General features: G+C 37.5%; 1 protein-coding gene and 3 pseudogenes across 1 annotated transcript; 1 reads left to right on the top strand and 3 right to left on the bottom strand.

The window, feature by feature from the left end:
* Positions 1 to 4,139: 4,139 nt before the first annotated feature.
* On the bottom strand, positions 4,140 to 7,220 carry LOC119511430 (olfactory receptor 18-like). Its single transcript, XM_037805797.1, has 2 exons — positions 7,172 to 7,220; positions 4,140 to 5,074 (listed from the first exon to the last, which is right to left on the bottom strand). Exons 1-2 carry the CDS (start codon positions 7,218 to 7,220, stop codon positions 4,140 to 4,142), a joined length of 984 nt encoding a protein of 327 aa, XP_037661725.1.
* Positions 7,221 to 35,332: 28,112 nt separating this feature from the next.
* On the bottom strand, positions 35,333 to 37,764 carry LOC119511692 (annotated as a pseudogene).
* Positions 37,765 to 57,684: 19,920 nt separating this feature from the next.
* Positions 57,685 to 58,618, top strand: LOC119511429 (annotated as a pseudogene).
* Positions 58,619 to 63,448: 4,830 nt separating this feature from the next.
* On the bottom strand, positions 63,449 to 64,301 carry LOC119511428 (annotated as a pseudogene).
* Positions 64,302 to 72,089: the final 7,788 nt, after the last annotated feature.

The following is a 72,089-nucleotide window of genomic DNA, read 5'->3' as shown; positions in this document are numbered from 1 at the left end:
ACAATACAAGGCTAAATTTTCTTTTCTCTTCCTCTCTTTTCATTTTCTGCTTTAATTTTTGTTAAACTTACCCAAAGTGAGATAATATAAAGATAGAGGTCATAATAAAGAGACAATAAAAGCTCCATAAAAATTAATGTTATAGATTCCCACAGCTCTATTTTTAATCTAGTCCTATGGGACATTTTTGGAAGGGTGGTAAACAGATGGTGTAGAAGCCAAATTGGTTTCCTTTGTTCCTGTGAATATGGAAGTGTGATCAGTAATCAACAGATTTATTGATTCATTACCTACACTTCTCAAGCACTGAATATACTCTGGGGAATCAGAAATGATTGATAGTCATTTCCCTCCAAACACCATGTGTGAAGTGATCAGTGAAGGGAAATGGAGGTTGGGTTGATGAAGTCACTGTGTCTAGAGATTCATTCTCCATATTCATACCTGACTTTGCCCAATTTTACTCCAGGACTTGTAAAAATTAGTTGAAAGGATATTCACTATCTCCATGTTTATGTAAAATAAACATAAAGTGTACTCTTTATTGGTGGTAACTATGCAGGATAATTGAAACAAGTTACATAGATCACTTAGGTCAGAGTCTGGAGCTGGAAAACCCTCCATATGGGTCATGACATTATGGATACATTCACCCCCCTCCTACTCATCACTGCATTTGTGATCATTCTGGGATGAACCCGGTCCACTTGAAAAGGATGCATTTCCTGCCATGGTGGCAACAGTGCTTATTGAAGTTAGGACCAGATGTTGAGGAAATCAAAATTATTAATGGGACTTCTGAAATCCCCACTAGAACCAAGATCATAATCTTCATGGACCTCTGAGCTGATTGCATTTGGGGGCCCCCCACATGGCTATCCCAATTCTTATGGTTGTACTAATGATGAGGAAAAAATATTTCCAACAATCATGTCTAAATCAAACGTCTCCAAGACATTCACTTACCTGACTCTCAACGTTTCTGGGGCATGACTGAGGATGCATGTGCAATGCCATTACTCCACTGGATGAAAGAAAAGACTGAGGCTCTGACCTCAATGTTGCAGGAAAACAGACTCAGGCATGGGCCTCCTGAGGCAGAGAATGAGTCTTGCTGGAGAGAACACCCATGGAGAACAATTACCTAGGATCAGCAATCTCTAATAGTGTAGAATACAGGTCAAATTTTTTAATGTTGGATGTCCAAAGAGCTTAAATCACAGAGTAGATAGATAGCCAAATTGGTAGATGTTATCTCAGTTTCTGAGTTCTTGTTAATGTTAATGGAACAGTAGGAAGAGAAGTTTCAGTGTCTTCAATGGAGCTTTGGCCTGTGTTCTTCTCAGGAGGAAGCTGGCATTTACCCCAGATCTGATTTCCAATTAGTGGGAAAATTGAAATAAAGTTCAGACTCTAATGTAGAGAATCAGTATATGACATATATATCTGAAAGTGCAGTGAAATTTTCAAGTAATTTGAGAGAAATTAAGACTTCCTACTACCCATGTGATTCCTCTTACATTTTCTTAGGTATTTTCTTAGTTATTTCTAAGAATAACTAATTTTCATTTCTACATGCCTTTGAAATGTTTTGGGGTTTTATGCATTGAGATTTACTAATTTTAATAATTTGAATGACTATACATTGCTATTTATATATATTGGTATATGTGACTTATTAGAAATCAACTGAATTTTGCATGCTAATTGGTAAATCAACATTTTGTTTAATATTTCAGGGCACTCAAGGTCTGAAAGCAAGTTGTCAGCAAGGATATTTTTTCCAGTCTCACTCACATGACTCATCATGATTCAGTTTCTTCTAGGCTATTCAGAAGAGGATTTTCTGCATTCTTTCCTTCCTGTGTCTCTCCAGGGGGGAACACACAACAGAGACAGTTGGCTTCCATCTGAGCATGCAAGCAAGAAAGCAACAGAGTTCCAGAAGGATAAGATTCAGATTCCTTTAGTCTTCTAGCACACTAGTCTCAGAAGACCCATGTCTTTGACCACAGTGTGATCATTGGAGGTGAGTCATTAGATCCTGCTACACTCAAGCATTGAAGGGAATGGATTTAAAAAAGGGCATGAACACCAGGAGGCAAGAGATATTAGGAGAATTGTAGATGCTGCCCACAACCCAGGCCTCACTAGGTATCAGAGCATTAGTCTTGAAAACAAAGCAAGACCTTGGAGATGCCCCTCTTCTTTACAACACAATCCCCAACCCATATCACCAACATTCACAGGGCAAAAATACCTGGAAAGGAACTGGCACATGAAGACCTTCCTCTGTATTTGTTCCACTGTAGACCTCAACATGATTCAATTTCCATGCTGTCAGGAGAACCACCCTCGTGACTCCTAAACCAGCAGAGTCACTCCATCCACATCAGGCAAAACTTCATCCATTCCATGCCCAAATTCAACAAATATCCCCAGAGACTGTAATTTCTACTTAACTAAGAGTTTTATTTCCTTTATTCAGAGTCTATATTCTTTAGAATTTCATGTTCAAAAAATTCAAAGTCCTTAACAAAATGTGTTTTTGACTGATGTTGCTTTAGTAGTTGTTAGTAGATCTCCACAGAGAGGAACATTGAGATTGATTTGTCAATTCCTGGTTAGAAGAAAACTTAAATATGGGTAACAAATTAGAATTGATATGGAAAAAGATGCCATTTAGTGTATTTACATAATAGTTGGAGAGAAATATTTTAGAGACCAAATGCAAGTATGTACACAAAGATTAAAGGGAGAAAGTTTACACATGGAGGTATTTTGGAATTCTAGTGCTATAATGAGTACAAGATATCACATTTTAAGTTTCTGCCAAAGCTTATTGTAGAGAATGGCATGTGGAAACCAAAGACAGTTGTGTTCATTCCATGTTTTATTTTTCTAGATGCCAAAGTAGATACTATATAATGAGCTGAATTTATAATGGGAATTTATTGACTCAGAAAGTTAGAAAGTTTGCTTCCTTCTGGGCCAGCTTTCTTGCTGGCAGGGAACATCTCTCATCGTCAGCTTTTCCATCAAAGGGTAATGCACATGGCAATGTATTCTCCCTTCTCATCTGGGTTCCATTGACTTCTGGCTTCAGGTTGCTCCCAGGCTTTTATCTCCATCTGGCTTTCACTTTGCTTATAAGGGACTCTAATAACCTGGACTGATGCCCACCTGATTCAGTAGAGCCATGCCTTAACTGAAGTTATATATTGAAGGGATTTTATTTACAATAGGTCTGACAGAATGTGGACCAACCCCAAAACATGTCCAAACTGGGTTACAAAATTCAACACAAAACATACATTAAAAAGAAAGAAGTGTTTTTAGATTTCACAATTCCCACTCTTATGATGCATATCCTTTAGGAAACAGCAATTTGTTATACTATATGAATTATTCTTGCACATATTAGATTGTGTTTAGCAGATCACTTTGAGTGACACTGTTAATAAAAGCAAACAATATATTTTGATCCACAACATTTCTTAGGTTTTTGTATAGAAGATATTATGGAAAGGAGGAAGGAAAATGTTGGATGCAAGGATGGCAAATATTTTTTAAATTTTCTTGTAAGAAAATGCATAATTTATTCATCATTTTCAGAGTAGATATGGTATATATTTCTACTCTCCGTATAATAGATTTTAAGTGGAGGAAAATTGGTATTCAGGCTCTGCTTTGGACTGTTCTTCTTCTAATTTTATAAACATTAAAGTATAATGGGTTTTCAGATAAACAGGCTAAAATATAGTATAAGTTCAAATAATTTAATTGAATGGAATGCCCTTAGAGTAGGTGATCACAGTGAAGATACCTATATTTGATGGGAGTTTACCATGTGCATACATTATTTGTAAATCCTGAAGTGATGTAAGTTAAACTAAATATAACTAGAAATAAAGAAATAAAGTCTTGACAGTTAAATAACATATACTAGCAATAGGAATCATACAGCAGCCCAAAAAATTGTGGCAAAGAGCAATGGAGAAAAATGAGATGAAAAGAGAAAATAAAACCATTAGAGGAATAAAAAATTCTGTGACCAAAGAGGCATACTTTACTTTCTAGTAAAGTGGTTTTCTGTGTTTTCTTATACACAAACCTAAAAATAAGGCATAGTACTGAAATTAGGGTGTTCTCTTTAAGATCCTCCCCAGGGCCATCTTGATGTCCCTGTTCCTCAGGCTATAGATAAAGGGGTTCAGCTTGGGAGCAACCAGTGTATACATCACTGAGGCCACTGCACTCCTTCTGGCTGCATCTGAGTAAACTGAACTCAGGTACACTCCCATGCCAGTACCATAAAATAAGCAAACTACTGATAGGTGAGAGCCACAGGTTGTAAAGATTTTATACCGCCCACCTGGGGTTGGGACTCTCAGAATGGAGGAAACTATTTGACTATAAGAGAAAATGATCAGTGAGACTGGAATTCCACCAAAGATGGCACCATGAAAATATATTAATATGTTATTGGTGGAGGTGTCAGAACAGGCAAGTTTGAGTAGTTGAGGAGGGTCACAGAAGAAATGAGGAATCTCCACATCTGAACAGAACTTTAGCTGTGACATCATTAAGCAGTGCACCTGGGAGTATAAAAGACTGATGATAAAAGAAAGCAGAACCAGCAGGCCACTCTGCTGGTGGTTCATGGTGACTGCATAGTGGAGGGGGTAACAGATTGCCACAAACCTGTCATAGGCCATCACTGTCAGAAGTAGACTATCCAAACATCCAAAAAGATAAAAGAAATAGAATTGAATCAGGCAACCTGTATAGGAGATGTCTCCACAGTGAGTGTGGATATCCATAAGCATCTTTGGGACTGTGGTAGAAGTGAAATTGATGTCAGCCAAGGACAGGTTGAAGAGGAAGAAGTACATAGGGGTGTGGAGGTGGGCATCAGAGATGACAGTCAGCATGATGAGTAGGTTACCCAGTACAGTGATCAGGTACATGGATAAAAACAGCCCAAATAGGTGGGGTTGTAGTTCTGTTTCAGCTGAGAGCCCTAAGAGGATGAATTCTGAAACACTGGTTAGATTCTGTGATTTCACAAAACAGAGTCAAATTTGGAAAAGAAAAGCAGATTGTTATAAGGAAATTGTATACAGACATCCATAACTGTGCCTTAATTTCAAATTCAAGTATTCATTTATAAAGTATTCACACTTGAGAAACAGCTACACCCTGGTATGCTAACAATACTTCTCATTTGTTACAAACCTATTCTTTGTAGAACCACTTTTCATTTGTTTATTGGCTTTTAAACTGTTTCTTTAAATCCTAAAGTGATGCAAGTAAAACTAAATTTGACTATAAATGAAGAAATAAATCTTGACAGTTAAATAACGTATCCTAGCCACAGGATATGTTATATAGATACTGGGGGCAGAAGATAGGGTTGAGAAAATCCATGAACATAGTTCAATATTTGTTTCCTCCATTGAAGAAACAGAAGGGAATAACAGAAATCTTTCTTTAAAAATAAAATGATCCTATTAAAGGACATAAGAACACAGTTGAATATTCTTTATTTTATTGAAATGTATTGAAATAAATTCTGATATTGTATAATTTATGAATTCATATGAATATGAATATGAGCTATGTAATAAATGGTCCCATCAATTTTTTTAAAAAAATTGATGCCTAACAATATTTAGGTCTCCCTGCTTCTGTTTCTTTCTGTCCCACATATGGTGAAGGTGATAAGACACCATAGTTCTCTCTCCTTTGGCATTAAACAGAAATTTAAACCAAGCAAGCCAAAGTCCTGGCCTGAGGGCTCTGAACCCAATCTCACCCAATAACCACAACAAAAACACCAATCCTGCCATTTATGTTTCTTCCTTAAACCATTTTCAGAGCAGGTTTTGAGTCCTAGCCTTCTCTACACAGAAAGGCACATACTGTAGGTAATAACCTTTCCATACACTCTTAGTGTGTATGTGTGCATGAATGTTTGTGTGTGTGTGTATACATCATTATTTTTGATATTTGAAGCAATGTATTGTGTGGCAGACAACATTGTGGCTTCAAAATCATCAGAAACACCACAAAACTTGATTCTATACTAAAATCAAGTGCATTTAATCAATTGACTTTTATATATAGAATAATTGAAATTACATTAGAGGATTGCTGAAAGGAAAGTAAAATGAGATAGAGAGCATACTCAGTGCATTGTTCTCTATCCTGGTTTATCATTATAAATACCCATGGTTTTCTTAAAATATACAGACCCAAAGCTACAGTTGAGGACCAATGGTATCAGAAGTTCTACAAAGGAGGCCTCTAGAGTAATGAAACATTTCCTTAGAAAAATGTCAGGAACATAGAAATGCTCCATTAATTTCACCCATTATTATTATCATGACTAGCCAAGAACCATATTAAAAATACAAATAATTGCTTGAAATTGTATAGCGATTTAAGCTGCGGCTAGTAACATCTGACTTTCCTCTTATCCCTGCATTATCCTTTTAATTTGCATCTGTCCCTCTAGGGCAACCACTGTCATGAATATGCTTGGTATATTTACCTGATAATGTTTCTATGACATTAGCACTGATATAACTATTCACAAAGAATCTTCTTGTAAATTTTCCTCAGTAGTTTTTACTAAATACGTGACCACTAATACATTCTTGTTTACTGCAACATTATGCTTAATGTCTCTCTGTGCATTACATACATATAGTTAAAATCTAGTTTAACTGAAGCATGCTATTACCTCATGGATGGGCATCACTTTATTTGTCAATTTCTTATTTTAAAAATCCATTCAAAATTCTCCTTCCACTCTCCATCTACACAACTGAGAATTTCTATAATGTAAATTCATGAAGTGTTATTGTATGAGTAGTAATCTATGCATGTTCAAATTTGCTATTAATTGGCTATATTTGTTTCATAATATGAAATTCAAATTTAATTAATGACTTGCTCTAATTGTTAAGCTCTAGAATCATAAATACACCTGATACTGTTTTAGTAATAGTCATAATATTATTGCTCCATGTGAAACTTTCATCTTCAGTAGGAGCTATTTATATTCTCAGATTCCAAACTCTACTGTATAAAGTAGTACTACTCATGGGAAACACAATGGTGCACTGTATTTTTTGTGTCAAAAGCCCTTAAAAGCAAAGCACATTTGGCATTCTCTCAGATAAACTCACTCCCAGTAAAGAGGAGAAATTCATAGATTTGCTTCTGTTTGCTCTCTGGGACCAAAACTGGTTTGAAGAACAAAGCAAAATCCTCTATGGTGGAGGGGGCTAAAGAACAAATATATGAGTTACATATCTTTAATATCCTGAAAATTTTGGCACTTAATAAATAGAATCAGAATTTTAATATTAGATTTTAATGATAATTTTAGGGACAGTTCTATTAATAGGATACTATTCCAAAAAATATTGCTTACCTTTTTTTAAGTATGTGTCAGATATGTGGAAGACTATCCTATCTTCAGAAATTGAAATGTGGAAAAATGGAATATTAAAATGTGTCTCAGACTACAAAATAAGATGTACTTTCCCCTTGTTCTCCTCCATTTAGTCTTATTGCTTTAATTTTCATGAAAACCTGTCAAATTTTTGAATACTATAGTATTGGAGAGTCTATTAAATGAATAATAGGTTCTGCAGAAAAGCCATGACACAAAACATTAAAGCACTATTTCTTCTTGTCTCTAGATCTACTGCATCTCTTTGGAGGGGGTGAAGGCACAGGTAGCCACTCATTTTGTGGGAGTCATATTAAATGCACTTTGTCCCTGTGAAGTTAAAAATGTAATCAATATTTAGGAGATATTTTTTATTTGGTTGCCACCATGGACTATATATGCTCTAGGGAATCAGATGAATGGAACTTAGTGATTTCTCTCCAAGCACTCTGACTTTAGAGACAACAAAAATTGAATTATAGGTTGGATTAAAGGGAGAGTACCAAAGTTATTCTCTATCTGGAGTGTCAATAGCCAAGTTCAACTTGTTGTGACCCCTTTCTTCACTAGAACTTGTAAAAAATTAAATAAAAATGACATCATCACTTCTTCATTTGAAAAAGCTATAAAATTTGCAATTTTTGGGGGGATGATTATGCAGATGAAATTTAGAAAAGTAGGCTCAGAACTTTGCACTAAGAGAAACACAAAAATGCATCATGGTACTTTGTTTTCTGTCATCCTTTTTGTCATCATCATAATCCTCACTTTCATGATAATTTTGGAGTGCATATTGGACATTCTAGGTTCACCCATTTCTGTTCCATTGGAGAATATTTCAATGAATACTGGAAACTGAGGGTGGATAAGGGAATGATTAGGAAGGACTCCAATGAAATCCCTTCAATAGTCAAAAATTAAACCCCATTAGCCTCAGAACTGAAATATTGCATTTCAGAGCACACTCATTTAGCTGTCTTTTTTCTCTAATGGTATAAAACAATGTTGCTTCATACTCTGCTATATCTAATATCACCTACGGAACTCACTGGGCCGAGCTGTGTTTCTCCTGGGGCATGAAGGAAGACTGTGGATTTACTGCTGCATCTTGGCCAGGTGGGTGAGGAAGGTTGAGACACCATACTTTGGCCTGGAAGGAAGACATGGCCAGGCATTGGCCTCCTTATGCAGACAATGATGTTCAGGGGAGAGCCTGCTTGACTGAAACTCCCAATTTGAAGGACTGTAGGTCACAGCATGGTATTTAAGGTTGAGAGTTCAATTCCCCCATGTCATAATTAGACAAATTGGTCCATGTCATCCCAAACTTTAAGTACTTTTTATTATGAATGTAACAGAATGAGAGAGTGAATTTTCTTCATAAAGTTTGGGATCTACATCAATTATATGGATGCCCTGCTGCCATCCTCAATTTTAAATTCAATTTATAGGGAATTTAATATAAAATCCAGGCTTGCATTTCCAATATGAAGAATCAATGCATGGATTTTTAATTTAATTTTATTTTAAAATTAACTAATTTATAAATACTCTATACCCACCAAGCAACCCTTCCATTTCTTCTGTTTTCCTCTTCTTGTACACTCTAATTTACTGTCACTTTTTATGAATTTGCAATTTATATATATTTGATAAAGTAAAACCATACATTATTTGTGCTCATATGCCTTGCTTATTTCACAGAGTACAATGTGTTCTCTCATTTGTTTTTCATAGGACATTTTTAGTTTTACAGAACAATCATGCAGAAGCAAACCACAGAATTCCCTTATAACCCACAATTTTCACTTTAAATAATATTTTGCATTATTTTGGTAACTTTGTTAAATTGATGAAACAACATTATAATTTTTACTTTTAATTATACTCTATAGTTGACCTTAGGGTTCACTGATTTGATTGGAAATTTTGTACTTTTTAATACATTTTTATTGTGGTAAAATTTAGACAGCATAAAATATCCCTTTTTAACCACTTTCAAACATATAATTCATTTGATAATTACATTCACAATGTTATGCAACCATGACCACCATCAATTACCAAAATTATTCCATCACCCCAAACAGAAACTCTGTAATAAATAAGCATTAACACACCATCCATTACCCCCATTCCTGTCCCTGGTAACCTGTATTATAGTTTCTAAATATGAATTTGCATATTACAATATTTCATATGAATAACATACAATATTCTCCTTTTGTGTATGGCTTATTTCAACAAACTGTATATCTTCAAGGCCCATCCATGTTTAAAGCAAATATGGGAGCTACATTGTTTTTTTGGCTGAATATTCCATTTTATGTAGAAAGAACATTTGGTTTATCCATTCATCACTTGATAGATTCTTAGGTTGCTTACACCATTTGGCATTTTGGAACAATGTCTCTGTGAACATAGTGTACACAGACTTGGTCAAATTTGTGCTTTCAGTAATTTGGGTATACACCTGGAAGTGAGATTACAGGGTGATATGGCAATTATATATTTAACTGTCTGAGGATTGGCCACAATGGCTGCATCATTTTACATTCCTGACAACAATGTATGAGAATGTCTATTTTTCCACATCATCACCAAAATTTATTTTCCATTTTAAAAAATGTATTATCCATTCTTGTTGGGTGTGAAGTCAAATTTCATCATAGTTTGATTGGCATTTACCTAATGGCTAATGAATATAAGTATCACTTTTGGGCTTACTTGACATTTGTATATCTTCTTTGGAGAAATATTTATTTAAGTATTTTGTCCATTTAAAAATTGGATTGTTGACCCTTTTGTTGCTTTGTTGTAGGGGTTGTTTATATATTCAGTAGTAAACCTTTATGAGATATATCATTACCAAATATTTTCACCCATTCCCTAGGATGCCTTTTTACTTTCTTAATTAAATTCTTTCATTCATGCAAGTTTTAATATTGATGAAAACAATTTATCCATTTTTTCTTTTGTTGCTCAAGCTTTTGATGTAATAAAATCCATGGATAAGAGAGGATTCTGAAAGTGTTTTCCTATGTTTTCTTCCAGGCATTTGTACTTTGGTTCTTACATTGTTGGCCTTTTATCTATTTTGCAGTAATATTTGTATATGGTGTAACACAGTGGCCCATGTTTATTTGTATGCATGGGTATATCCAGTTTTTCCAGCACTATGAAGAGACTAGTTGCTTCCCATTCACTGGGCTTAGCAGTTCTGCCAAAATTCAGTTTGCCATAAATATAAAGGTTTCTTTCTGAACACTAAATTTAATTCCATTGGTATGTATGTCAGTCCTTGTGACAATGCAAGGCCATTTTGATTACTGTACATTTTTAATAAGTTTTAAAATCAGTAAAATTGAGTACACCAACTTAATTATACTTTTTCTCAATGATTTTGACAATTCAGGGCCCCTTACCCTTACAAATGAATTCAATGATTTTCCTTTCAATTTCTGCAGAGATGGTTATTGAGATTTGGATTGGGATTGCATTAAATCTGAAAATCACTTTGAGTATAATTGACTTCATAACAATATTTAGTCTTCCATTTTAGGAACATAAAATCTATCCATTTTTTAGGACTTCTTTAATTTCTTTCAACAGTATTTTGTATTCTTTCATGATCAAGACTCTACATTCTTATTTAATTGTATTTCTCAATATGTAAAGACTCTAATTGCACAAGTGAGGCAGAGTTGTGCATCTCTCACTTTAAAGCAAAACTGGAGTGATTAAGCTTGGTGGAAGGCATGTTGATAGCTGAAGTTGGTTGAAATGTATATTTCTTGTGCCAAACTGTTAACCAATTTGTGAATGCAAAGGAAAAGTTCTTGGAGGAATTTAAAATTGTTACCCAAGTGAACCTCTGAATAATAAGAAAGAACAATATCCTTATTGCTAATATGGACAATGTTTTAGTGGTGGGGATAGAAGTTTAAACCAGTCAGGACATTACTGCAAGCCAAAGTTTAATCCAGAGAGAAGTTTAAAGACTTTTCAATTCTATGAAGCTGAAAAAGTTGAGGAAGCTTCAGAAGAAATATTTAAAGTTAGCATAACTTGGTTCATGAAGTCTAAGGAAAAACAAAGCTGTCTACATAACATAAAAATGCAAGGTGTAGCAACAATTGTTGATGTATAAGTTGCAACAAGTTATGCAGAAGATGTAGCTAAGATTATTGATATAAGTGCCTTCAGTAAACAATATATTTTCAGTTTAGGTGAAATATTATACTATTGGAAGAAGATGCCATCTAGAAACTTTCATAATTAGAGAGAAGAAGTCAATGACTGACTTCAAAGCTTCAAATGACAGAATGACTCTCTTATTAGGGGTTAATGAAGGTGGCAACTTTAAGTTGAAGCCAATTCTCATTGAGCATTCTAAAAATCCTAGGTCCCTTAAGAATTATGCTAAATATGCCCTGCCAATGGATGGAAAAACAAAGCCTTGATGGCAGCACATTTGTTGACTACATATTTTACTGAATATTTTAAACTCACTTTTGAGACCTACTGCTCAGACAAAAAAAAAGTCTTTAGATTGACATCATCAACACAGTGATGTAAACAGCTACTGAAAAAGTCTCTCCAGAGATTCAACAAAAGAAAGACAATTCTGAATTGTTTGAAGGAGGATATAGACAAGAGTAAGACCCTGCAAATGCCAAATTGAAGAAAGAAGAAATATCAGGTAGGAATTTTCTGTTCCAGACCAGCCATTTGTCTCCCCTCCCACTCACTTGGTCTCTGAGTGGGAAAGGCACAGAAGAAACAGATGGGACACTTCCCACTGGGGACATAGATTTTAAAATCTCACAGCAGTGAAAAATACTTTCACTGTTTGAAGACCCAGTGAACAGGGAAGGATATTTCAAGGCCCAGATCAGTAAGGGACCAGAAGACTGAGAAAACATGGAGAGAGACATGTTTCCAGTCCTGGATCTGAAAGCCCTTTCTTCACCCTTAAGGGAAGCAGAGGCAAAGCTCCAAGACAGACCACCCTCTGAAGATGATTATGTTATGGAGCAGCACCATCTGCTGGGAAGGCCATTCTTAGGAGCTCAGGAGTTGGAAACCCAGCCCTGTTTTGGCTGAAAAATAGGAAAGACTCAACTGTTAAAGCAGGAACTCAAATCAAACCCAGGTCTTGCTAGCTGGTGTAAAACAGAGCACCACTGGAAGCAGGCAGATTTGTGTTGCCACACACAATGAACTGGCTGAGGTGCCCAGTGCATACCTTCCATCCCTGTGGCATACCATGGTGGGCACCTGATTTTGGGGAGAAGGCTGAGGGACAGAGACAATCAGACAACTGGCTGGGGAGAGAAACAAAGAAAAGATAGAGATCAAAGTCAACCAACAAGAAAACCTTATGCAAAAGAGAGAAAACAAACCCCAGAATAAACCATTCAAGAAAAGTGTATGTCAAGACAGCAGAGAATCACAAGCCACATCAGGAAATGGAAATACATGGCCCAAACAAAGGAAGATACTAACATTTCAACAGATTCAGGAGCTGAAACATCTAATTATAGATGTTCAAAAAGACCTTTAAATTGAATCAATGAGGTGAGAGAGAATGTGGCAAAAGAGATAAAGAATATAAAGAAGACACTGAGTGATAATAAGGAAGAATCTGTAAGGTTGAAAAACAAATGGCAGAAATGGGAATGAAAGTAAAAATAGAAACGATGAAACTCAAAATGGAGACATGTAACAGCAGATTTAGAGAAGTAGAAGAAAAGATCAATGAGATGGAGGACAAGACACCTGAAATCCTGTATACGAAAGAACATACAGGGAAAAGAATGGAAAAATATGAGCAGGGTCTCAGGGAACTGAAAGACAACATGAAGTACATGAATATACTTGTTTTAGGTGTCCCAGAAGAAGAGAAGGGAAAAGTGACTGTTCTAGTTTGCAAATGCTGCCAGAATGCAAAACACCAGAAATGGATTGGCTTTTATAAAGAGGGTTTATTTGGTTACAAAGTTACATTTTTGAGGCCATAAAGTGTCCAAGGTAAGTCATCAACAATCTGGTAACTTCACTGGATGATGTCCAGTGGTGTCTGGAAAACCTCTGTTAGCTGGAAAGTCACCTGGCTGGTGTCTGCTCCAAAGTTCTGGATTCAAAATGGCTTTCTCCCAGGATGTTCCTCTCTAGGCTGCAGCTCCTCAGAAATATCACTCTTGCTTTTGGGGTATTTGTCCTCTCTTAGCTTCTCCAGAGCAAGAGTCTGATTTCAATAGACATCTTCAAACTGTCTCTCATCTGCATCTACTCTCTCAGCTTCTGTGCAATCTTCAAAGTGTCCCTCTTGGCTGTAGCTCCTCTTCAAAATGTCACTCAGTTGCTCTTCAAAATATCACTCACAGCTGCACTGAGTTTCTTCTGTTTGTCATCTCATTTATATGGCTCCAGTGATTTAATTTAGATCCACCTTGAATGGGTGGGTAACACCTCCATGGAAATTATCCAATCAGAGTCATCACCCACAGTTGGGTGGGGCATATCTCCACAGAAACACTCAAAGAATTACAATCTAATCAACACTGAAACATCTGCCCACACAAGATTACATCAAAGATAATGGCATTTTGGGGGACATAATACATTCAAAACAGCACAATGACAGAAGGGATAATAGAGGAAATAATGAAAATTTCCAAATCCTTATGAAAGACACAAAATTACAGGTCCAAGATGCACAGCATACCCCAAACAGAATTGATCTATATATACCTACAGCAAAACACTTACCAATCAAATTTTTAAATATCAAAGGCAAAGATAGAATTCTGAAAGAAGCAAGAGAAAAGCAATCCAACGCATAAAAGGGAAGCTTAATAAGTTTAAGTCTGAATCTCTCAGCACAAACCATGGAGGTGAGAAGGCAGTGGTATGACATACTTAAGATACTAAAAGAGAAAAACTGCCAACCAAGAATTGTATATCCAACAAAACTGTCCCTCAAAAATGAGGGAGAGTTTAAAATATTTACAGATAAACAGACACAGAGAGTTCATGAACAGGAGGCATCTTCTACAGGAAATACTAAAGAGTGCTTCAGCTAGGAAAAGACAGGAGAGTGAGTTTTGGAGAAGAGTGTAAGCTCCTGCAGCAGTCACATTTATTCATGAGTTATAACAGTTATTTCTAAATTTTTGAGATTCTGAGCTGTTTGTGTTTGATATGGTCAATCCCTGGAGTTTTGGGTTTCTGTTGGCACCTGGAACTCAGAGACACAGTTTGACAGCTGTGAGTATTGGCATTCCCCATGAAACAACTGCTAAATGGGATGAAAAGAAGACTAGACTTTGAGTGGAGATATAAATGAAATGGACCCAGTTGAGATTAGAGTGGATCCAACTAAAGGGTACAGGATGTTACTAACCACGTTTTAAAACTTTGACTTCCGTGTGGGACCAAAGGAAGAGATAGCTATATGGTGCAAAATCTATATATTCTGTAGCACAGTACATAATTTAACTTGTATGCTCAGTTTACTCAAATGCCATAATTACATGGAACCTTGACTAGGGAGTGAGACCTTGTTGCTTGTACAGGTTAGTATGAAGTCCTGATATAACCCAGAGTAATTTGGGCATAGAATAAAAAGGATTTACAAAGCCCCCTTGAGGGGCTGTGGAAAAATTTGGAAACACTAAACTTCCCTAGCTGGGGAATTCCTTATATTCTCTCAAGCATGGGGCAACCAGCTTAGTAGGCTGACCCCTCAACCTTGAGGCTTGACATTACAAAGCTTGATATAACAAAGGAAAGGCTAGTCCTAATATTTTTTCCTAGGAGTAACTCCTGAGGGCCTCTTTTGTTGCTCAGATCTGGCCTCTCTCTGTAAGCCATCTTTGCAGGTAAAGTCACTGTCCTCCCCCCTACATGGGACATCACTCCCAGGGTTATATATCTCCCTGGAAATTGTGTGATTGAGAATGACTTTTGAACCAAAAAGGGGAGGAGAATTTAAACAAAATAAAGTTTCAATGGCTGAGGGATTTCAAATGGAGTCAAGAAGTCATTCTGGAGGTAACTCTGATTCATTATATAGATATCCCATTTTATTTTTTAGTTTATTATAATAGCTCATAGGAAATATCTGAAATTGTTTAATTGCAATCCAGTATCCTTGATTCTTGAAGGTGAAAGTATAGCTATATATCTTACAGGGTGTGACCACATGATTGTGAAAATCTGATGGCTCACTCTCTTTGTACCCTGTGTATAGACAAATGAGTAGAAAAAACAGGGACAAAAAGTAAATGAATAATATGGAGGAGGGGTGTATGAGGCATTTTGAGTGTTGTTTACTTTCATTTTTATTCTTAATTTTATTTTTTGGAGTCTTGAAAATGTTCAAAAATTCACTGTGGTGGTGAATGCACAATTATATGATGATACTGTGAACAATTGTTTTACACTTTGGATGATTGTATGGTATGTGAATATATTTCAATTAAAAAGTAAATGAGCAGGGAAGAAGAGTGTGGGATGCTTTGAGTGTTCTCTTTTACTTTTACTTTTATTCTTACATTCATTTAATTTTTTGGTGTGATGAAAATGTTCACAAATTGCTTGTGGTGTTGAATGCACAACTGTATGATGAAACTATGAATAATTGTACACTTTGGATGAGCATATGGTATGTGAATATATTTCAGTAAAATTACATTAAAATGTAGTAAAGGACTAAGTATAACAAAATTATTTGAAAATATTACTGCTAATTGACAATGCAACTGGTCACCCAAGAGCTCTGATGGAGATGTACAATGTGATGATTGTTATTTTCATGCCTGGTAATGCAATATCCATGCTGCAGTCCATGGATCACTGAGTCATTTTGAGTTACAAGTCTTCTTATTTAAGAACAACATTTCATAAAGCTATAGCTGCCATGGACAGTGATTCCTCTGATGGATATGTGAAGAGTCAATTGAAAACCTTCTTGAAGAATTCACTATTCCAGATATCCTTAGAATATTCATAATTCATGGGAGGTCAGAATATCAACCATAAAAGAGTTTGAAAGAAGTTGATTTCAACATTCATGGATGACTTTGATGGGTTCAAGACTATAGGTTAGGAAGTAACTGCAAATGTGGGGGAATAGCAACAGAACTCAAATTAGAAGTGTAGGCTGAAGATATGACTGAATTGCTGCAATCTCATGAAAAAAAAAATAACAATGGATGAGGAGTTACTGCTTATGGATGAGCAAAGCAGGTAGCTTTTCTGAGGTGGAATCTACTCCTGGTGAAGATGTGAATATTTTTGAAATGACAACAAAGGATATAGAACATGACATCAATAGTGGATAAAGTAGTTGCAGGGATTCAAAGGATTGACTGATTTTGAAGGAAGTTTTGCAATGGGAGAAATGCTATCAAATAGCATGAAATGACATGAGAAATTTTTTGTGGGGAAAGCGAGTCAAATGATATAGCAAACTTCATTTTATCTTATTTTAAGAAACAGCCAAGGTCATTTCAATTGTCATAAACACCATCTTGATCAGTCTGCGGCCTTCAACATCGAGACAAGACCCTCCACCAGCAAAAAAGATTATGACCCGCTGAAGCCTCATATGATGGCTAGCATTTCTTAGCAATGAAGTATTTTTAAATTGAAGTACATATATTGTTTTTGAAAACATATTGCTATTGCACACTTAATGGGCTACATGATAGTGTAAATATAACTTTTAAATGCACTGGGAGACCAAACAATTCAGGTGACTTATGCTATTGCAATAGTCTTGAACTGAACTCTCAATATCCCCAAGATATGCCCATTTGCCTGTTCTCTTCTAAACATTCTTCCATACTTCCTTGTTTTTCTGAACTTAAAATGGAAATAGTAAGTTTTTCTTCACCTCCATAGTGTCACACCTAAGATAAAGGAAAATGGGTTTTCCTATTTGCTGTTCAGGATCCTCTTCAAAATCACCAGATCCTGTCTGAAAATAAAATTCTTAACTATGTCACACAGTGTAGAACTTTGAACAATATTCATAACCCAGTTATTTGGTCTTGGGTAGAAAGTTTCTCCTAATATTTGCCCATTTGCCAGTGAGGTATAACACCATGCCATGCATCCAACAAAGGCACTAAGCAGAATTCATAAGGAAATAGATGCTTCAAACATCCGAGTTTTTCCTTCTCTTTCAGTCTTAGTACATTATAATCAGAGCCATGTAATTTTTTCTGAGTGTTATCAAATAAATTTACTGGACACCATATATATGCAAAGGAGTGGGGAGAACACAATAGAACAAAACACAAATGTTATCTTTTCCAAAATTAAGTTGATGGAGGTTCTCTACAGCTGCGCTTGTTTCTAAAGTTTGTTTTGGATGACAGAGCATTTTTATTTTTTATTTTTATGTTTTATTACTCTGGGGAGTGGGTGGATTTCAGTTCTAGCAGTTCTAACAGGAGACCTGATGAGCTGTCATGACTGATACAAAGGGAGTGTTTAAGAAACTACCATGTGTTCATGTCACCTTCCCCCATTCATCACCCCCTAGACCCACCTGGGCACTTTGTGATAGGAACTCCACCCCATGCCCTCCATATCATCCCAGCCTAGTACCCTGGTGGAAACCAGATTTCACTCCCACCATACAGTCCCATATTTCACCAGACCTCATCCCTGTATCCACTGCATACTTCTGTCCCCAATTCTGTTCACTGATACCCCTCAAGGTCCCACTTTCCCTCCAGCCTCCCACAAGAGCAGAAGTGCCAGCAGTTCTTCCCAAGGTTCTAGCTCCAACACTATTCTGGGTGAGAAGGAGGCTTTGAGTTAGAGCCCTGCATGGGAGAGCTCATGAAGAAGCCAACATTGAATCAATCCGTGGTCTTCAGTCATGGTCTCCATTCTGCTGTCCCCACTCTGTCCATATCTGGAACTTCTTTTCCAGTGCTTGAGTTCCCATGAGTGTATTGTTGGAGAGAGGAAGCAGAGGAACTTCTGGGTTGTCTCACTTCAAACCAAGCCTTGTGAGATCTATGGTGAAGTGTGAACCAGAAAATGCAGGGACAAGGTTACCATGAACACACATGCACTGACTTCCTAATTACAAAAGAGTGGGAGAGGTCCATTGTGGAGGAAAGAGCATGCAGAATGGCAGCAGAAGGCTGAGCACAGGTGCAGTGTGGAGGAATTGGGTCCTCCCAACTGGGTTTTGTTAGTTGGCCTTGGAGAAAACAAAAGGTCTGTGAACACATTTGGACTGGGCAGTAGAGTCTAGTCAGGTATATGTGGTATCATCTCTCCACACTAATTGAAAACTCTTGCACAGCACTGTTATATTTTTTAAAAAAAAATTAGAGAAGCTGTGTGTTTATAGAATAATCATGCATAAAATACAGTATTCCCATACACGACTGTACCTAGAAAAAACATGATGAGACAAGTGCATCAGATGCATGGATCTGGTAGATTCTGACAGGGACTTTGAACCTAGGAGTAATTTTAACTCTTCAAATATTTACTGAATGCCTTAGGGCAGGTGCTGTGTAATATTCTGGGGCTAAATGGGAAAAGACACAGAAGCAGATCCACCAAAAGTGAAAGGGAAGCCAGTAGCTAATACCTTGAGAGAGGGGTAGGCTTGTTATCCAAGGAACAACTTGGGTTAAACAAGCTGGGTTACAACTCTCCCTTTAAATGACAGTTTTTTACATTATTGAACCACATTAATATTAAAAGTAAGCTAAAAGAAAAGTTATGGTCTGCTTTACAAAGACAAAGAAATGGTACAGGGGAGAAACAGATAAGATCACACATCAGAGGGGTCAGGGACATCCAGGCACAGTGTCCAGGTTCTGCTCCAAGAAGTCCAGGATGTGTCTCACCTTCAAATCATGATCCACCAAGGTAAGTGCAAGGTAAGAGCATTATTTCTTGGTCCCAGGAAGTGAAGACATGAGTTTGCTAAGGGGACTTTTACATGCCATTGTTCACACAGCCAAATCAGGTTGTATAAACCATATACAAACTAGTTATCTGTATATTTTTACTAAACTATGGAGACAAGCTGTTACAGTCCCTAACATGGAGATTTGTGGATCTTAAATGGATCATTATAAATCATGAGCTAGCTATATTGCATTTCTTACTCAGGCAAAAGTCAACATCATGATTGAAGGTGACCCTGGAAATAAACAGAACCCCAAAGGACAGCTGCAAGTTCACACTACCTTAAAAACATATCAATAGGGAAATAACTAAATAAACATGGGAATGCAAAAACACAGAATCCTATGCAGCATATTGGTGAAGAAAAATGGCAAAACAGTATAATTAATATGGTCTACTAATTAAAAAGAAAATACGCCATTATACATACTCCCTGGTTACATATTTATGTTTGTAAATGCAGAGAAAATGTTTTTATCATAGGTGAGAGATGGCTGTCCTAAATACCCCTTCCTCTAGCATGCAGAGGCTTAATAAAGTTTAACTGACAGCACAAGGGTATGAATTTAGAGAGTATGTGAGCCAGATGCTGTATCTACCATCTTTCTCTCTTTCAGAGTTAGATCTCTTAGGGCTACAGAGAGAAAAGGGTATTGGAGAATGTATCCTGCTTCAATGCAATGCCCTTGAAATGGTAGGACATTTGAATGATAGGTGGGTAGGGGGTGCTGTGAATTTGGAAACAATGACTGAGACACTGGAAGAAAAGGAGTGAACATTCAGGTGAGCCCAAGTTGTGACTATCATATTCTGAAACATGGAAATATTTTCTCCTTCATTGAAGTTAAGGACACTGGGATCCAGTGACCGCCTCACAGATCAGACACAAAGACCAACATCCTCTTCTCTTCTCTGTTTCAATCCACATTTTATCAACTTAAATTGGTAATATTATGAGCTATTAAGCCTGCAGATTCTTGGATAAAACAATACAGACTCAAGTTTTGGCACTTTTGAACAAGGATCCTGTGATGGTTAGGTTCATGTGTCAATTTGGCCAGGTGATGGTGTACAGGTGTCTGGTCAAGTAAGCTCTGGCCTAATCATTACTGCAAGGACATTTGTGGCTGGTTAATAAACCAGAAGGCTGGGTTAATAAATCATCAGTCAATTGGCTGCAGCTGTGACTGATTACATCAATTAAGGTTGTGTCTTCCACAATGAGAGAATGCAATCAGCTGGATTTAATCCAATCAGTTGAAGACTTTTAAGTTAGAAAGATAGAGGACCTTCACTTCTTCAGCTAGCCAGCAAAGTGTTTCCTGAGGAGTTCATCAAACACATTCATTGGAGTTGCCAGTTTGCTGCCTGTTGTACAGAATTTGGACTCATGCATCCCCACAGTTGCATGAGATACTTTTATAAAATCTTATATTTAGATATCTCTTATTGACTCTGTTCCCCTTGAGAACCCTAACTAATACAGATCCCAAGTTCTTTGTTACTCCCATCATATTGTCCCTGCCTTGAATCTGGAATATGTGCCTGCTATACCAAGAGTATATGGCAACAGAGGTGTTATATAATTTTCCAATTATATGTCATATGAAACTAGCAGCTTCCAGTGACTCTGAGAATCCAGCCACAATACCGTTGGGAAGCCAAGCAGCCACATGGAGAGGACTTGGGTAGTTGTTTCACCAAGGGAGTTGTGCTGGTTTGAATGTATTATGTCCCCCAGAAAAAGCCATATCCTTGATGCAATCTTGTGAGGCAGACAATTAGTGGGGATTAAGTTGGAATGTTTGGATTAGGTTGTTTGCATGGAAATGTGCCCCACCCAACTGTAGGTTATAACTCTGTGAGATATTTCCATGGAGGCATGGCCCCACCCATTCAGGTGGGCCTTGATCAGTGGAGCCATATAAATGAGCTGAGGGGCAGAGGGAACTCAGTGCAGTTGTGAGTGATGTTTTGAAGAGGATCTACAGCCAAGAGGGACACTTTGAAGAAAGCACAGCAGCTGCAGATGAGAGACAGTTTGAAGATGACCATTGAAAGCAGACTTTTGCTCCAGAGAAGCTGAGAGAGGACAAACATCCAAGTGCAACTAAGAGTGACATTTTTGAGGAACTGCAGCCTAGAGAGTAATGTCTTGGGAGAAAGCCATTTTGAAACCAGAACTCTGGAGCAGATGCCAGCCACGTGCCTTCCCAGCTAACAGAGGTTCTCTGGACACCATTGGCCATCCTCTAGTAAAGGCACTTGATTGCTGATGTGTTACCTTGGACACTTTATGGCCTTAAGACTGTAATTGTGTAACCAAATAAACCCCTTTTATGAAAACCAATCCATCTCTGGTGTTTTGCATTCCAGCAACACTAGCAAACTAAAACAGGAGTCATACCATCCATGAAGTTTGAATCACCGTTAAATTATTTGTCACCTCTAGAATCTTTGAATAAGTTACTAAGCCTCTTTAAACCTTATTTTCTTAGTTATAAAATTGGACCAATAATAAATTCCATTTCATTGGATGTTTATTAAAATTGAGGATCAAATAAGATAATATTCCAGTTATTTATTGCTGCATGACAAACCAAGACAAAATTTTATGGCTTAAAACAATTCATTTTATTTTTTCTCATGATTTTTTGGGCCAGGTAGGTTTCAGCTGGACAATTTTTCTGCTCCACATGTCATTGATGAACATCAAATGTTGATGTTTAGCTAGCAGTTTGGGCTGATCTAGAGTAGCAAGGCATCATCACTCATGTGTCTGATGCATTAAGAGTGGGAGTTGGGAGGCTGTTCTCTGTGGGACTAGGGAATCAAGCACCTACAATTGGCCTCTCCAGCAAGACAGTCTCAGGGCCATCAGAATTCTTCTATGGTGGCTCAGTGATAGGATATTGAAGGTTCAAGGAGACCAAGATTTTTTATAACTATTCTTTGGAAGTGAGGCAGTGTCACACCCACTGAATTCCATTTGTTAGAGAAGATGCCAGTCATCCCGTAGTAAGGAATGAGAAAGAAAAGTTACCATACTTCCATAGAGAAAATGTGTAACCATCTTTAACCTGCCAAAGTTAATACACATAAGCTTAGAACTGAATGTAGCACTGGCAAGTAAATACTAAGTGTTAGTTTCATTACTATTATAAAGACATTAATCTGGTAAATGCAGAATGAGAAAAAACAGACAAATCTTTAGTTGGTGATTGGAGTGGTGGTTAATGATATGCAGGACTTCCAATGTGAGGATGTGGCTCACTAATGTAAAATATCAGAGGATGGGGAAAGGGGAATTGAAATAAGGAAAATAGAGGTATCACCCTAAGAAGTTTAGCATACTCACAAGTCACTTTTAAGCAAAGTCAGAGATGTGTACAGAAGTGGATGAGAAAGAAAACTTAGCACCTGCTAGCATTTCCAATTCAAAAATCCCAGAACCAATGTTTACATCACAGAATATTGTGTTCTTCTGATAAGTTTTTGTAGGGCACACTGATGTCCTTTTTTGGCAGGCTGTAGATGAAGGGGTTCAGCATGGGGCTAACCATGGTGCACATCACTGAGGTGAGCCTGCCCTTCCAGGAAGAGAGTGATGTTTCAGAACTGAAATGTATACCAAAGCCTGTTCCATAGACTAAAGAATCCACAGACATGTGAGACACCCAGGTGGAAAATGCTTTATACTTCCCATCAGCTGATGAGATTCTTAGGATGGAGGTGACAGTTTCAGTGTAGAAGAAAAAGATTCCTGAGAAAGGAACAATGTTGAGAAGGCTAGTCAACATATATAGAGTTATGTGATTAATAAGTATGTTCAGAAGGCTTTCTTAAGGACCAAAACAAGTTCACTGTAAAAGTGTTGAATTACTGAATTGGAACAGGATAGCTTCAGGATCAGTACACTCTGGATGAGGTAGAACATCAAGCTGATGAACCAGGATATAAGAACCAACAAGCCACAAAGCTGGGGATTCATGAAGATGAGGTAGTAGAGAAGGTGACATATGGCCACAAACCAGACATAGGCCATCTAGCAACATGCCCATACCTCTGAAACCTGAGAAAAATACATCTTGGGGACACCATTGCATAAGTGATGGTTTTGTTCTGGGTCTGAAAATTTACCAGCATCTTTGGGATGGCAGTGGAGGTGAAACACATGTCAGAAAAGGACAAGTTGGAGAGGAAGAAGTACATGGGCATGTGGAGGAAGGAGTCAAGCCGATGGCTAGGATGATGAGCAGGTTCATAAGCACAGTGACCAAAAACATGCACACAAACAGTCCAGTAAGATTGGTTTAGGCTCTGAGTCCAGGGAAAACCCTAGAGGAAAAATACTGAAGTCCTTCTATGATTTCTTTGTCCCATCTTGCTGACAAGCTAGAAGATCAAAGAGAGGAAAACCATGAAACACACACTGGGAAGACTCTAGATTCTCTTTTTTATTCTTTCCAACTGAGGCTTGGGCATAAAACCTGAACATTAAAAGTTTAGGAATCCTATATTCTTTCATTCTTATATGCAAAATTTTTATAAACTTAACCAACTTCTGTATGTTGGTCTCTCATTTCTGACTCAAAATCATCAAATCTACAAATTTAAGAGCAATGTTGGAAAGCAGATTAAAATTATTCAAAACTGCTCTAACACGCATGTGGAATGTGAGGTTGGGTGAATAGGAGTAACCTGATTCCTTGCAAAAAATGCAAAGAATATATTATCCAAATTAATGCAAAATTAACAAATGCCTAAAGTACCATGGACTGTCAGCACCCAGAAGAAACAGGGCTATATGCCTCCTGTATACTTGCCACATGATAAAACCCCCTTCATCTGGCAACTTACAGAATTGTTTAAACAGTCACAAGGTAAGCATAGACAGCAAGGCTTACAGCATCACCACACCACAAGATTAGGAGCTGCAAAGTTCACAAATTGAATTTTGAGTGATATCCTCCCTGGCACTGAATAAACACTTGCAGAAGACAGAAATTGCACCAGGATGTCTAGAAATAAAACAAAAAGTTTAGGGTCAGACATCAGCATTCATATTAATGTGACACATTAGTGTACTACTGGGAAGTTTGCAGAATCCTGATTCACCTAGCCTATTATCTAGACTCCCTCCCTTCTAGGCCATGACAATTCTGTAACCAATGGTAGAATATAGGATAAGATGAAATAAAGACCTCCAGTGTTACATTTTACTTTTTTATAGGCAGTTTTGCACATTTGCATTCTGTAAGCCTTCAAATGACAAAGGAAAAGATCATCATTGGCTGTTAACACAATAAGTCTTCTTAGGTATAAATGTAAAGCAGATGGTGGTCTGGAATGAAGAAAACGGCCATTTTTGTTTAACTACAGATGTCAACATTGTTTATTTATGGATGAAAATCTTTTTTTCTAATCCTTCTGGGAACTGCCAATTTACCACAATTTCTAGCAGCTTCTGATTGGTTGAATGATATTCTGACCATGCTATCATGACTCCCCTTTAAAATATGATAATCTGTAAAATGTCCACTCAGTATAAATGTGGCTTACATTCTATTTTGTTTTATTGAATAAAAGAAGAAAGAATGAGTGGGATATGCCCAAGAGCCTGGTTATTCCCTGGAATATGCTGTGCATGATTATGTCACCAATTGCATCAGAAAAATGACAAATACATTTATTTCCTAAGAGTTCTACTGCAGTAATTTCTTCCTGTTCTCCAGCCTCACCTTAAAACCCCACACAGTTGCCTGACTGATGTTACCAAAATGAAATTCTGAGCAAATCACTCCCCTCCTTGAAATTCTCAAATGCCTTCCTGTTGTCTTCTGAATAGGAACAAACTCCATGGCCTGTAATGGAAGGTTCATTAAAGCTGGCTCCAGCCTGATCCAGCTCCTCATTTCTCAGCACTTCACAACTCTTATTATAAATTCTGATCATTATGCAAAGCTCCCCTTGTCTGAGAGGTAACATATTCTCTAAGTCTCTCTACTTTCTTAAGAGATTCTCCCTAAACTCTCTCTACTTTCTTCTCCCAATTCTTACCTCTCATTATATATTTGACATCACTGCCACCTGTTTAGATAACTCACCACTCCCTCATTTCTCAGTACCTAGCTGAGTTGTTGGCACATAGAAGTCCCTTCATATTTGTCTGCTGGATGAATTAATGAATGATAGGCATACAAATATTTTTCAATGCTGTAGCTCATCAAATATTTCCAGAATGGTTTCACTGAAGGATTTTGAGCAACTCTTTTCTGTAATTACTCTACAGAGAGAATATAAAATAAATAAGATGGACATTGGGTGAATAATCATAGAAAAGAGGCAGAGGTATAATATAATGTTTCTGTTCAACAAATAGCACTCCTCTTTATCACAGGCAGGATCCTAATTCCCAAGCCTTATCCCTTTAGGCTTATTGTGTGCTGCTACTTAACTTAAATCCTTATACATTATTTACAAACCATCAACTTAAAAACACTGCTCCTTCTCTGTACTGGGCAATGCATAAACACTGCATAACTAGGGTATGCTGTTCCCCTTCCTGCTTTATACACCCACTCTACACTATTCTACCACTCTTTGCATGTCACTTTTCACCTCAAATTCCTTGTACACCTAGTGTTCTCCATGCTTCTTCCATTTGACACACTTCCCGTGTATATTGTTCCATTTATACACCATGCACTGCAAAGATATGCTATTCCTTCACTCCTGACACATCCACACTGTGATATTCTACTACAGCTCCATGCATGATCACTGTGTCATTTAACATTCCTGTTCCATTCTATCACATTTTCCCACTTACATTGTGCTATTAAACTTTCCCATTTGTACACCATCCCCCATCATTAATTTAGCATGTCTTCTCTTGGTCTGACATTGACATATTCTCTCATCTGGGATCTGCATCTCATAGAAGGGTCAGTCCCTACTCTTTCATAGCAGTGTCTGAAATACTTGCACACACATCCCTACCTTTCTGCACTGGTCATCTGGAGGCACACACAGAGGGGAACTGAATGGGTAAGTATGAGAAATTTTGAGTTGTATATGTGCCACTAAAAAACTTTAATTAAAAAACTTATAATAGCCAATAGGGAAATCACACATTTACTTCAAAATTAACAAATGGTTAATTGGAAAAGTCACTGTTCTACTGGGATTATAAGTGAGGAAAATCAGCTTCTAAATCCCCTTCCCAGAAGTCCCTCAACATTCATACACTCTTTCACTTTTCTTGCATGCAAATCTTCTGAATAACTTCCTACCCTGAACCAAGAATCTTTCTGTATTTTGTGCTCTCTCTTCAGGCACCAGAATATCCTCTTTCCATGAAAGACAAATAGCAGGCAAGTGGATAAAGTACTGATTCCTCTGGCTCAGGTTACAGGACTTTACAGGTTTGGAGAGAGAGAACCAGAGGGTAGGAAGGGGCTTAGATGAGGGTCCTACCCATGTTCCCAGTGCCATTTTAAACATTGACTTAATGTTTTTGGTTGAGTGCCACCTTAAGCATTGACTTATGTTACTTGCCGTACCTAAACCTCATCCTTTCCAGCTCATCTGTATAAAATCATTTGCAATTTCTTTCTGCTGTAATTATTTAATGAACACTGTATGATATAACTCAATATTATTTTTATGAACTTTGCTGAAGTAAGGAATGGTCAAAGAGGTCAACTACTGAAGATAACATATGTACTTTTCTGCAAAGTTTTTCTCCTTAGAAAGATATGTTCTGCCCTGCAAACATTCAGGGTTTAGAAAGCAAGTGATAGAATAAAAGTTTTAAAAATGTCCATGAACTGTACTGCACAAACAGTGAATCCTAAGTTAAACCATGGTCTATAGATAATAGTGCAATTATAAAAATGTACTTTCATCATTTGTGAAAAATATACTATAAGAAAACTAGAAGAAATAAAGACTTCGCTGTAAAGTGCTGGTAGCACTATTACTACCTAAAGGTATTCATTTATACAATACAGAATGGAAACTGTATCACTAGACTGTGGTCCAGGCAGTGTTATGGTATCAAAGAGTGGTCTGGGGGAGTAGCCCCTCCCCCTATAATAGTCATCAACATTCCAGCCAAAAATTAGACACATACATTGAAAGCTCGCTATGCAATGGCAACTTTAATTGAATAGACCATGTATTGCCCTTTGTAACTAATGAGCCTCTAGAATCTCTTCCCCATAGATTTCTCAGGGTCTCCACTGCCCTATGTTTGAGAACAGTCCATTCAAATCCTTCTTCCACCCATTTACCACAACACTTACTGAGATATGTTGGGTTGGCAACTTGGACACGTCACAGTAGCTAACTCCCCTAAATCTTGAGTTTCATGGAAAGTGGGAGAAGAAAACAGCAGATCTGCCAAAAACAGAGCAGGGAGACAGAGCAAGGTATGTGGTATTAGTCTGCGGTCGCGGTTACTGCTTCTAGGGGGAGGGGCGGCTGGTAGCCGAACCCTCAGCTCTCGGGGCTGCTTAAAGGGTACCGGCGGCGGGGGCTCTTTCCCGGAGGCGAGGGTGAGGCGGAGGACTTGGCCGGGTCCTCGGCAGGAGGCGTGCAAGGTGAGAAGGGCGGCGATAAGGACAAGACACTCTTCATCCAGTAGGAGTATGCGCCAAAGAGATTTATTCAGGGGTGATTACAGGTTATATAGGTTGGTAAGAAGGGCAGGGCTGGAAAGGAGGTGAAGTAGCCTTAAATGGCAATACTGAAGGGATAGGGGCTAGGATTGGTTCTGAGAGAACGCAGGAGCCGTTGCAGCGGGGCGGGGGTTGTTCTGGCCACGGTGCATGCGCGCTGGCGGTGGCAGGAGTGGCCTTGGCACCAGGGAGTGAGTGGGTAAGATAAGGAAGTGGGGAAAGGGCAGTTGGGAGAAAGGCGGTTTCCTCCGGCAAGCCTCCCCTGCCAGTGGCATTTTGGGTGAGGAAAAGGGAGCTGCCTTGACCTCGCTCCCCAGGCTCGGGGGGGCTGCAGAGGGCACTCACGCCCGTACCTACTACCCTCCCCAGGGGGTGATCAGGTCCCCTGGCCCAGGCCTGGCAAGCCGAGGTACAAGCTCAGTCACCCGCAATTCCCCTTTCTTTTCTAATTAGAGGAAGAGGCTATACCGGAGAGGCCCACTACGGGTGAGGGAAGGGGGAGGTAAGGGAAGGGAAAAAGGGGTTGACGGTGGCTCAGCGAGGCTGGAGCTCAGTGTTGGTGTGGTGCCCGGGCGCTTGACAATGGCTTCGCTGCAGCGGGCTGGGCGAAGGCGAGGGGTTTAAAGTTCAGGGGTTCAGAGAAGCTGGAACTCGAGGCGAGAGCGATGTTCAGGTGATTGAGAAGGGCCTCGCGGTTGGCGAGTCGACCGGTGGCGTTGAGGTCGCGGAGGGTTGGCTGTTATCTTGGAGTGGGGGGCGTCAGAGGTGGCGAGTCGCTGGTACTGGATTTGCACGAACGAGGAAAAAATGGCATCCATTTGTTTTCTTACAAGCTGGACAATTTTGCGGATGAGGCAGGGTCCTAAGATGAGAGCTAGAATAATTATTAATAAGGGGCCAAGAAAAGGAAGGATGTATGGGAGGATGGGAGTGAAAAAACTGGACCAATAACTGGTGGCTTCACGATCTCTTTTACGCTTTTCCAGTCCTTCTTGGACCCTTTTCAGGCTGTCTTCGACGAGACCTGTGGAATTGGTATAAACACAGCACTCTTCTCCTAGGGCGGCGCAGAGGCCTCCTTCTTTGAGGAGGAGAAGGTCAAGACCTCGGCGGTTTTGGAGCACTACCTCAGAGAGGGAATTGACAGAATTTTTTAGATGGTAAATAGCGTTTTGTAAGTGATGAATGTCTTCGTCAACAGCCGCCCTGAGGTGAGTTAGGGCGGAGTCTTGACTGGCTAGTGCAGCGATTCCGGTGCCAGTGCCGGCAAGACCTAGGAGGGAGGCAATTGTAAGGATGGTGATGGGCTCTCGCTTTTGCAGAAGGGCAGGAGCCGCAGTTTTTTTCAGACGGAGGAAGAAGTCTTCTTCGCTGTGGTATAAGACCCTAGGGATAAGGACAATTAGGAGGCAAGTTTCTTTATGTTCACTGATGACCTTTGTGCTGAGACAGGGGGTAAGTCCTGTAGAGGAACAGAGCCATTGGGAGGAGTTATGAGGAATGAAAAATTTTGCCGAGCTGCTGGGAGATGAGTAGCTGGCACAGGCAGTGAGGTCGGGAGAGTTACTGGAGCGAGGGCGGACGCACTTTCCCGTATAGGAGACTGAATGAAAGGTTAGGGGGACGGCAGAGGTATTCCAATTGCATTCCAAGGGGCTGTTCTCTGTGCTTTCTGAAAAGGAGAGGTTGGAGGCAACGGGCTCGTATAGTGAGGAAGAGGTGGAGAGGCAGAGCCAGCAGGATGAGGTAAAATTGGGGTTGGAGGAGTTTACTGAGGTAAAGGCGGCTTGGATGAGGCTGAGGAGGGGAGAGAAATAACGAGAAGGGGGCAGAGGAAGCTGGGGTGGTGGTGTTTGAGATGTAGTTGAAGTGCGTTTAGCCGGAGCTAAGGTGCGGCTGGAGGGCTGTGGAAAAAGAGGGTCAGTGACTTTGTTGGGACCAATGTTAAAGGGCCTTTTTATAACAGTATTTTTCTTTGGTTGGTTTATAGCCTCCTTTCTTATGAATATAAGGGTTCCTCGATCGAACCCCGATAGCCAAATTCGGAAGCCCCAAGTTTTACCCAAGAGCCAAGACGTATCGGCAGGGTTTTGTATGGTGAGCATTAGTCTTTTAGGACAAGGGTACCTGTTGAAATAGCGATAGCCTGAATTTTGGCAAGAATACGGGATTACAGCAAGGTTTAGAAATTTGTCAGGGACAGAAGGTTTCCAGCCAGTGGCTATTGTTTCACACCCCCAGTACGGGCAGTAATAGTTTGTTGGGGATTTGCAGTATGATTTTCCAGGATTTGAAGCTGGACACATATAATAATCCTGAATATTTAGGCTGCCTGGATAACTAGGAAGTTTTGGATTGGGAGGGACAAACAGATCAATGGCATAAAAGACGAAGGAGGGAGATCCCGCTGTGGTGTTGGAAAAAATTATTGTGGAGTCTTTCCAACGCGCAAGGGTCCACTTCCAAGGCTGGTGGGGATCGCCCTGGGTAGAAGAGGCAAGAACTAACATAACCATTAGAAGGGAGGTTATGCTTGGGTGAGGGTGGAGAGGGTGTATGACATGGTGTTTTGCCTGTTTATAGAGGCGTATAATTTCTCTAATTTCTCGCCGCTGCTGCGCTCTGCTCAGACTGGGGTCTAGGCCCAGGTGTACTGTAGTCATCTGGTGCACCAGGCTGCGGAGACGACGGCGTTCCTGTCTCGTTGAACTCGTGGTTGCTGGTGGCGGGCCGAATTGCCCTTCCTGGGATCCATATTGGTTGTGCTGCATCATCTTGCAGGCGAGGAGACGGGAAGCTGGAGAGGCGTCCGGGCGAGCGGGCGACCTGCCGAACTGTTGTGTGGAGACGTTTCCTCACACGGGGCACCAGTTGCGGTCGCGGTTACTGCTTCTAGGGGGAGGGGCGGCCGGTAGCTGAGCCCTCAGCTCTCGGGGCTGCTTAAAGGGTACCGGCGGCGGGGGCTCTTTCCCGGAGGCGAGGGCGAGGCGGAGGACTTGGCCGGGTCCTCGGCGGGAGGCGTGCAAGGGTGAGAAGGGCGGCGATAAGGACAAGACACTCTTCATCCAGTAGGAGTATGCGCCAAAGAGATTTATTCAGGGGTGATTACAGGTTATATAGGTTGGTAAGAAGGGCAGGGCTGGAAAGGAGGTGAAGTAGCCTTAAATGGCAATACTGAAGGGATAGGGGCTAGGATTGGTTCTGAGAGAACGCAGGAGCCGTTGCAGCGGGGCGGGGGTTGTTCTGGCCACGGTGCATGCGCGCTGGCGGTGGCAGGAGTGGCCTTGGCACCAGGGAGTGAGTGGGTAAGATAAGGAAGTGGGGAAAGGGCAGTTGGGAGAAAGGCGGTTTCCTCCGGCAAGCCTCCCCTGCCAGTGGCATTTTGGGTGAGGAAAAGGGAGCTGCCTTGACCTCGCTCCCCAGGCTCGGGGGGGCTGCAGAGGGCACTCATGCCTGTACCTACTACCCTCCCCAGGGGGTGATCAGGTCCCCTGGCCCAGGCCTGGCAAGCCGAGGTACAAGCTCAGTCACCCGCATTAGTCCTGATTTTTTTCTCCTGGAAAATGGATGAGTATATCGGACCTAGTTCACTGGGGCCTTTGTGACTACAAGATGATGTAGTACAGATTTTTGTGGCCCTGGGGATTCAATCCCCTTTGAAGCCTGTTAGAAAATTTTATCAATGGATCTCCTATTTCCTGATCAGTTTGCCTCATCAAGTGCTTGGAACATGTGGGAATTGGTCTGTGACCTGCTAAATTTCTTATCCCTTTGTGGCTAACACTGGATCCAGTTGTGACATCTCTCTTCTGGTTCCCTCCACTCTTTCTTGTACCTACTCCTGGGAAAAAGGCACATCATTTTCTGAGCTGTAATCTCCTCATAAATCAGGCGGCTAAGTAGCAAGGGTCCCAGGTTTCCTGTGGTTGTGTTGCCCAAATTTTAGCCTGCAGCAGGATCACTTTGTAGGCTTGTTAAAACACAGCTTGCTGAGCCCCGTCCCCAAGTATCTGTGTCAGTAGATCAAGGTCTGCTCCTGATAACTTGCTTTCTTGACAGGTTCCCAGGGAATTTTCACTGCTGTTTCTCAGGACAATAATTTGAGAACCACTTCTCTGGGAAGTTTTTCTGACATTCAGCTTCATCAAAAAAATTCAACTGGATTCCACTTCTAGGTACATATCCAAAAATACTGCAAACTGGGACTCAAACAGACACTTCCACATCAGTGTTCATAGCAGCATTATTCACAATCACCAAACGGTGGAAAGAACCCGTGTCAATCAACAGATGAAAGGAAAAACAAAATGTGGTATCTACATAAAAATGGCATATTATACAACCATAAAAATGAATGAAATTCTGATAACTGCTACAATATGGATGAATCTTTAAAACAATATTTTAAGTAAAATATACACACAAAGGGCAAATTTTGAATGGTTTCACTTACAAGAAATGTATGAAATATGTAGAATAAGCAAATTCATTGAGAGAGAATGTATATTAGAGAATGCCAGGGGCTGAGGGGCAGAGCTGGGGAGATTGGTGAGTAATTCCTCACTGGTAGAGTTTCAGTTTGGAGTGATCAAAAAACTTAGTTAATAGACTGTCATAATGGTAGCCCAAAATGTAAGTGTAAATAATAACTGAATTGTACACTAAAAATGGCTACAGTGTTGGAAAAAAATGTGTCTATTGTTCACTTAAAAATTATTAGAGAAATTGTGGGTTTACCGAACAATCATGGATTACATGCAGGGTTCTGATAAACCACCCCAACACCCAAAATATGCATTCATGTGGAACATTTGTTAATATTGATGGTAGCATTTTAAAATAAGTGTTCTATTTTTAACAGTAGTTACTTTGTTAACATTGATGAAAAATTTTTAAAATAGTACTACTGAGGAGAGACAAGATGGTGGATTAGGGGAGACAGAGCAAAATTCTCCTCCATGAAAAACATTAGGTAAAAGACATAAAGTACTCCAGAATAGCAGCTCCAGGGTTCCACTGGCTGGGCAGGGACTTCTTCTTCCACAGTGACTGTGCACTTGGAGAAACCAAGAGACTGTGCTTGGAATTGTGTGAGTGTTTGATCTGGAAGCTGCTGGTGAAACAATAGCCAGAGCCACACCACAGTGGGGATAAATGAAGAAACTGTATTCAGAGATGGGTTAGTGTAAAACCCAGAAAGCTGACAAGGAGCTGGCAGAGAGATCCACAGACAAATGTGGAGTTCATTCCATGCCCCAGGCACCTGCCTCAGTATCTGGAATGGGTGAGGGCCCTTTGCACACCCACAGCTAAGATCCTCTGAACCATGGACAAGCCACAGCAACAAATGGACAATTGCAGAAGTGGGTAGATTCCACTCCATGTGCAGCCATTTTGCAGCAGGCTGGAAGACACCCCTTCACAGTACTGCAGCCAAGAAATTCCTAAGAGAAATTGGTATTTTCTGGCTACTGGTGGTACACATGTCTCCTCCCTGGAAGCCTGCAGAGTGCACAGCCTAGAGGCAGGGGTGCCACATGGAAGCTCCAGGGGCCCTACACAAATCCCAGAGACTAGAGGCCTCTGGCAGAGACAGTAGGGAATCCGAGCTGAAGTGATAGACACAGGCTGTAGCCCCAGCATATCCCAGCTACAGCCCCAGGAATGGCTGGGTGTACTGGGTGTTAAAGTCACCTTCCCTGCCAAACTGCACAGGGCATGTACCCCACCAACAATGCTGTGGTCCCCAATGCACACAGAAAATTGTTGCATTGGTTGGACCTCCACAAATTTTTGAACACCACTCACTGCATAAATGAAGTTGGGGAGAACTGGCTTGAGCGTAAGAGGTGGCTCAGGTGCACCATCTGCTAGTACATCAGGGAAATTGCACTCCAAAAACTGTAGCTCTGTCAAATTATAGATAATTGTTTAAATAAGTCTGCATATCAAAAAAAATCCTATCGAGATAAGCAAATGCCGAGAGGCCAAAAACAACAGAAAATTTTAAAGCATATGACGAAACCTGAAAATATGGATAACCCAAATGCACAAACTAAAAAACTAAAGGAGACACAGATCTTGGAGCAACTAATTAAAGAAATAATCACAAACACCAATAACATGGCTTAGGTTATAAAGGATATCAAGAAAACCCTAGAAGAGCATAAAGAAGAATTTGCAAGAGTAAATAGAAAAATAGAGGATGTAATGGAAATAAAAGAATATGTTGAACAGGTTAAAAAGTTTCTGGAAACACACAGCACCATATTAGAGGAAGTTGAGGAATGAATAAGTGAACTTGAAGAAAGTATATTGGAAAGTGAAAGCACTAAAGAACAAATGGTGAACCAAACCAAAAAATTTGAAATGGATCTCAGAGATATGATAGATAACATGAAGCAACAAATACAAGAATCATTGCTGTTCCAGAAGGGGAAGAAAAGGGTAAAGTTCTAGGAAAGGTATTCAAAGATCTAGTTGAGAAAAACTTCCTAACACTTCTGTTCTAATTTGCTAATGCTGCCAGACTGCAAAACACCAGAAACGGACTGTTTTTTCTCAAGCAAAAATAGTCTTTATTCAAATTTAATGGAAACAGGGGTCACTATACTTTGCAAGATGGAGAAAAATAAAATTTAAAAAATACTTTTCTTTTTTTAATATAAAATAATATAATCACAATACCAGAATGTGGAACTCTACAATTTATTTCCTATGGTTACTGCAGGTTATCAATTTCCCTCAAATGTGCTATTCATAACTTTGTTAAGTCCAAAATATTAAACCAAGGTGGAAGCAAACTTAAGACTTAGCACTTTTACTAAATGGCAAACATCAAAGGGTATCAAATGAAGGGCAAAGATGGTCAAACTCACCATACCTACCTATGTCATCATTCCAGCCTTAAAGCTGTCCGGGTACTGAGCTCCCTGTAGGAAAAGCCAGGCCTGAAAGCCGAGGCATTTTGGATATTCTACTGTGGGCCATGAGTATAGGGTTGTTTTTTTTTTTTTTTCAGAGAGAAGATTTTTTTTCAGTTGAGCAAGAAGACCTGGCGCCAGGAGGCTTTATGGAGAAGAAGCACTTAGATTTAACAATTATAGACACACCATTAGGGGAGTTAAAAATGTACAGCAGTGACATGTTCTAACTCAATCACTTGTGCTACAGCTACCAAACATATGCAAAAGACTTCTTGGGTAGTTCAAACCATGGCTGTAGCCAGTTAGGACTGTGAGTGGGACCTCAGTCTAGATCAGGAGGGTGATCTGGAGCTGACCTGGATATACACTTGGACCAAGACTGGGTTTTGGGGGCTGACTTTGATCTGGAGCGTGATTCTGATGGCAGGTTTGGTTTTGATTTGGAATTGGACCTGGACCTGGACCAGGTCTCCTGGTTGGTGCCTGCATCCTCACTCTCCCCTTGGCCTTCCCTCTGGCCAGACTCAGGCTTGACATGTTCCCACTCCTCTGACACTGAGCAGAATTGTGATCTAGACTGGGAGTGGTCAGTGTCTTCCTTCTTCTTCTTGCTACTCTCTGACTTGCTGTCTCACTTGCTGCCCTGTTTCCTGCTCCTTTCACTCTTGCTGTGGATGTGGCTCTGACTGTGGCTCTCTTGCCTGCTTCTCTTCCTTCCCTTCCTCTTGTCTTTGCTTTTGCTGTGACTCTGGCTTTGGCTTCTGCTTCCTCCCTTGCTCCTGCTCCTAATTCTGCTCCTACTCTTGAGGGGATTTTTCTCCTGACTTCTGCTCTTCTCCTTGCTTCTGCATCTGGTCACACTCCCTCACTTTTCTGTCTCCACTCTCCTCTCTTAACTCCTGCTTTTACTCTTACTTTTACTCTTACTTTTTATTTTGCTCTTACTTTTACTCTTACTTTTATGCCTACTGGGAATTTGGCTCTTGGATTTCCCAGTGCTGTCATTGTTCTGGATCTTTTCTTCAGCTTGGTCTTTGCTCTTGCTGTGGCTCTTGTCTGCACTGTGGCTGTGACTGTGGCTCTTGCCATCCTTACTGGGGCTGTTGCTCTTCTCCTTCTTGCTCTGGCTGTGGCTCTGGCTCTGGCTGTGGCTCTTGCTCAGGGAATTGGACCCAGACCTGGATTGGGATATATTCTTAGAATGACTGCTTTTGCTGTTGCCACTTTGGCTTCTGCTCTTATGGGAATGTCTGCTTCAAGAGCGAGACCTTGAATGACTCTGGCTCCTGGAGTAGGACTGGCATCACTGAGAACCCGGCTTGTCTTCAGCTAATCCGATTTTTCTGCGATTGTCTTCAGTTCCATCCAACTTTTCCAAAGCTCTTTTCATACGAGAATAAGACAAAAATTCAATCACCCCTTCATTTTTGCACCCCTTATGAGCATCTTCATAGGTCACTTCTCCTGTCTGATGCATATAATCCTTTAGGTCTTGCCAGCTGCACTGACTTGACAAATTTTCCACAATAAGCCTGTACTCAGTGCAGGTAGGAGGGCCATATTTATCTCAGCCACTTCTTCTATAACCATATCCACCTTTGGAACATTCAAATAGATAAGATTACTTCAGAGAAGGAAAAGGAAAAATGATACAACACATTCCCCTTAAATAGATACTAATTAGTCCCCTACCCCCACCCTAAACAATAGCATATATATTTAACTCTACTCCCACCCTTAATTCAAAACTAAATTTGTTTTTATTTTTTAAAATGGCAGTTAAACATAAAAACTTATTTTAATTTACAGTTAAAAGAATATATAGTCATTAATATTTATATTGAAAATGAACATGCATAAATTAAAAGCTATTACCAATTTAACAATTTAGAAATAAGTAACCAAATTACTATACCATTTACTGGTGTTACTCACAGTGATTAAAGATTTTGTGAATATTTTATATGAAAAAAAGATTTTCAGGCACCTATTTCAGTTTAGTCTCATCTGTGTCTAACCCTTGGGATCATCACCACTCAGGTCTAATGGAGAAAGGTTGGGATCATCACATGGCTTCCTGTTTTTTAGTCAGCTAAGGGCCACAATGGTTCAAAGGGCCACACATGGAAAGGTAATCCAAGGTCAGCAAATGGAACAGGCAGTCATCTTAGCCTCAAAGCCTTTTAATTAAAACATTGAGGTCTTTGTTAAATCTATGTTAAACAATTGCATTACAGAGAAAAAACAACACAAACACACATCATTAAATATATTGATAAAGTATTAAAACAAATTTGTCAATTTTAATAAAAATTAAACATTATCAAAGATGTTTATTTGCAACTCTACATTTAAAAAATTAATTTATAAAACAAACGGCTTAAGCAACAAATTTAAATGTAACACTAATTAATCAATTACTTTAAAAACTTGACATTTAAAAACAAAGGCATGTGATTGATACAAATGCCCTTTAAATGCTTACTGCATCCAAAACTGTAACTGCCATCTCGACGTGGGCCACAGGTATGCTCAACAATTATTCGCTCACCACAAAGGTCTTTGTCATTTAGTTCATAAACAGCATCATCTGCATCTTGCTGATCATCAAATTCCACAAAACCATATCTGTTCTTCAGATTCACCTCCAAGATCTTCCTGTAGCCCTTAAAAATTGCTCCACATTGCATTCCTGGGCCTGGTAGCTCAGGTGGCCGATGTACACCCATGGCATCCCAGCAATGGTGGTGGCTTGGCCTGGCCCAGCCCCTTTATGTGGTGGCTGGTGAAGTGAGAGCTCAGCGGTGGTGGCAGCAACAGGTGGGTGCTGGGATGGATGCAGCTGAAACCGGTGACATACATGAGCACATAGCTCCAGAGCAAACACCTCCTACATCCCCCCCCCCCAGTTGGAGAGTAACAGGCTGGACAGGTTTTTAAAAAGGGGAGCTATTTGGTTACACAGTTACAGTCTTAAAGCCATAAAATGTCCAAGATAATGCATCAACAATTGGGTACCTTCACTGGAGGATGGCCAATGGCATCCAGAAAACCTCTGTTAGCTGGGAAGGCACATGGCTGGCATCTGCTCCAAGTTCTGGTTTCCAAATGGCTTTATCCCAGGACCTTCATCCCTAGGCTTCAGCTCCTCAACAATGTCACTCTTATTTGCTCTTGGAGTGTTTGTCCTCTCTTATCTTCTGCTTTCAAGGGCCATCTCCAAAATGTCTCTGTAAGCTGAAGCTCCTCTTTCAGATCCTGTGCATTCTTCAAACTGCCCCTCCTGGCAGCAGCAAGCTCGCTCCTCCTGTCTGAGCTTATAAAGGGCCCAGTGAACTAATCAAGGCCCATGCCGAATGTGTGGGACCATGCCTTCATAGAAACCATCCAATAAAAGACCCCACCCACGATGAGTGATCACATCTCCATGGAAACATCCAACCTAAAATCTCCAACCCAATCAACACCAATATGTTTCCTGCCCACACAAGAGTGCATCAAAGATAATGGTATTTTGGAGGAAATAATACATCCAAACAAGAACATTCCACCCCCTGGACCCCAAAATGAAACAATCTTTCCATATACAAAATACATTCATTCCATCACAATATCACAAAACTTAAATCAATTCAGTAACAATAGTTAAGTACAAGATCCCATTAAATCAGTTACAGACATGGTTTGTCCTAAGGCATAATTCCCCTCTAGCTGTGGATCTGTGAAACTTAGAACAAGTTATGTACTTCCAATATACAAAGGAGGGACAGTCATAGGGTAGACTTTCCCATTGCCATAAGAAGAAGCTGAAAGGAAAACAAGGTTCACAGGATCAAAGCAATTTCTAAAACCCACAGGACAAACTATATTAGAATTCAAAGTGTAAAACTCATTTACAGAATGACATTTTATCCTTGGGGCTTGAGAGAGTGGGAGTCTAACCCTTTCTAAGGGCTTTTGTGCAACCCTTTCCTTTCCAAATTCTGGGGTGAGTGCTCCAACATATCCACACATTTGGAAGGCAACTTTCTCAGCCCCACCCTCCTCAAACATCAGGGCAGCACCCAGATTCTGCCTCCCTGGGGCATATGCTCAACCCCTTCAGAACAGTGGGGTGGCAGCCAGGGTCTCCCCACTTCCCTGGGAATATGCTCCATGCTCTTTGAGGCTTGGGATGGTGGGACTTCTGAGCATCAAGGCAGAAGGCCTGCCGTCAACCTCCAGGGCAAACCCACCCTTTCCATGCATGTGGGCCACTCCACTCTCCCAGACCAAGACCTCTTGACTCCAGACCTCAACCTCCATGTCTGTCTTTGAAGAAATTTTTCCTTCAATTTATTCCTTGTCAGTCTCCTCCAGACCAAAGAGCATCTCTGTCTATAAAGATCTCACAAAAATTCTGTTGGCTTCTCATGAATCACACAGGGGTCAAAGCCATCAGACAATAGGACTTTCCACAAATCTTTTCTGGATAACTTCATCTCCAATCCTGGCTTGTACTGAAACGATGGCTGGGTTCCATGTTTGGTTAAATCCTCATGTCATGCTGTATCTCCTGGAGTTCCACCCCCTGAAAGCCTGGAAGTTTCCAAACCATCAGTTTCTGGTTTCTTTGAACCAAAGGGTTCTGTTCTAAGTTTATCTATTTCTGCTCACATTTTGCTATAAGCTGCAAGTAGAAGCCATGCTATATCAACAACTTTTAGTTTTGAAATCTGATCAGCCAAGTATCTCAGCTCATCACTTCCAAATTCTTCCTTCCATCCAACACAAGGACTCAGTTTTGCCAAATTCTCTACCCCTTTAAAGCAAGGATCACCTTTCTTCCAGTTTGTAACAACACATTCATTATTTCTGCTAAAGGCCTCATCAAAAGTATCTTTAGCGTCCATATTTCCACAGTCTCTTCAAAGCAATTTAGGCCTTTTCTATTGAGGTCCTCACAACTCTTCCAGAATCTTCCCCTTATCCATTTAAAAATCAATTCCAACCTGTTTGATATTTGCAAACTCAGCAGCACCAGCACCCCACTTCTGGCACCAAAAACTGTTCTAGTTTGCTAAAGCTGCCAGACTGAAAAACACCAGAAATGGACTGGCTTTTATAAAGGGGTTTTTTTGGTTACACAGTTACAGTCTTAAGGCCATAAAATGTACAAGATAATGCGTCAGCAATTGGGTATCTTCACTGGAGGATGGTCAATGGCATCCAGAAAATGTCAGCTGGGAAGGCACATGGCTGGTGTGTGATCCAAGTTCTGGTCACAAACTGGCTTTCTCCCAGGATATTCATACCTAGGCTTTAGCTCCTCAAAAATGTCCCTCTTAGTTGCTCTTGGGGTGTTTGTCCTCTCTTAGCTTCTGTTTTCAAAGGCCATCTCCAAAATGTCTCTGTAAGCTGAAGTTCCTTTTTCAGACACTGTGCATTCTTCAAAGCATACCTCTTGAGTGTAGCAAACTTGCTTATTCTGTCTGAGCTTATATAGGTCTCCAGTGAATCAATCAAGGCCCATGCTGATTGTGTGGGGCCACACCTCCATAGAAATCATCCAGTAAAAGACCCCACCCACAGCTGAGTAATCACATCTCAATGGAAACATCCAATCCAAAATCTCCAACCCAATCAATACCAAAATGTTTTCTGCCCACACAAGACTGCATCAAATGTAATGGTGTTTTGGGGGACAAAATACATTCAAACCAGCACACCTTCTAAATGGCATGCATATGCATATCATGGATGCGTGAAAAACTCCAAAGAGAATAAATCCAAATAAACCCACTCTGAGAAATATTCTGTTCAGATTGTCAAATGCTGAAGAGAAGGAACAATTTCTGCAAGTAGTAAGAGAGAAGTAATTCACCACATAAAAGGGAGACACCATAAGACTAAATAGTGACTATTCAGAGGCCACCATGCAGGCAAATAGGCAGTAGGATGACATATTTTAAATTTTGAAAGAGAAAAGTTGCCCACCAAAAATTCTTTATCCAACAAAGTTCACTTTAAATTTTAGGGAAAGCATAAAATTTTCAGACAAACAAATGCTGAGAGAAATTGCTAACAAAAGACCTGCCCTACAAGAAATACTAAAAGAAGCCCTACCAGCAGAGAAAAAAAGACAGGAGAGAGAGGACTGGAGGAGGGCACAGAACTAAAGAGTTTTAGTAAGGTTACAATATAGGAAATAGAGAGAAGGGAAAAATATATATCTGACAAACAAAAACCAAAAGAAATGATGGCTGATTCAAGAACCATCTTCACAGTAATAAATTGAATTTGAATGGATTAAACTCCCCATTAAAAGATATAAATTGGCAGCCAGGATTAAAAAATATAAGCCATCAATACGCTGGCTATAAGAGACTCATTATAGACCCAGAGACACAAAGAAATTGAAAGTGAAAGGATGGAAAAATATTCCATGAAAGCTACAGCTAAATGAAAACAAGAGTAGCAATATTAATATCTGATAAAATAGATTCTAAATGCAATGATGTCATAAAAGTCAAAGATCACTATATCCTAATAAAAGGGACAATTCAACAGGAAGATATAACAATCATAAATGTCTATGTATCCTATCAAGGTGCCTAAAGTACATGAGATATACATTGGCAAAACTGAAGGAAGCAACAGATGTTTCTACAATAATTGGGGGAGACTTCAATACATCTCTCCCTCCTATAGATAGATCAACCAGACAGAGGGCCAATAAGGAAATTGAGAATTTAAACAATGTGATAAATGAATTTGACTCTACAGACCTATATATAGAGCATTTTATCCCAAATCACCAGGATACACATTCCTCTCTAGAACTCACTGAACTTTCTCCAGAGTACATTATATGCTGGTCCATAAAACAAGCCTCAATAAATTTAAAAAAGATTCAAAATATTAAAGAACATTCTCTGACAACAATGGAATACAGCTAGATGTCAATAAGCTTCAAAGATTTGGAACATTCACAAATATCTGGAAGTTAAACAACACACTCCTAAACTATCAGTGGGTAAAGAAGAAATAGCAAGAAATATTGCTAATTATCTAGAGAACAAGAAAAAAGGCAGCACAACACATCAATACTTATGGTATGCAGTGAAGGTGGTATGGGGGAATTTATAACTCTAAATACATACATTTAAAAGGAAGAAAAAGCTAACATTAAAGAACTAATGGAGCAACTGAAGAAGCTAGTAAATGAACACCAAACTAGTCCTAAAACAAGTAGAATAAGAGAAATAACAAGAACTAAATCAGATATAAATGACATAGAGAACAAAAAATCAATAGAATAAATAAAACAAAAGTTGTTTTTTTTTTTTTAGATCAACAAGGTAGACAAGTCCTTAGCCAGACTGACAAAATAAAAAGGAGAGAACCCAAATAAACAAAATAATGAGAGAGAGAATATTACTGTGGATTCAAAGAAATTAAAAAAAATTATAAGAGGATATTATGAACAATTGTACACCAACAGAATAGATAATATAGAGAAAATGGACAATTTCCTGGAAACATGAACAACCTAGACTCACCAGAGGAGAAACAGAATACCTCAATAGCCAATCACAAACAAAGAGAGACAATCAGTCATCAAAAACTTCTCAAAAATAAATGCCCAGGGCCAGATGGCTTCAAAGGGAATTTCACCAAACTTTCCAAAAAGAATGACACAAATCTTACTTAAATCCTTCCAAAACTTGAAGAAAATGGAACACTACCTAACTCATTCTATGAAACTAACATCATTTTAATACCAAAACCAGGTAAAAATGCTACAAGAAAGGAAACTATGGGCTAATCTCTCTCATGAATAAAAATGCAAAAATTTTCAACAAAACACATGCAAATCAAATCCAAAGTCACATTAAAATAATCATACATCATGACCAACTATGGTTCATTCCAGGCAAGCAAGGATGGTTCAACATAAGAAAATTAATCAATGTTATACAACAAATTAACAAATCCAAAGGAAAAAAATCAAATGTTTGTATCAATAGATGCTGAAAAAGCATTCAACAAAATCCAGCAGCCTTTTTTGATAAAATCATTTCAAAATGTAGGAACTGAAGGAAACTTCCTCAATATAATAAAGGGCATATATGAAAAACCCACAGCCAGCATAGTACTCAATGTTGAAAGACTGAAAGCCTTCCCTGTAAGATCAGGAATAAGACAAGGATGCCCACCGTCACCACTGTTATTCAACATTGTGCTAGAAATTCTAGCCGGAGCAATCTAGAAAGACAAAAGAGTAAAAGGCATCCAAATTGGAAAAGAAGCACTAAAACAGTCATTGTTTGCAGATGATATGATCTTATATTTGGAAAATCTTGAAAAATAAATGGCATAGCTATTTGAGCTAAAAAGAAATTTGGTAAATAACAGAATACTAGATTAATGTCCCTAAGTCAGTAATGTTCCTATACACTGGAAATGACCTAACTGAAGATTCACACAAGAAAAAGATTCTATTCTCAATAGCAACTGAAAAAATCATGTACTCAGGAATAAACTTAACCAGAGATGAAAAAACCATTACATAGAAAATTACATAATTTCACTAAAATAAATAAAAGGGGGCATAAACAGATGGAAATATATTCTGTGTTCATGGATAGGAAGGATAAATGTTAAGATGTCAATTCTACCCAAACTTATCTATAGGTTCAATGTAATTTCAATCAAAATTCCAACAACCTACATTGCAGACTTGGAAAAGCTAGTAGTAATCAAATTTATTTGGAAGAGAAAGATGACTTGAATTGCTAAAGCCATTCTAAAAAAGAAAAGCAAAGTGGGAGGACTTATACTTCCTGACTTTGAAGCTTACTATAAAGCCACAGTAGTCAAACAGCATTATATTGACACAGATAGACATATTGATCAATGGGTCAGTTTGAGAAGTTGGAAGTAGACCCCCAGATATATGATTGGGTGATCTTTGATAGGGCCCCCAAATCAGCTGAACTGTGACATAATAGTCTCTTCAATGGGGTTGGGAGATCCGGATATCCATATCCAAGATAATGAAAGAGGACACCTACCTCAAACTACACAAAAATTACCCATAGTGGATCAAAGACCTCAATATTAGAGACAGTACAATAAAACTCCTAGAAGATAATGTAGGCGAACATCTTCAAGACCTTGTATTAGGAGGTTGCTTTTAGACCTTACACCCAAAGCAAAGGCAATGAAAAAAAAAATAGATAAATGGGAACTCCAAAAAATAAATGCTTCTGTCCCTCAAAGGAATTTGACAAAAAGGTAAAGAGGCAGCCAACTCAATGTGAAACATGTTTGGAAACCATGTATCTGACAAAAGACTGATGACTTGCATATATAAAGAAATTCTACAACTCAATGGCAATAGTACAAACAACCCAATTATAAAATGGGCAAAGATATGAGAAGACATTTTTCTGAAAAGTAATTTGAAATGGTTAAATAACACACAAAAAATGTTCATCTTCCCTAGCTATCAGGGAGATGCAAATTAAGATCACAATGAGAGAACTAAGATGGTGGCTAGCTGAGATAGAGTGAAAAAAACGCCTCCATGAAAAACACTAGCTAAAAACCAGAAAGTGACCTAAAATATTGGTTACAGTGATGAACCAACTGGATGAGGGCTCCTAGCTCCAGAGAGCTGTGTACTTGATGAAATGGGGAGTCGGCATTCTGAAATGAGTGAGTAAGCTGGCAGGAAGACCTGCAGCTGTGTGGCAGGCTGGGTAAGCCAGGGTTCAGCGTATGGAGACCAACTGGTTGTTAAAAAAAAAAAAGGAGCAGCTCCAGTAGCAATTGTGGGAACCATGCAGTAAAACACAGCAAGAGGGGGCTGGGCTGGCCTCTTGCTGTCTGGCCAGGAAGATTGCCCGCAACAGATACCCTTGGGTTTGGGGGAATGGAGGGGAGAGCCAGAAGCAGAAAAAAAGCCCGTGACTCACAGCTGGCCCCCAGAGGGCTGGATAAACTCCTCCCTGGGGCTGTGCCCACAGCCCAAAGCCCTGCTAGTTGTCCCAGTCATGGGAAGGAGGTACTGTGTGAGGAGGAGGGGGCTGAGACATCCTGCTCAGCCATTTTTGCTTCAGGCTGGGAGTGTGCTGCTGCACAGCCTGGTGGCCTGGGGCTTCCCTTGTGGGATGGTGTGCACTGGTGACATAGCACAGCATTCCCTCAGCTGAGCTCCTGGAGGATTGCAGCTGGGAGGGGGGATCCGCTCGGAGAACCCAGGGATGCTACACCAACTCCTGTGGTTTATGGATCAGCAAGAGAGAGAGGGTGGGGCTGAACTGAAATGAAGGCTTAGACTCTTGGGGCAGCCATGAATCTCCAGGATCCTGGGGGATTTGAGCATTAGAACTGCCCTTCCTCCCTGGCTACCCATACACATGCCCCACATTCAGGGCAGACAGCTCCAGCAACACACCCAAACTGAGTTCTCCAACTGAACCCATAAGAATCATTTCCCCACACAAAGCAGAAAAAAGGTTGAGAACTGACTCAAGGGATATAGGTGACTCACAGATGCCATCTGCTGGTTAGTTAAAGTGTATGTCACCAAACTGTGTTCCTGAAAATTTAGATCGATATCCCTTTTTCTTTACAACTTGAAAAAGCCTTATCAAGCAAAACAAATGCCAAGAGTCCAAAAACAAAAGAAAATCTTAATGCATATGATAAAACCAGAAGATATGGAGAATCCAACTCCAAACACACAAACCAAAATATCAGAAGATACAGTATACCTTGCAAAATTAATCAAAGAACTACCATCAAGGAATGAAAACATGGCAAAGAATTTAAAAGACATCAAGAAGACCATGGCCCGGGATATAAGTGACATAAAGAAGACCCTAGAAGAGCATAAAGAAGACATTGCAAGAGTAAATAAAAAAAAAAAAATAGAAGTTCTTATGGAAATAAAAGAAACTTTTGGCCAAATTAAAAAGACTCTAGATATGCACAATACAAGACTAGAGGAAGCCGAACAACATCTCAGTGTCCTAGAAGCCCGCAGAACAGAAAATGAAAGCACAAAAGAAAGAATGGAGAAAGAAATAAAAAAAATTGAAATGGATCTCAGGGATACGATAGCTAAAATAAAACATCCAAACTTAAGACTCATTGGTGTCCCAGAAGGGGAAGAGAAGGGTAAAGGTCTAGAAAGAGTATTCAAAGAAATTGTTAGGGAAAATTTCCCAAATCTTCTACACAATATAAATACACAAAGCATAAATGCCCAGTGAACTCCAAATAGAATAAATCCAAATAAACCCACTCCAAGATATATTCTGATCAGACTGTCAAATACTGAAGAGGAGCAAGTTCTGAAAGCAGCAAGAGAAAAGCAATTCACCACATACAAAGGAAACAACATAAGATTAAATAGTGACTACTCAGCAGCAACCATGGAGGTGAGAAGGCAGTGGCATGACATATTTAAAATTCTGAGAGAGAAAAATTTCCAACCAAGAATACTTTATCCAGCAAAACTCTCCTTCAAATTTGAGGGAGAGCTTAAATTTTTCACAGACAAACAAATGCTAAGGGACTTTGCTGATGAAAGACCTGCCCTACTGCAGATACTGAGGGGATCCCTGCTGGAGGAGAGACAAGGAAAGGAGAAAGAGATATAGAGAATTTTAACACACATATATAGTACCTTACATTCCAAATCACCAGGACACTCACTTTTCTCTAGTGATCATGGATCTTTCTCGAGAAGGGACCATAAGCTGGGACATAAAACAAGCCTCAAGAAATTAAAAAAAAAAACATTGAATATACTCAAAGCACATTCTCCAACCACAATGGAATACAAATAGAAGTCAATAATTTTTGAACTGTAATTCCACTAGTTACTTCCTACATGATATAAAATACACAAACTGTAAGGTCAAATCAGTGGTTTTGAACCCAATGTAAAATATGTAATTTTAAACAACTTTATATAGGTGGGGGAATGAAGTAGTATAGAGACGTAGTTTATGTGTCCTATTGAAGTGAAGTGGTATCAAAGAAAAACAAGATTGATAGGGATTTAAGAGGTTAATTTTAAGCCCCACAGTAAACACAAAGAAATTGTCAGAGAATATAACCATAGAGATGAAAAGTAGAGTTTGGGTTAAGAGAAATGGGGGAAAGGGCAATGGGGAGTTAAGAAATGAGTGTAGGGTTGCTGTTTGAAGTGAAGGGAAATTTCTAGTAATGGATGGTGGGAAAGAGCATTACAACATTCTAAACATGATTAATCCCACTAATGAAAGGCTAGGGAGGGAGTGGAATGGGAAGATTTAGGCTGTATATATGTTTCCACAACTGAAAAAAAAAAAGGCATTCTAACTAGATGACAATTGAATGCTAAGGATGAACTTGGATGGGACAGGAGGATAGAGGACAGGTGCTCAAAGGGACACAGTTGAGACATAAGGAAAAGGAAATATAGAATGTAAGCTTTTTATCATTGTTGAATCTCTTGTACTTCTTAGCTGCGCTTAATGGGATTGCATGAAAGAATGTTCTTGTTCATGGGAAGTGTATACATTAATTATAGTGAATGCTCAAGGATGTGTGCAGCTAACTCTCATATGTTCAGATGACAGAGCAATAGATGATGGATGATAGGGAGGGAGGGAGGGAGGGAAAGAAATAGCAATGTGACAGCAAGTTAAAGTTGGTGGATTGAGCTATCGGTGGAGGGGTGTCAGGGTACGATGGAATTCTGTGTATGGGGCTAGTATTGTTTTGTGACTGTTCATATAACTGAATTTATTTCAAAATAAAAGAAAGGATCACAATAAGATACCATCTCAGACCAATTAGAATGGCTACCATTTAACAAACAGGAAACTACAAATGTTGGGGATGGTTTGGAGAAATCAGAACACTTATTCATTATTATTGGGACTGTATAATGGTCCAGCCACTTTGGAAGACAGTCTGGCTCTTCTTTAGAAAACTGGATATTGAGTTTCCCTTTGATCAAGCAATTTCACTTCTTAGTATATACCCAGGAGATCTGAAAGCAATGACACAAACAGACATTTGCACACTGATGTTCTTTGTGGCATTATTCACATTTGCCAAGAGATGGAAACAATCCAAATATCTGTCAACAGATGAGTGGATAAACACATGATGGAATAATGCATGGCAGTAAGAAGGAATGATGTTGTGAATCTTATGACCACATGAATGTGCCCTGAAGACCTAATGCTGAGTGAAATAAGCCAGGCACAAAAAGTGAGATATTTTATGTTAACATTAATGTGAACTCTGTGAAAAATGTGAAGCAAATGTTTTATATTGTAGAATGTAGGGGACATAACAATAGACAGCAACTACTGAAGGGGGAGTGATAATCTAATAAGAACAATGAGTTACGTAGGGTAATCTTAATATTATGGGAATGTTCAGGATTGAGTATGGTTTGTTAATTTTTAGGGGGTATCATAGGAACATGTTGGAAGCAATGTAGTTATTTTAGGTTATTTGCATTTCTTATTTCGTTTTGTTTGAAATGTTTTTTTATTGTTTTTTTTTATTTTTTTATAAAGAAAGTTAAATAGCCCTATTAAGTATTATCCATAGTATATATTATGTGTATTTATTCTGTATACCACCCTATTATTAAGACCTTGTATTAGTGTCATTTATTTTTTTTTAATTCATGAAATAACATTCTTATATTTGGAGTATTTACTATAGAACATTATCTACAGTAGATTTCACATGGGAATGCCTCATGGTAGGCTTTGCTAAGTGAGCAACCAGGATGCTAAGCTGCTTGTCTTAGAAACAGCAGGAATTTCTGTGCCATTGTCTTAAAGTGAGATTTTAATGAAAAGCAGTAACATTGTAAATTCAAATTTGTGAAAAATGTAAATATTCATTTCAAAGGAAAAATAAATAAAAACAAATTTCAGATATGAAGAAACTAATTGTCTTATAACTTGAAAATCCATAAATTAAATGTTTTTGTCAATTATAACACAGACACAACTAAGCCAAATAGGTAATAGGAGTGTTTTAGAAGCCATTCTACACTGAAAAATTACATGTCATTTAATGAAACATGTCATTGATCTCAACCACATAGATACAGTCATTTAAACTCATATGAATTATTATGAGCTTAATTACCACTTACTTGGGCCCCAGAAATGCCTTCAGACACTACAGTGCAAATTTACATTGGAAAATTCCATGGAGCAGAAGACAGAATGGAAAGAGAAGATGGCCTTCACTGATCATGGTTATGGTAATCATGCTAGCACAACGTATACAGACACCAATCACTCCGTGAATATATTGTTAAGGCCACACCCAGGACATTGGTGATGCCCTAAAATTTAAGTTTTATTAGCTCCCTGTTAACTGAGCATCTTTTATTCAGAATATCAATATCCTACAAGAAATTCCATGCAAATCTTCAAGTATACTAAAGGAAACTAAGATTTTATTGGTTAAATAAAGTAAGACCTTAATATTTCTATATATACACTTACATGTTTTTTGACATTCATGGATATGCTCCAAATACTGTTGATTTTATTTAGAGTTTAGTCAATGTTGTATCAGTATAAATGTTGTTTCATGTGGATCTCTCAGTCTAGGAAAGAACTTATTTTATCTTAAAAATTAGTTGTGGTGATTATTTTCTATCTGTGAAGAAGTAGTCTCAATTTGGTCTAGAAATATTAAGATTATATAATCTTACATGAAAGCTAATAGCAAGCATTCTATTTCTTCCTAGGATAACTGGATATAATGGACCAACAGAATCTGACAGTGCTGCCTGAATTCATTCTACTAGGGGTAACAAGGCCCCCTGAGCTGCAGGGTCCTTTTTGGGGATCTTTCTCCTCATCTACATGGTCACAGTAGTGGACAACCTGGGCATGATCATCCTGGCCAAGGTGGGCAGGTATCTCCTACTTCTATAGCAACTTTCTGTCTCTCACATTTACCATTGAGACTTTTACATCTACTTTCTGTGATTCTAAGGTCATTGTTTCTTTCTAACATGAATTTCCTTTGTTACCCATGCTGTGCTCAAATGCACAAGAAACAGAAATGTTAAACATAACATTTCCAGCCTTTAATTTTATTTCCTACCTACTAGTAGTCCTCACCATTGGCAATCCTCCAGTGAAGGTACCCTATTGTTGATGCATTACCTTGGACACTTTATGGCCTTAAGACTATAACTGTGTAACCAAATAAACCCCCTTTAAAAAATCCAATCCATTTCTTGGGTTTTGCATAACAGAAACATTAAGAAACCAGAGCAATCCCATAACTGAATATAATGGTTTAAATTTAATAAAATTTATGTTATATGATAAAGGGAAACTAAAATATACATGTATAATATTCATAACAAATCAAAAAATAAATACCCATAAAAATTACTGTCTTTATTTCTGCAACTGTTTGCAAGGTCATACCTCCTATTTATATCTTCTTCCACTACTCATTCCATTTTCCATTGATATTCATCAAGCATATCAACATTATGGTTCTTTACATGGTGAGCTGACTCAAACTTTCAATCTGAACCTTATAGGTCATTCATATTCCTGACTCAATTGAGTTGTCTTACTTTTCCATTGAGTTTATTCACAAGGGATGGCAAAACTAGGAAACATCCCAAGGGCTTTTCTTATTCTAGGCATATTATACTCTGTGGAGTGTCACATCTATTTCCTCTTGATAATCAGGATCAATCACATCAGCAAGTAGAGTAACACCTATATTTGCTTGTTGATTCAGAAGCATGAGGAGCACAAGTTGACAACATAGCAGTTTTAACTCCTACTTCAAAGGAATCTTCACTGCATACCCTATTGGATGCACTCATCTTTTTGGAAATAAAACCTTTAAAACAGTAGAGAATAAGGTTATAGGGAAAGGAAGCAAATATTTTGTAGTGTATCACAAAGGGTAATAGTAATTGATGGTACTTCCATTTCTGTTCTGTGATACCTGGACCCCTTTTACTCCCACTGTTGAGAGTTACTGCTCAGACAAAAGAGATTCCTTTCAAAATATTACTGCACAATGATATTGCAACTGGTCACCCAAGAGCTCTGGTGGAGATGTTTAATGAGATTAATATTTTCATACCTAAAACAGTATCCATTCTGCAGCCCATAGATCAAAGTGTTATTTTAGTTTCAAGTCTTATTATTTAAGAAATACATTTCATGAGGATATAATTGCCATAGATAGTGGCTGCTCTGGAGGATCTGATCAAAGTAAATTGAAAGCTTTCTGGAAAGCATTCACTATTCTAGATGCCAGGAACAACATGTGTGATTCATGAGAGAAGCAAAATATGAACACTAATAGGAGTTTGGGAGAAATTGATTCCAACTCTCATGGTGACTTTGAGGGTATCAAGACTTCAGTGGATTAATAAATTGGGTATGGTGGAAATGACAAGAGAACTAGAATTAAAAATGGAGCCTGGATTGCTAAAATACCATGATAAAACTTTAAATGATGAGCAGTTGTTTTTGTATGAGCAAAAAGAAAGTGGTTTCCTGAGATGGAATCTGCAACTGGTCAAGATACTGAGAACGTTGTTGAAAAGACAACAAAGGATTTAGGATGATACATGAACTTAATAAAGCAGCAGAGGGTTTTTGAAAATAGACTTGAATTTTAAAAGGAGTTCTACTGTGTGCCTTCTTCTTCCTGAACAACAGAAGGGGGAGGGAAGTTGGGCAGGTAAGCAGGGAATCTCAGGTGACTTAATTTTATTTTCTAGTGCCTACTCTGTTGAATAACTTAGTTTTCATACTTGAGAAAAAAGTTCTAATAGAAGGGCATATTTCCTGTTACAGGTTCACGTTACCAGTTTTAAAAAAGTGTCCTTGGTGACTGTAAGAAAGGAATAAGTTTCGTTTTCACATAGAGACAGCATGGAATAAGGGAAATGGAGGCAAAACCAGTTTAAACAAGCCCCGGACAAAGAGAAGAGAGAATCTGCCTGATGTAAAGAGACATGAGGTAGTATCAGAGGCGGGAACTCACAGCAAAAAAAAATAAAAATTTGGGGGGGGGATTGGCTAATCAGTTCAAAATCTTAATAATGAGCTAGTTGGCTCTCTGGGATTGGCTGTACAAATTAAAATCTCAAAAGATGAATTAGTTAGTGTTCTCGGATAGGCTGTAACCTCTGTAGTACCCAGTCAATGGGGAAACAGGGGAGGGACTTGCGAATTAGGAGTAGGAGATTTAAACATCGCCATTCTCTTCCTCGGGCGCGCCAGCCTTCCTTCCATGTGTTTGGCTGGACGCCCTATCTTGCAAGATAGTAAATAAATTCTTTTCTCCTCCAGAACCGAGAGAGCGTTTATTCCCTCACAGGTACCACTTTATTTCCGACAGTGACTAATGCCAAGTAATGATGGTTATTATTTTTCCTGAGTATTGCATGAAGGCTACAAAGTTGGAACAGGGAAGTCCTTTGTGTGAAAGCTTTACCTTATGTACCTCATTTATTTTTTTAATTTTTGTAGCCATAGTCTCCATTTTCCTATTTTATGATTGCTGAACTCTTCCTAGACCCTGTCTTAAACCTAAGACTGGATATATTGATGAGAGCAGCAGGATGTTTGAGGTGTTTTTTCAAAATAATTCCCTTTTATTGATGCAATAATATTAAGCAAATGATGAAACATTGCTCTGATGGTTTAACAAGGATGGAGAAAGAAATATCCAATGTTCTGGAGCAGAGAAATCTTTCCCCTCTATGTGGAAGGCCTGCAAATTTAAATGTGGATCAAGACTGTTAGTAAAAGTTTGTCTCTCATTTATTGTACCTGACATTTTTATGATTAAAAAAAGAAACAACCTTTTTTTTTTTTTGCCAACTTGTGTCTTTCATTCTGGAATGGAAAGTGAATGTAATAATATTACTGTTTACACTGTGAAGTAGATATTGTCACAGAGAACATACCAGAGGCTTTCTCACTGTCAAGCTAATCATGGCTTGTGAATGCATGATCTACAGAGAAATCTCTGTAGTTTTACCTGTTGATGCTTTCTTTGTTGGAGAATAAATTTGGATGACTTTCCTGCCCCCTGTACACAAAATGCTATCAAACAGTGTCACATGTTATGGAGAAATATTTCATGAGCAGTCAATCAGTGCATCAAACTTCATTGCTGTTTTCATTTAAGAAATTGCCGCAAACATCCCAACATTCAATATAGGTTCAAACAGGTCACCTGCAAAAAAATTATGACTCCCTGAAGGCTTAGATGGTGTTAGCATTTTTAACAATAAAATACATTAAATTAATATATGTAAATTTTTTAGACTGACTGTTCTTCCACAACTTAATATACTTCATGATAGTGTAAATATAAGTTTTTTATTCATTGGAAAACCAAAAAAATCATGTGACTCACTTACTGCAATATTTGATTTATTGTGGTCATCTAGAATGGAGCCCATATCTCTGAGGTATGCATGTATATTCATAATATAAACACATGAAAAGAGACGTATCAAGGACATCTGCAAATATCCAAAAATTCCATTAAAAAGAGAATGAGCCCAATTAGAAATGGACATAAGACTTAGATCCTTTAAAATAAAAGGTATGTTAATAAAAATAATTACATGCAAAAGCATTCATTTACATTAGTCATCAGGCAAAAGCTTGTATTATCATGAGCTACCACTTTACACCAATTTCAATGTCTAATTAAAAAATAGAATACTCTGCATCAAATATCAGCAAGAAAAAGGAGCAAGTGGGATGCTCACACATAGTTACTGGGATGTAAAATGTTAAAATACATTTTGAAAGCTAGCAGGTGTTTATAAATTTTAATATACCATTAACCTGTGACCTGTAATTCCACTGTTTGATATAAAATAAGGAGTAATTAGTGGACATGTACACAAATGTACTTATATGAAGATCTTGATAGTGCATTTTTTTCAAAATAGCTCCAAATACAAATGTCCATCACTAGAAGAATGGTGAAAGAATTGAGGTATATTTATCCATTGAATAGTATACAGCAAATCAAACACAACATGGAGGAATATTATTTAAAGGGGATGGGATCTCAGTTCAGGAAATACTATTGTTGGGGTATTGATTGCTATCATGTTGTTATGTGTTCATCATAGTAAAGGTAAAGGAATGTATATCACTCATTTAGACATGTGGACTAGGAAAGATCTGGATTTAGTTTAGAATTCTTTTGTTGTTTATTGTGTGACTTCAGAAAAATGACATAACCTGATCCTGGTTAAAACTGAATATGCAAATAGTAATATCTATTTCACTTGTGTGTATTAATGATATATTTATAACAGAGAGCCTGCTACACATCTGTGATTAAATAATAAAATCCAAGGAAATTCCTAAGTAATAATTATATCATTTAATATTTAATCATGACTTTTCATTTCTCCAGTTTTACTAGATTGCCATGATATGCCTTTTTTTCCATCATCACTGTAGTCACTGACTCTAAGTGAATGAGTACCTTTACATATGTAAGTCTTCATGGAAATATATAGATCACTTATGTTTTGTTCCTTTCCTTTAATTGTTCCTTACTTTTTCTCACTGGGTGATGAATATGTAGTGAGTCCTAGATAATTAGCATGCACATTAAGACAATTTTTTAAATCTCTCTGATGATTTAAAAGTAGTCAATGAATTACACCCTACTTCCTCAGGGAACATCACAAAAGGGGAGGGAGATTATAAATTCTTCCTACCAAAGGAAAGGAAGCATAAATTGAGAGAAGAAAATTCACTCTTCATTAAAGGTAGGTTGATAAGAATTATCTTTGATTCTGATGATCACTTGGATCTTGTAATTTCCTGTGACTCACTGCTTCTGAAAGTAGATACTTCTCAGTTACTGACAGCTGATTTTCTCAAGAACATCAAAGATATTCATTCTCTCCTTTGTTACCTGGGGATGCCTGGAGGCAGGATAGTGCTTCTAAAGCATTAAATCCTATGAACTGATAAGATAGCACAGATCTATTTGATTCATGTGCCCTGATTGTTTGTTGTTGGATTCCACAAATTAAGATAAAGTTAGGAAAACCTGAGAATTTCATCACTGATCTCAACTAATAGATTCTATTACAGTAAATAGGTAAAATAAGGGACACCCATTTTCATTTGAACTTCAGATAAACAATAAATATGTTTAGTGTATGTCCTAAGTAATATTTGATTAATAACACATATTCTTTTAGTACAAGTGCATACCAAGCAATATTTGATAAACTGGGACTATGTTTCATATAAGCATTTCTCATGAAAAATTGAAGCTTTTGTTGTTTTTGTTTGGTGTGTGTTTTATCTACTGAATAATTTTCTACTAGGTCTCCTCTTTCAGACCAGACAATAAAAACTATTTGACTACAATGACAAATAAATTATATGCTTTTTATAAGTTATGGAGTTACAGAAAACCCCAGAACCAAAAATTACTTCTAACTCACACCACCATATCTAAAGATTAAAAAATCAGTCATTCCTTTGTGTACCTCTGTATACTTTGTGCTACCACAGTTACCCCTAAATGAATGTCTTAATATATACAGATTAATATATTTAACAGATATGGCATATTCTTTTCCATACCAAAGGAATGGGCAGAGTGGAAGGGTCCAGACATCTTAAAAGGGAGATTGTAATTGGGAATCAAAATACAAATAGATTCAATAAATACTAGAATAATTTTTAGCAAAGCATTGAAGATATCAGAGTGTTATAATCAGTATTGGGATATTGAAATCCTTTGCTCAGTCCAGCACATCTCCTCTTGTATGGTAAAATCCTGAGACAGCAGACCCCAGAAAAGGGCGATTCAGATAAATTTTCCAAATGGAGATAGGTGTATAGTTAAAATATTTGGGTGGAGAAAGGACCTGGAGAGGAGAATGAGGCTCAGCAGAGAACAGAGAAGCTTTTGTAGGAAGAAAGGATGACTGTTGCTCCCAATTTCAAAATTTACCCTGTCTCCTGAGACTGTCAATCAGCCTGGAAAAATCAACACCAAAACTTAGCAGAATCTTAGATTTGCTTCCCCTGTCTTGAAAGATCTACCCAACACAGCACTGAAAAATCATCTTTATTTGACAACCACAAATGGTGGTGATTTTGACAACAATTGCTCCAATATTTAGGGACTGCATAACAGTTGTGCAGGCTAAGTCCGGAGATTCCATTGCATTATAATAATTCTACCCTGAATTCCATGTGACAATATATTTTAAACTCTATTTATTGCTTAATTGAGAAATCTTGCTATCAGAAACCTAGATTATCTTTGTGTGGGCATTGAATGTGAGAGGTATTTAGAAGGGACTCCAATCAGACAAGGCTAAAGGTGCTTTACTCACTTCAATCAGAGAAGTTTCAATTTGATGACTTACTGATTTTTATAGAACTTTATTAAATGAATAGAGTAAGATTTTCATGGAAATATTTGAAACACACAGTAATATACTCTATAAATTCTTCATTTTAAAGTTCCAGAAATACAACTAGAGCTTCTAAAATATTATGTACTAAATGCACAAGTAAATAATTTAAATGTCTTGTAGATACTATTATATTCACCATATTTATTAGACAAAATAGGCATAATAAATTATTCAGATAACTTAATATTTATATAAGCCATAAATTTTAGCAAGTATATGTCTAACTCTTGTGGACCTGAAAACTCGAAGTACAAATTAGGACAATAATGTGAATCTTTATTTCAAAATAAAATAAATAAAAATATTTCAGATATGAAGAAACTTTAATGGTCACACAATTAATAAAATCCATAAAATAAACTTTTTATTAATTATATTAGAGACACAACTGAACTTACTATGTAGTAGGAGTGCTTTAGAATTTCTCCATACCAGAAAAAGGACATGTCATTTAACAAAACATGTCATTCATTTCAACCATATAGCTACAATCACTAAGCCTCATGTGAATTGTTATTAATTCAATCCTACTTACTTGGACCCCAGAAATGCTTCTATACACTACAGTGCAACTTTGCATTGGAGATGTGCAATGAAGCAGAAGACAGAATCAAAAAAGAAGGTGGATTTCATTGATAATGATTCTAGTCATCATGTTTTCACAACACATGCAGAGGCCAATCACTGTGTGATCATATTGCTAAGGCCACCTCCTGAGGGTTTGTCATGCCCTAAAACCTAATTTTCATTAGCTCCCTGTTAACTGTTAATCTTTTATACAGAATATCAAAATGCCACCTGAAATCTCATGCAAATATTCAATTATACTAAAGAAAACCTGTGATTTCATTGTGTAGATAAAGTGAAAGTTTGATATTTCTACATTAACTCAAGTTTTTGATGTCCATGGATATGCTCCAGATAGTGTTGGTTCTATTTAGAGTTTAGTCAATGTTGTATCAGTGCAAAAGTTGTTTCATATGGATCCCTCAGTTTGGGGAAGAAGTTATTTTAGATTCAAAATCAGATGTGATTATATTTTATCTATGAAGAAATAGTCTCCATTTTGGTTACAGATATTCAGATCAGATAATGTTACAAGATTGCTGATAACAAACATCCTATTTTTTTTCCAAGAAGATACTGGATAAAATGGGCCAACAGAACCTGACAGTGCTGCCTGAATTCATCCTACTGAGAGTCACTAGATGCCCTGAGCTGCAGGGTCTCCTTTTGGGGGTCCTTCTCCTCATCTACATGGTCACAGTGGTGGGCAACCTGGGCATGATCATCCTGACCAGGCTCCCACCTCCATACACCTATGTATTTCTTTATCAGACACCTGGATTTCACTGATCTTGGCAGTTCTACTGTCATTTGTCCTAAGATGCTGGTAAGTTTTTTTGTGGAGAAAAATACCATTTCTTATTATACCTGTGCCATGCAGCTGGCTTTTTTCATTCTGTTCCTTATCAGTGAATTTTTCATCTTATCAGCCATGGCCTATGACTGCTATGTAGCCATTTGTAAACCTCTGCTCTACAGTGTCATCATGACCCAGAGGGTTTGCCATGTGCTTGTGGGTATCCCCTACCTCTACAGCACCTTTCAGTTTTTGATGGTAACTATTAAGATTTTTACTTTGACCTTTTGTGGTTCAAATGCCATCAGTCATTTTTACCGTGATGATATCCTTTTGTTACACATGCTGTGCTCAAATGTAAGAGAAATAGGATTGTTGATTATATTTTCAGCATCTAATATGATTTCCTCCCTCCTAGTTGTTTTAGTGTCCTATGGGGTGATCCTGATTACCATATTTCAAATGCATTCTCCTGAAGGAAAGAAAAAAGCATTCTCCACATGAGCATCTCATCTGACAGTGGAGGTTTTGTTCTATGGGACTCGAATATTTATGCACATACAGCCTAAGTCTGGTCATTCTCTTGGTTCTCACAAAATGGCCTCTGTGTTTTAAACTTTAATTATCCCTGTACTTAACTCCTTGGTCTACAGATTAAGGAACAAAGTGGTAAAAAATGCCTTCAAAAGGTTTTTTAAGAATGCATGCACCATTTGTATTTGATATTCATCATAGAATATTTTCCTAATGAACAATGGCATAGGCAAATATACTTGAAAAAACTTTTAATAGATATAATTTCATTAACTTGGACTCCTAAACAAAACTTAATTATAAGGCACAATAAGATTATTTTCCTTATATTCAGAAACTAATCCTCATAAGTTAGATAATAATTAAATCTCACTTCATCCACCCTGTAGTTCTCAAACAGACTTACAGGAGATTCATATTATTGTAAAAATAATAACAGATGTTTTTCAAGAATTGCCTCACATGACAATGGGGAATGGCAAGCCTGAATTCTGTAGGGCAGGCCACAAGTTGGTAACTCCAAAGAAGGTGGTCTGGATGAAGTAGTGATAGAAATTCTTTCTGCTGGTAAAATACTCAGTTCTCACTTTAAGGCCTCTGATTATTTAGATAAGGAGTTTCCTTTCATTGCTGAAGGCAATGTCCTTGTTGATTGTAGATATAATCTTAGGTAGTTGCTGTGGTAGTTGGAAGCTGTATGTACCCAGAAAAACTTTCTTCAATCTAATCCATTCCAGCAGTTGTGGACCCATTTTACATAGGATCTTTTGCTGTGGCTATTTTAGTTATGGTGAGAAACACCTTAATCAGAATGGGGTCTTAATCTTCTTCTTACTGGATTCCTTATAAGAGAATAAAGTTAAGACAAAGAGAGAAAGCACAGCACCAAGATGCTGAGATCAACAAAACCCAGCAGAGAAGGGAGACACCAGCAGACACAGCCATCTGCCTTGGCAGGTAGCAGAGGGGCCAAGGATCACCAGTAGCCAGTTTGGGAAGAAAGCATTGCCTTCTTGATGCTTGATTTGGACATTTTCCTAGCCTCAAATATGAGCTAACAACTTTTGATTTTTGAAGCCAAACCATTCATGGTATCTGCTTTAAGCAGTCTGGGAAAGTAAAACAGACTTATTCAACAGATGAATGATTTAAGTTCACAGTATTAGCCAGTCTTGTTTGCTTTACTAAACATCTTGTCACCATTACATAGCCAAGCTGACAAATGATATCATTCCTTGATTCTGATTATCTGATTCATTGAGTGATTTCATAGAATGTCATTAATTCTCTGATGGAAAATTTAGTATATTATTCATCAATAAACTCTATATGCTTATATAAGTTTTGTTTATGGAAACAGATTTTCCCAATCTCCTTTTCATTTTGTTTTCTTATGTTAGAATAGCAAACTGTAAACAGAGTTGAAGACAAGGAGTTATCCCTGTCTTTTTATGATACAATGAAGCATTTCCTTTGTCCTTCTGATACTGGTCATTTCTACAGTGGTGAGCCTTCCTTATTATCTATGCTGTCCTCAAACATGTGAAACAGACTTGATAATGTTGGTTTGTTAGCAGTAAATTTGATTTCCTTCATTATGTGTAACCTTATATCCCACAAACTGATTCTCATGGCCATGTTCCAAAAATGTAGAGATAGCTGTTAGGAAGGAAATGAATAGATAATGAAGGGGAAAAAATAAACAGGGTGGGTAGATTAGGATTATAGAAGGAAGTTAAACAAAGGAAATTTAGGATGTTTGATTGGAGCTACCAAAAGATTTATTAAAGGTGATAATTGATGGAGAATATGAATTACATAATGTACTGTAAAAACCAGGAGAAATGGAAAATGCTGACTTATTTTCATATCCATATTTTCAATGGATTGGAAATATTTCATTTGTAAAGAGTAACGTCAACAGGAAAAAATACTCTGGATTTTCTTTTTTTTTGCTCAACTTCCAAGTAACTTTAGAAAAGGCACTAGATGAAAAACATGCCATTTATTAATAGAGCAGTATAAATGGAGGATGAAGTAAATTTTACTGAAATTAATGTACATTCAATTTTAGTAATAAAACTTTTCCCATTAATTTACATTTATTTACAACACAACTTGGATACAAATATTTATATAATATCAAATACTTCTTTCTTTCAATCAAACAAATAAATATTATCCTATTTTTACTACTTTCTTCATCCTAGACAAATAATTAAAGAGACTAAGTACAAGAGAAAATTCTCAACCAAGTTCAATAACTTATACAAACATGAAACTTATTGATGGATTATCCACAGTCTGACTTTCTGTATGCCTACCCTAACATCTAAACTGGCAAATAAGGTGACTCCTATAGGAAACACATAAGTAAAATTCAGCATAACACTGACAGTCCTATTTTTGGTCCAATCTCCATATATGCATTGGGTCTCTAATCTAGAAAAGTACAATTTTTTTACATCTAAATTGGAATCTTATCTTCATTTGCTAATAAATTAAATCATATGTGACAGAGCTACAGAATATACATTATTTTCAATAATGAACTAAGACAGAAACATCATCAGAAATACAGAATGATTATGTATTTTGCAAAGAACTGAAACAGTTTGAGGAATTAGAATACTCAATTTCAGAAAAGGTACTCTAGTAAAACAGAAGTAAGCAAGAAATAATTTATTTGGAATCATATCATTATTTTATAACTAGGATTGGAGATTTATTTTAATTTGGATTGAAAAGTATCATAACAGAATTCTGTGTGGCTTTCATATCCTATCCTAGTCTATCATATCATATTATATATATAGCTTTCATAAAAATATTTATGGTATCCAAAATAAATCTCAAATTAATATGATCTAGGGAATTGAGACTTTATTACAGCAGTAAAGAGAAAACTGAGGTCAAGAGCATTGATTTTGGATAAAAAATGCAAACAAACATGTATATACACACAGAGACAAAGTGTATGAACTAAATAGGCAATGATTAATATAAACAATCTATTGGATGGATTTTTTTCACTCATGTTTTTCCACCTCTTGGATGTTGTGAAAATTACTTCCATTAGCAATTTTGTAGAAGCATTTTTTTGAAAACCTGTTTCCAATCCTTTGTGTATCTACCTAGTAGAGGATTGGTGGGTCACAATTAGTGTGACCAAATTTCTTCCCATAGTGTCTGCACCATTTTCAAATGAAACAAAATATCCAAGGGTTCCAATTCCTCCACATCCTCTTGAACACTTGTTCACTCTTACCTGTGCTGACTCTAAAGATGTAATCTTAGAGAACCAAGAGTTCCAAATGAAAACAAAACAAATTCTTGCCAAAAGCTGCTGCTTATCAGAATTCCTTCCTCTCCCATTACTAAAGTATTTTCTGAATTTACTTAAAAGGCATTCAAACCGAAAAATAAGCTGATTTAGGATTAGCAAACTCAAGATAAGTGATTTACCTATCTGCCAGGGTGGTATCTATATACTTTAATCTCAGGTACTGATAACAAAGATTAAAGATAACTATTACAATCAAGGGTTAATTGTGGCCTTTTCTTGTCTTTATTGTGTCTTTATTGTTTCTTTCTTGAGCTTGTAAACACAAAGACAATACTTTGCATGGACCCTGTGCTAGTAATAGAGTGCTTCACTACCATCCCACACTCACTCAGCAAATGAATTGCCTCCTTACACATTAGTTTGAATAGACAATTTCCAGATTTTTGAAATATATGTATATATCATATCATGCTTGTTACTAAAATTAAAAGTGAAAATGGTAAGAAATTAAATCAAAATGTGAACTAGCTTCTTGATCCCATCCACATATTCTTTGCTTAATTTTCTCTTTTTTAATTTACCAGTTTTTACTTTATTGGAAGCATAAATTGAATATAATAAAAAATACAAAATTGCATTTTCTAATCAAATCCATTCTGTTTATCATGCTAGCTTCAAATCCTGCCAAAAGAATATTTAATGTTATGAATAAATTTTATTTTCTACAGTTATGTTTTACATTATATAGTGCCAATTTAACACTTTGGTCATGCATTTTCCCCCATTCTTTCTTTTATTATCATCATAGCCTTTGTATCAAGATACATAGCAATGATAGAAGGTTTCTTTTTAAAGCTTAGTATTAAATATTAAATATTAAATATCTTTTCCCATTTTAATTTCACATTACTCTGTCAAGAAAAAAAATTAAAACTCAGGTTATTTGAAGCCTGGACATTTATGATTAGCCAGGCTATGTAAAAGATGGTGACTTTTTTTCTTGCTGTTTTGTATGCAGACCAAGGTTCTAGAAAGTTGGGACCATTTTATAATTGCTTAGAAAAGTGTGCTACAAAATGGATGGCCTGTTATAAGCCAGGTAGCAAAGTAAGGATGGGAATAAGTAAGAGACATTTTCTTTCAGAAACAGGATTTCTGAAGTCCCAGCCCATCATTTTTTCCCAAAATGGTTTGAGGAGGGGATAAAATCTCAACATTAGCTTCAAGATGCTGTCTCTTTGAGAGGATGGTAGTCACTTTGCGGGAAGGGGGATGGCTAAGTTGGACCATCCACTTCCTCTCCAGCTGGGGAAATGGAAATGGAAAGTTTATTGCCCAGTGAGTGTGAAAATGGTTGAAGCTCCAAAATTTTTAAGAGGCTTCTTCTAGAAACAGACTTCTTGGATTCCTCCTCTCAATTCAACAAAGAATTTATTTTTTAAATCACTATGGAAGTTCCTTGCCACTGTTCTGGTGGGAAGCTCACCTAAGGCAATCTTTAGTAAAGCTAGGCCATAATGGAATTCCTGAAGAATGGAGACTCTGTAGAAGTGTCCAAAGGCGGCTGCTACAACCAGGATGTGGAAAATCTGATGAGACTGGAACCATATGTCAAATTTTCCAGGAAAGAAGCACCCCGGGATTCAAGCAGCATAAAGGGCAGCTCCGGTGATATATATCACACATGAGGAAGAACCACACATCTGCCCCAGTTGGTGGCTTTAATAAATCCCTCAGTAGTAGTAAAGTACATGGTGGGCATAAAACCACTGAAGCCAAGTACCAGGATCACTTTTGTTCTTGTCTGCAGGTGTTTTGGAGTGGCAAACAAGATTCAGTGCACCACAATGATGGCAGATATCCCCAGGACACAGACAATGGAGAGGTAGATGAGCCATGGCTGTGGGGAACAGCAGAAGGAGTAAAAGAGGCAGGGGACAGCATTCCCCATAATCTGTAGGGCAACCCCTGAAGAGTCAATTTTGGAAAAAAGTCCAAGGGACTTTCTCTGAATGACAATAAATAGTGTGAAAAAGGTAGAGAACTGCACCCAAAAAGAACATCCCATAAACCACCTTCTTCTGTAGAGAATTCATGAACTGCATGTTTGGTCTGAACATGGCCAAGATTCCCAAAAAGAAAAACAGCACAGAAACAAGCAGATGAGTCCAAATGCCGCCAGTTTCTGTATGGATGCAGAAGATGCTCTTGAAGGAAGCAGGAAAGGAGGGTTTGGGTGGTCTGTGTCCATGTATCAGGTAGTCATTGCACTTCAGCCAGTTGGAGAGTACATGATGTGAATGACCTTCCAACACTCCTCCCAGGTCTTATATATAAACTCCTCCATCTTCTCCATGACATGTTGGGCTTGCAGGAGAAGTGTCAGTACCCACACCACCTACTCTTCTTCCTGGGGCACTGTGCATGTTCACTCTTCTTCAGCTTTGTTTGGGGTTACATGATTGCCAGTTTGACCTTCTCTTCTAGCTGGGGTCCTAGTTCATCCAGTTCTACCATGTCAGTTTCCCTTTTACTGGCAAGAGCCCCATTGTCCTGTGCCACCACAGATCCTTTGTGGGAAGACATCTGACTGGTACCTCAATATACTGCAGCTTTGGATGAAGAATGGATGAAGTTTCTCAGCTGCAGGGGGGTATTGCTCTCCCTTTATGGTAGAAACACTGGGAGGGCCAGCTCTGCTGGATGCAGGGATCCCCCATGCTACATACCAGCAGCCCTGGATATTCAATGCCATCCCTTGGTCATGTATTTATTTCTTTCTCATATTTTACCATTCCCATCAGTTTTCAAAACCCACAAGTAAAGTTAAATAATATTAATAACACTCTCCAATATTATCCATTTAGAGTGCTTTTTAATAAAGCAAACTACATCAATTTTCCTACAACTTGTTTTTATTATGTGAGAATTTATCATAAACTATTTGTTCCTTTTTTTTCATTTTTAATATAAGCATTTAAGTGTAGACTTTATAGATCAATCAACTGATACTTGACCATTCCTTGATTGATAGATCTTTGGTTTTTGCAGGTTTTTTGTTTATTTCTTTTTGCCACTATTAAAAGAATGAATGCTGTAATAAACAGCCTTGTCTTTTTAATCTCATGCCAATCCTTTTATTTATTTATTTATTTGTTTGTTTGTTTGCTTGCTTGCTTATTTGCTTATTTGTTTGCAATTCCTTTTTATTTCTCAAGTAAATGAGCATGGGTTCTTCTGTTGTCTAAAGAAGTGTTGTTGAGTAAGTTTTTAAAAATAAACACAAAATAAATTGATAAAACTATGCAGTGGATTGTGATTTTTTTCAAGTAGTGCTTTTTTTTTTCATTTTCCTGATAGTATAGTAACATTTACTGACATATCATTTTTTTGTGTGTGTGATGATAAAATTGCAAAATGGCAATAATAGGTGTGTGATATCAGCTATCTGATATCATAGTTATAACCTGAATGGTTCTCAAACATCACCTTCTTTTTCTGTAGAATATTTAAAATATTCCAGATTTTACAGAATAGAGCCATTGGCTATAATAGACACAAAGCACATATTCTAATCATAAATATTGTGATGAATAGTTCCAAAAGAGTGCTGCTGACATATAAATCCTTTTTTTGCACATGCATAAACTTCTTCCCCAAATTATAACCTTAAGATTTCTTTTGATGGATTATTTTCTTACTATATGCAATTAATGACCAGATGAATGAAAAGCTTTTAGCTAACAAACTGAATTATACTTGTGTTACTACTTAAATTATAATAGTTACAAAAGGACCTTATGACTACATTGCAAAATTCAGCCCTCTGTTATTTCTAAATGTCCTCAAGTTTGTTTTCCTACATGAAATCAGTAATGAATTTCTTCTATATATTCCATGGCTCATTTATTTATTGAAAGGATTTTCTCAAAGACTCCAAATTTTCCATATGGAACAGGAAGCTATTATGGCTTTAGGATATTGGAACTAGATGATCACAAACAAGCTTATGATGTTTACCATTTTATTACAAGCATCCAAGTGGTTCATTTCTTAATTTTACATATAAGATTGAGACCAAACTACAACTTTTAAGGATACACAATAATAAGTTAGTCATCAAATTTTAATAGTAATAAAATATGGAACTTCTACTATATGTGGATCTTCTTAGAGCAGACTCAACGTCATGGTGTACAAACAAGTTAACCTTATGTCTGACTTGAGGACTACTTCCATATCATAGATGCAAAGCATTGAGTATGGGCAAGACAACTTTGTGAAAGAACAAAGTTGAAGAATTTAAAATGATGATTTTAGGACTTACTATAAAGATACAGTAATAAAGAAAGCAATATTTTATGAATATAGATGAATAGATCAGTGGAACAGAATTAGAGATCTAAACATGCACATATGTCTCTCCAACTGATTACCAGCTAAGAAGTCAAAGCAAATTAATCATATCCAGGTTATATATAAATATCCCTACAAATTGAAACAAAAATACAACCCAATAATAATAGACAAAAGATTTGAAAAACACTTCACAGGAAAAACAATACAAATGACCAAAAAAAAAAAAAAAAACAGGAAAAAAACCCTGGGTCCTATATCATCGGAGAAATGTCATTACAGTAACAAGGAAATATCACTTTCCACTCACTAGATTAGCTAAAATTTAAGATAATAATGTTACCAAATACTGACTATTGTTACTTCTAAAATCATCAGGCATTGTTGGTGGGAGTGGGAAATGGTAGGGCCACTTTAGAAAACAATTTGGCAATTTCTGGTAAAGTTACCATATGTCTACCATATGTCTCAGGAATATTCTCCTTGAATCTTACTCAAGAGGAGTGAAAGCATATGTGCAGAAAAATACTTGTGCATTAATGTACATGATAGGTTTATTCATAATAATCTGAACTTCAGACATTCCAGCTGCCTAAAAATAGAAACATATAAAAAACTGTGCTATATTCATAAACTCAATTCTACTCAGTAACAAAATGGAATCAACTGTTAATGCATCCAACAACAAGGATGAATTTCAATAACATTAAGTGAAGAAAAAAGAAACCAGACAAAAACATACTACATTATTCTATTTATGTCATATTTTAGGATAGGTTAAATTAATCTCTGGTGATAGAAATCGTATCATTCATGGTCTAAAATATGACGTGGGGGATTCCCTGCAAAGACACATGAGGGAACTTTCTGGAGTGATGGAAATGCTCTCTTGATTGGAGCAGTAGTCAATCAGGTGTTTTCATTTGTCAAATCTCATCTATGCACACTTACAATCTGTGCATCTGTAAATTATACTGTAATAATTTTTTTAAAGAACTCATTGTATGGTAGAACTTTCTGTTTATTATTTTTATTTTTCTTCTTAGAAACTTGCTTCAAATTGCTATATAATAAATATGAACCTAATTTTAAGGGCTACATTTTGTAAAATATATATCTCTATATTTTAATTAATAAATTTCTGAGACATAGATTTAATTTGATTCCAGTATTTTTTCATACTGAATATTGCTGTCATTAAGATTTTGTTTATATGCTTTAATAACTTCAATTACTTCTGCATACCTGAATTCAGAAGTGTATTAACTGCCCAATGAAAATATATGTCTTTCCAACTGTTTTTGGATTTAAGGAGAGAGGTTTAGAATAATTTCATTAATCTGTTCTTGACACATCATCATCATTGTGCCTAGCAAAGTACATCTCTTTTTTAATTGATTTCTTATTCCCTTTGTTCCTTTAACAATCCCTTCTGCCATACCTTGATATTTGAGATGTGCATTTGCTTGTTTTTTTTTGTTTTTTTTTTTTTTTTTTAAAAATTTGTTTTTCTATTCCATGTTCATATATTTATACTTCACATAAATGACATGGTGCCATATAGCTCAACTTCCATTTTTAAATTTAAGGTCAATAGGAGACAAACTTATGCCAGAAAAGATGTATTGCTACAAAGAATAGTAAAGTTCCACAGAAGAGATTTGTTTCAGGAACAATCCCTTTCTATATAATCTGATTTGCCATCATGTTCTTCAGTGTTTAAAAAAAAGTGTATATATCTGGAAATCTGAAGACATATTCTGACTGAACAAAAGAGTTTTGCTTTTAAATACTATTTGACATTTTCCCAGTAGTTACTATTCCTGTTTGCTACTGCTGCCATTATGCAAAACACCAGAAACAGATAGGGTTTTATAAAGGAGATTTATTAAGTCACAATTTTACATTTCTAGGTGTCCAAATTAAGGCATCAATAAGATGATACCTTCACTGAAGAATGGCTGATGGCTTCCAGAATACTTTTGTCATCTGGGAAGGCATGTGGTTAGTGTCTGCTGTTCCTTTGCTACCAGCTTGCATTTCAAAATGGCTTTCTCCAAAATGTCTCTGGGTCTCTCTTAGGTTCTCCAGGGCAAACTCTGGGTTTCATCTCTTAGCTTAGCAACTCTAAATGTCCTTCTGCCCACATCTCCAAACATCTCTAAGTGTCAGCAAACATCTGGGTCTTTTTCAGCTCTTAGATCTCTTAAATAATCCAGTGAACTACTCAAGCCCCATCCTGAATGGGTGGGGTCCACACCTCCATCACAATAATTTAATCAGGGTTCAAAAGTTCACACCCTAATCAAGACTAATAAGTCTGGTCCCACAAGATTACATTAAATAACATGACTCTTTGGAGGACATATTATATCCAAACTGGCAGTTACATTCCAGTTTTTTTCTCACAATAAATACAAGAGTTTTTTTTAAAAGGTAAAATAATAATTTTATTGCATGAGGGTTCTTCTTTGGAGGATTCACCCCCCTTTTAACCTCTATTTTACCACAATCCTTTAAATATGACCAAGCTTATTGCATACCTTGAAGCAAAAGGGGAGAAAAATACAACAGAAAGTGGAATGATGAAAATACTATTTACAGTAGAATCATTACATAACTAAATAGAAACAGTTTGTACTAATTTGACTGTTAGAAATTTGGGTCCTTGCTTTCAATATTCCACTTTTTTCAGAAAAATGCTGTCTTCAAACATGCGTGAAACAGTCTTATTAACTTTGATCTGTTAGCAGTAATTTTGATTTCCTCCCTCATGAGAAACCTAGTGTCCAACATGGCCCAACAAGGATAATTGTTATGAAAGAAATGAATGTTTAATGAATAGGCAAAAAAAAAAAAAAAAAAAAAAAAAAATTGTAGGGGGTTGGGATTAGAGTTGTAGAAGAAAGGAAACAGGAAATTTAGGATGCTTGATTGGAATTACCAAAAGGTTTATTAAAGATTGTAGTTGATGGAGGATGTGATATATAAAACTATTGTAAGAACCGGAAGAAAATGGAACAGGTTTTACCTATTTTCATATCCACATTTTCAATGGATTGGAAATATTACAATGGTAAAAAATAATGTGTCAACATGAAAAAAATTACACTGGATTAATTTATTTATTGTTCAACATCCAAATATCTTTAGTAAAGGCACTATGTGGAAATGGTGGCATTCATTAACAGAGCAGTATAAAATAAGGATGAGGTAAATTCTACTGAATTAATATACATTCTACTGTAGTAATATGGACTTTTTCCATTAATACACTTATAATATACTAACACTTCTTTAGGGACCAATATTTATATCATTTCAAATTATTCTCCCTCTCAAACAAGCCAAGCATCTTCCTATTTTCAATTTTTTCTTTATCATCTTATCAAATAATACATGGAATAAGTGCAAGGGAAAATTCTCAACCAAATTCAGTAACTTACCAAAAGATGAAACTTATGCAAAGTTTAAACACAGTGAGATTTTCTGCTTTGATTTTCTAAAGACAGTATGCAAATAAAAACTTCTACACTGGTAAACTTGTGGCTGCTATAACAAACATGTAAGTAAAATTTAGCATAAATCTGACAGTTTTGTTTTTGGTAAAGTCTCTATATGGGCCTTGTGAGTCTAATCTAGAAAAGTACAAAAGTTTATCTCTAAATTGGAATTTTACCTTTACTTATAAATTAAATCACATGAGACAGGTGATAAAATATATGTCATTCCCAATAATGAACAAAAAACAGAAACATCATCAGAAATATCGACTGATTACATATTTTGGAAACAATCAAAAGAAAGGAAATATATTCAATTTCAGAAAAGCTACTCTAGTAAAATGGAAGTAACCACAAAATAATTTATTTGGAATTATATTACTCCTTTTATAAAACAAAGTTTTAGGGATAGTTTTAATTTGATTTTTAATACATATAATGGTGTGGCTTACATGTCATAAAAATAATATTTATGGTATTCAAAATGAAAATCAAGTTAAGATTTAGAAGTTTGAGAATGTATACAGCAATAACAAAGGAAACTGTGTTCAAGAATATTGATTCAGATAACAATGTGTGTGCATGTATTCACAGATGCGTACAAATATATAATATGAACTAAATAGGAAATTACTAATCAGAAAACAACACATTGGATTTATTTTTTCTCACTCATTTGTTTTCACCCTTTGGCTCTTGTGAATAGTACTTCCATGAACAATTTTGTGTAAATATTTGTTTGAATCCCTGTTTTAAAATTATTTTGCATATGTTCCTAGTAGAGGATTGGTGAATTACATGGTATTTCTATGTTTAACTTTTTGATGGGTGACCAAACTGTTTCCCACAGTGGTGACACCATTTTGCAATGATACCAAATATACAAGGGTTCCAATTTCTCCACATCCTCTCAAACACTTCTATGCACTTCCTGGTTGTGCTGAGACTAAAGCGCAACAGAAGGTCAAACCTTAGGACCCTGCCAGGTATTGTCTGAGCATGTGGCCTGCCCTGGGAATGTGTGTGCCTTCCCGTATTTCCCCCTATGCACAGTAGCTTTTCAAATACTTTATTCCAAAAATAACTGTTTTCTTTTCTCCCAGGCATTCAGTATGCCAATTGCTAACTCCAACGGTAATACTTTGCCACAGGTGGCAATAATGCCTTCATTTGCCTTTGGATATTTTCCAGGAGCATCCTCTGCTTAGTCACTTTTGCAACCTGAAAGAGCCAAGTTACACAAAACAAAGGCAAAGTTTTGAAACAGTGCTTAATCCCCAGACAGGATCACATAGACAGAAACAATTCCTTGAAAAAAATCTGCTCTGCTTCATCCAGAAACACTTATGAAAGCTAGGAACAAATGCTGCCCTTAAAAAAAACACCACTGCACCTGGGAGAAATGCAAGGCAATGCAAAATTAAAATTAAAGTGCCATAAAATCTTCAACAACATTTTCTTGATTGAATATTTGTTAGCAGTAAAGCTCTGACTGTTTTCCAGAGTTCTAAGTTGATTGTGACAATTTCCTTTCTTATAGAAAAATTGTAGGTTTAAAAACAATCATGCCTAAAATACAGGATTCCTATATACCACCCTTTTATTAACAACTTGCATTGGTGAGGAACATGTTATAATTGATGATAGCATATTTTAAAAATTATTCTATTACCTATATTGCGTGTTTTATTTAGGGCTTACCAGTTGTGTAGAGTAGTTCCATGGATTTAAAAAAGACATTCTATTACATATATAAAATCAGACATTTCCCATTTTAATCACATTCAGATATAAATTTCAGTGCTATAATTATATCCACAATGTTGTGCCACCATCACTACCATCCATACCAAAACCTTACTATCCTTTCAGAGAGGAAATGTGTACATTTTAAGCCTTAATTTCCAATTCCCTGTTCCTCATCCTTCCCCCTGGAAACATATTCTAGATTCTGACTCTATGAATTTTGTTATTCTAATTATTTTAAAATCAGTGAAATCATACAATATTTATCCTTTCATGTCTAACTTATTTTACTCAACATGAGGTCTTCAATGTTCATCCATGTTGTTGCATGTATCAGGACTTCATTTTGCAGCTGAACAATATTCAATTATTGTAATACAGTCTTAAATAACACATTTTGTTTATCCATTCATTTGTTGATGGACACTTGGCTTGCTTCCATCTTAAGGCAATTATGAAAAATGCTGCTATGAAAATCAGTGTGAAGATGTATGTTTGATTTCCTGCTTTTTATTCTTATGAGTATATACCTAGTAGTGGGGTTTGCATGCTATATGGTAGTTCTATACTCAGTGTTCTGAGGAACTGCCAAACTGTCTTTCACAGCAGCTGCACCATTTTACATTGCCACAAGCAATACATGAGTATTCCTATTTCTCTGCATCCTCTCCAAGTATTTTCTGTTTTTTTAATAGCAGCAATTCTTATAGGTTTAAAATAGTATCTCATTGTGTTTGTGATTTACATTTCCCTACTGTCTAATCATGTT

Source organism: Choloepus didactylus, chromosome 16 (genome assembly GCF_015220235.1).
Source record: "Choloepus didactylus isolate mChoDid1 chromosome 16, mChoDid1.pri, whole genome shotgun sequence".
Lineage (NCBI taxonomy): Eukaryota > Metazoa > Chordata > Mammalia > Pilosa > Megalonychidae > Choloepus > Choloepus didactylus.
This window is presented reverse-complemented; position numbering and strand designations above follow the sequence as displayed.

Bases quoted from the DNA above. Each gene is read 5' to 3' on its own strand.
- LOC119511430 (XM_037805797.1), bottom strand. From the start codon at position 7,220: ATGAATTTCTCCTCTTTACTGGGAGTGAGTTTATCTGAGAGAATGCCA. The intron at 5,075-7,171 runs ATGTGCTTTGCT...AAATTTGACTCT, and splicing joins TTTATCTGAGAGAATGCCAA to GTTTTGTGAAATCACAGAAT.